The sequence below is a fragment of the Entelurus aequoreus genome, linkage group LG08, assembly GCF_033978785.1.
Source record: "Entelurus aequoreus isolate RoL-2023_Sb linkage group LG08, RoL_Eaeq_v1.1, whole genome shotgun sequence".
Lineage (NCBI taxonomy): Eukaryota > Metazoa > Chordata > Actinopteri > Syngnathiformes > Syngnathidae > Entelurus > Entelurus aequoreus.
Window position 1 is genome coordinate 73,947,231 of NC_084738.1, and position 72,089 is coordinate 74,019,319.

Below are 72,089 nucleotides of genomic sequence, written 5' to 3' on the forward strand. Positions count from 1 at the left end.
GAAATCTAGCGGCAAAGTCGGTCAATCACACAGTGAAACAAATAATTTTAAAAAGATAGTAATCGTACAATGTCTTGTACTTTTGTCTTCTTTCTTAATATTTCTCAAAGGACACCAAAATGTCGCTATCTGCAGGCAGCTTGCTAGCTATGATGGCAGCAACAATGTACCTTAGAGTGACTGACCAACAAGAGCTCAAAGTACCTAATGGCAAAATGTGGAGAGACAGACACAATAAATTGCATTAAGATGAAGAGAACTGTTGCTATTATTAATCTTAACATCAACCAGAAAGTCGCTAAATGTCACCAGCCAGGTATGGCCAAAAGTCGCTTAATTGGCCACACACAGTAACAGAGAAACTAACAAAAAAAAGATCATAAAGATAATAGTTGTACAACTGTGTGTACTTTTGTCTTCTTTCTAAATATTTTCCCAAAGGACACCAAAATGTTGCTATCTGCAGGCGGGAGCGTGCCTATGTTCCCCGGGTCCTATGTTCCCCGGGTCCTATGTTCCCCGGTTGTTCCTGGGTCTTTGTATGCGACCGGGGAACTTAGGACCCTTTTTCTAAAAAAGGGTCCTATGTTCCCTGCATTGTATCTGGCGAAATTGCGAAATTGTGCCCTGACCAAAACCATCCCTAAACCTAACCTGTCACAGGGCGTTGTGGAGCACTTTTTTTTGGCGAAATTGTGCCCTGACCAAAACTATCCCTAAACCTAACCTGTCACAGGGCGTTGTGGAGCACTTTTTTGGCGAAATTGTGCCCTGACCAAAACCATCCCTAAACCTAACCTGTCACAGGGCGTGCGGCAGCAGATAGAGCAACTCAAACGCGAACTTCCTTCCTTCGACAACTTAAACGCGTCTCTGTCATGCGTGTCTGCGTGCGTCTTACTTAGTCGCGCATTGGAAGCAGCGGGGAACATAGAACCCTTTTCTGGAAAAAGTGTTGTACGTTCCCCGCAGCGGGGAACATAGAACCCTTTTTTTTAAAAAGGGTCCTTAGTTCCCCGGTAGAGGGGAACATAGGACCCGGGTAACATAGGGACGGGGAACATAGGGATGACCCGCTGCAGGCAGCTTGCTAGCTATGATGGCAGCAACGATGTCTGCCAGACAGGAGAGAGTGGTCAGTGACGATCGAATCGAGAAAATGACAAAATGGGTCAAAGACCAAAAAGTTATTAACTGACAGCAGTGACAAATGTCAGACTGTAAACTTTCTCGAAAGAAAAGGACAAAATGGGAAGATGCTGATAATAACAGCAAAATGGAAAATATAAGAATTTCCAAGTAATGCTCAACTCAAGTGTGTGTGTGTGTGTGTGTGTGCGCGCGTTAAACTTCTTGTTGAATGATTTCAAATTATCTCTGAGTCTGAACTGAGGGAAAGGAAACCAAATTTTGAGCAGTCTCTCACGAGTTCAAAATACCAAATGAGGAGATTCTAAAAGAACAGACCGGTTTATGAAAGACTTGATGGGGGAGGGGCACAGCTAAGAATACTTGAGTGAGATTCTGTGATCCAAATTCGAGATAGAGCTTTTTGATAATGATAATTTGTCAGAGTAAGGTTGTGTAATCAAAATTTGAGAATGAGCTTTGTCAATCAATCAAGAATATTTGCATTAAGTTCTGTGATCAAAATTCAGAAACAACCTTTAATAATTGATAAAGAATATGTGAGTGAGGTTGTGTGATCCATCCAATTTGAGAATTAGCTTTGATAATAATGATTGAGAGCCTCTGGCCCTCTGTGGATCATGGCCGCGGGGCCAATTTTGCCTGGCCCCTTGGGGCCTCTGTGGGTCGTGGCCGCGGGGCCAAGTTGGCCTGGCCCCTTGGGGCCTCTGACCCTCTATGGATCGGGGCCAAGTTGGCCTGACCCCTCGGGGCCTCTGGCCCTCTATGGATCATGGCCGCGGGGCCAAGTTGGCCTGACCCCTTAGGACCTCAGGCCCTCTGTGGGTCGCGGCCGCGGGGCCAAGTTGACCTGGCCCCTTGGGGCCTCTTACCCTCTATGGATCGTGGCCGCGGGGCCAAGTTGACCTGGCCCCTTGGGGCCTCTGGCCTTCTGTGGCTCGCGGCCGCGGGGCCAAGTTGGCCTGGCCCTTTGGGGCCTCTGGCCTTCTGTGGGTCGTGGCCGCGGGGCCAAGTTGGCCTGGCCCCTTGGGGCCTCTGACCGTCTATGGATCGTGGCCGCGGGGCCAAGTTGACCTGGCCCCCTGGGGCCTCTGACCCTCTATGGATCGTGGCCGCGGGGCCAAGTTGGCCTGGCCCCTTGGGGCCTCTGACCGTCTATGGATCATGGCCGCGGGGCCATGTTGGCCTGGCCCCTTGGGGCCTCTGGCCCTCTGTGGGTCGCGGCCGCGGGGCCAAGTTGACCTGGCCCCTTGGGGCCTCTTACCCTCTATGGATCATGGCCGCGGGGCCAAGTTGGCCTTGCCCCTTGGGGCTTAAGATTATTATTTTTGCAAAAGTAGTTTTGCTTGGGTCGCGGCCGCGGGGCCAAGTTGGCCTGGCCCCTTGGGGCCTCTGGCCCCCTGGGCCTGGGCCCGGTAGGCCCGGTCATTAATCCACCTATGAGTAGGGGGTTAACAAAACTAGAATCTTTGACATAGCATTTGTGTAGTAGAGCCTTAAACAATTAGGAGCTCCTTGTCATATAGAGGATCTTTGACCTGGCGTTTTGTAGGCCCATAAAAACAACCGGTATATAGAGGATCTTTGATTAGCATTTTTACTGCAGTTCCTGAAATAAGTAGGCACTATTGTGTCATTTTTGTAGTGAGTACTTAAAAACAACAGAAGATATTTTGACTAAAGTTTTTGGAGCTAAACAGCAGAGCTCCTGTCATATAGAGAGGATCTTTGATCTAGCGTTTTTTTTTTTTGTAAGGCCTTAAAAACAACGAATAAATATATTCAAATATCCTTTATAAAACAGGAGCCTCCTGTTTTATAAAGGATCTTTGAATATATTTTTTGCAGTAGATGGTTGTAAAAAAAGTCCTATCAATAGAGGATCTTTGACTAGAGTTTTGAAGCTACTTCCTAAAACGACAGAACACTCCTATCAACAGAGGACATTTGACTAAAGTTTTTGCAGCTCAGCACAGCACTCCTGTCATATAGATGATCTTTGACACAGCGTTTTTGTAGCAGGTCCTCAAAAACAACAGAGCGCTCCTTATCAATAAAGGATCTTTGACTAGAGTTTTTGTGGCTGCCCCTAAAATCCAGCAGTTTTAATGTTATGTAGATGATCTTTGATGAGCAATTTTGCAGTAGGGGGTTTAAAAAACTTCTTAAAAACAGCAGAGTACTCCTGTTATACATAGGATCTTTGACATAGCATTTGTGTAGTATATCCTTAAATAATTAGGAGCTCCTTGTCATGTAGAGGATCTTTGACCTAGCGCTTTTGTAGTAGGTCCTTAAAAACAGCAGACCGTTCCTGTCAAATAGAGGATCTTTGACTTAACGTTTTGGTAGGGCCACAAACAGAAACGTCATGTAGAGGATCTTTGATTAGCATTTTTACAGCAGGTCCTGAAATAAGTAGGCACTATCCTGTCATTTTTGTAGTAGCGCTCCTGTCATAAAAAGGATCTTTGATTAGCAGTTTTGAAATAGGGGTTTTAAAAAAAAAAAACAGCAGAGTGCTTCTATCAAGAGAAGATCTTTGAATGCAGTTTTTGCAGCTACTTCTTAAAGAACAGCAGAGCGCTCCTGTCATGAAGAGAATCTTTGATTAGCAGTTTTGCAATAGGGAGTTAAAAAAAACAGCAGAGTGCTCATGTCAAGAGAGGATCTTTGAATGCAGTTTTTTCTGCTACTTCTAAAAAAAAAACAGCACAGCGCTCCTGTCAGAAAGAGGATCTTTGATTAGCAGTTTTGCAATGGGGGGGTTAAAAAAACAACAAAGTGCTCCTATCAAGAGAGGATCTTTGAATAAAGTTTTTGCAGCTACTTCCTAAAACAAATCACAGCGCTCCTGTCAGAAAGAGGATCTTTGATGAGCAGTTTTGCAAAAGGGGGTTAAAAAAACAGCACAGTGCTCCTATCAAAAGAGGATCTTTGAATAACGTTTTTGCAGCTACTTCTCAGAAAAAGCAGAGCGCTCCTGTCAGAAAGAGGATCTTTGATTAGCAGTTTTGTAATAGGGGTTTTAAAAAAAACAGCAGAGTGCTCCTTTGAATAACATTGTTGCAGCTACTTCTTCAAAACAGCACAGCGCTCCTGTCAGAAAGATGATCTTTGATTAGCAGTTTTGCAATGGGGGGGTTAAAAAAACAACAAAGTGCTCCTATCAATAGAGGATCTTTGAATAAAGTTTTTTCAGCTACTTCCTAAAACAAATCACAGTTCTCCTGTCAGAAAGAGGATCTTTGATTAGCAGTTTTGCAATGGGGGGGTTAAAAAAACAACAAAGTGCTCCTACCAAGAGAGGATCTTTGAATAACGTTTTTGCAGCTACTTCTAAGAAACAGCAGAGCGCTCCTGTCAGAAAGAGGATCTTTGATTAGCAGTTTTGTAATATAGGGGGTACAAACAGCAGGATCACTCTTTTTGAGTAGAGTTTTTGCAGCTACCCATTAAAAAACAGCCGAGCGCTCCTGTTTCATCAAGGATCTTTGACCTAGCGTTTTGTAGTATGTTCTTTTAAAAAAAATGGAGACAAACCATGTCAACACAGGTGTCCAAAGTGCAGCACCCAGTAGTTTAATGACCTAAAACACAGCTGATTGGTAGTTGAAGAAATATATTAGTAGACATTAGTTAGTTGATAAGTTAGCAGGTGTTGTATTAGTCACCTGATATAGTTGATAAGTTAGCAGGTGTTGTATTAGTCACCTGATATAGTTGATAAGTTAGCAGGTGTTGTATTAGTCACCTGATATAGTTGATAAGTTAGCAGGTGTTGTATTAGTCACCTGATATAGTTGATAAGTTAGCAGGTGTTGTATTAGTCACCTGATATAGTTGATATGTTAGCAGCTGTTGTATTAGTCACCTGATATAGTTGATAAGTTAGCAGGTGTTGTATTAGTCACCTGATATAGTTGATAAGTTAGCAGCTGTTGTATTAGTCACCTGATATAGTTGATAAGTTAGCAGGTGTTGTACTAGTCACCTGATATAGTTGATAAGTTAGCAAGTATTGTATTAGTCACCTGATATAGTTGATAAGTTAGCGGGTGTTGTATTAGTCACCTGATATAGTTGATAAGTTAGCGGGTGTTGTATTAGTCACCTGATATAGTTGATAAGTTAGCAGGTGTTGTATTAGTCACCTGATATAGTTGATAAGTTAGCAGGTGTTGTATTAGTCACCTGATATAGTTGATAAGTTAGCAGCTATTGAGCTATAGCATGTTTGCATCTTCCTGTACAAAACCTGCTCCAATGATGACAACATTTATTGTTAGAAGTGCACACCCAACGTCAAAAAGATGGTTTCCATCATTTGCTGCAGGTGCAAACAGCCGCCACCTCCAGCGTGATGGCGCTCTCACCGAGGCAGCGTGTCGCTGTACGGGTCCCTGGCGTGCGAGGAGACACAGGTGAGCGACCCTCTACGAAACAGGTGTGTGTGTGTGTCAGCGCTTACTGCTGGGCCATGATGAGAGGCACGCGGGGGCTCTCGGGGGGCGTCTGCGGCGTGGCCCCGCCTCCGCCGCGGCTGTCAAACATGGGCAGCGTGGAGAGCGGCGGCGAGACGCCGCGGCGGTCGGACATGTTCCTCAGCTCGTCCGTGTTGTCCTGGATGGTGTGATGGTGGTACAGCTGGATCCTGCAGGGGGGGGGGGGGGCACGTCTTCACTCCGGCACCAGCAACAATACACGAGGTGTTTGTGCTCTACTCACTGGTTCGTTCGCGCGTTCCTCTTCTCCCTGCAAGGAAACATCAAGTGTCACTTTTAACACGACACAAAACAAGTCAAAGATCCTCTATAAGACAGGAGCTCTCGGCTGTTTTGAAGAAGTAGCTGCAAAAACTGCAGTCAAAGATTTTCTATTGACAGGAGCGCTCTGTTGTTTTTCAGGATGCCGTACAAAACACAAGGTTAAAGAACCCTGCCTTCTTTAAAGCTCTATTGCACAAAAACAAGTCAAAGATCCTCTATCAGACGGGAGCTCTCAGCTGTTTTGAAGAAGTAGCTGCAAAAAGGCGAGTCAAAGATTTTCTATTGATAGGAGCGCTCTGTTGTTTTTCAGGATGTTGTACAAAAACACAAGGTCAAAGATCCTCTATATAAGAGACCCTGCCTTTTTTAAAGCTGCATTGCACAAAACAAGTCAAAGATCCTCTATCAGGCGGGAGCTCTCAGCTGTTTTGAAGAAGTAGCTGCAAAAACTGCAGTCAAAGATTTTCTATTGATAGGAGCGCTCTGTTGTTTTACAAAAACACAAGGTCAAAGATCCTCTATGTTGGATCCTCTTTATAAAAGAAACTCTGCTGTTTTTGAAGCTCTATTGCACAAAAACAAGTCAAAGATCCTCTATAAGACAGGAGCTCTCGGCTGTTTTGAAGAAGTAGCTGCAAAAACTGCAGTCAAAGATTTTCTATTGATAGGAGCGCTCTGTTGTTTTTCAGGATGCCGAACAAAACACAAGGTTAAAGAACCCTGCCTTCTTTAAAGCTCTATTGCACAAAAACAAGTCAAAGATCCTCTATAAGACTAGAGCTCTCAGCTGTTTTGAAGAAGTAGCTGCAAAAAGGCAAGTCAAAGATTTTCTATTGATAGGAGCGCTCTGTTGTTTTTCAGGATGTTGTACAAAAACACAAGGTCAAAGATCCTCTGTTGGAACCCTGCCTTTTTTAAAGCTGCATTGCACAAAACAAGTCAAAGATCCTCTATCAGGCAGGACCTCTCAGCTGTTTTGAAGAAGTAGCTGCAAAAAGGCGAGTCAAAGATTTTCTATTGATAGGAGCGCTCTGTTGTTTTTCAGGATGTTGTACAAAAACACAAGGTCAAAAATCCTCTATATAAGAGACCCTGCCTTTTTTAAAGCTGCATTGCACAAAACAAGTCAAAGATCCTCTATCAGGCGGGAGCTCTCAGCTGTTTTGAAGAAGTAGCCGCAAAAACTGCAGTCAAAGATTTTCTATTGATAGGAGCGCTCTGTTGTTTTACAAAAACACAAGGTCAAAGATCCTCTATGTTGGATCCTCTTTATAAAAGAAACTCTGCTGTTTTTGAAGCTCTATTGCACAAAAACAAGTCAAAGATCCTCTATAAGACAGGAGCTCTCGGCTGTTTTGAAGAAGTACCTGCAAAAACTGCAGTCAAAGATTTTCTATTGATAGGAGCGCTCTGTTGTTTTTCAGGATGCCGTACAAAACACAAGGCTAAAGAACCCTGCCTTCTTTAAAGCTCTATTGCACAAAAACAAGTCAAAGATCCTCTATAAGACGGGAGCTCTCAGCTGTTGTGAAGAAGTAGCTGCAAAAAAGCGAGTCAAAGATTTTCTATTGATAGGAGCGCTCTGTTGTTTTTCAGGATGTTGGACAAAAACACAAGGTCAAAGATCCTCTGTTGGAACCCTGTCTTTTTTAAAGCTGCATTGCACAAAACAAGTCAAAGATCCTCTATAAGGCAGGACCTCTCAGCTGTTTTGAAGAAGTAGCTGCAAAAAGGCGAGTCAAAGATTTTCTATTGATAGGAGCGCTCTGTTGTTTTTCAGGATGTTGTACAAAAACACAAGGTCAAAGATCCTCTATATAAGAGACCCTGCCTTTTTTAAAGCTGCATTGCACAAAACAAGTCAAAGATCCTCTATCAGGCGGGAGCTCTCAGCTGTTTTGAAGAAGTAGCCGCAAAAACTGCAGTCAAAGATTTTCTATTGATAGGAGCGCTCTGTTGTTTTACAAAAACACAAGGTCAAAGATCCTCTATGTTGGATCCTCTTTATAAAAGAAACTCTGCTGTTTTTGAAGCTCTATTGCACAAAAACAAGTCAAAGATCCTCTATAAGACAGGAGCTCTCGGCTGTTTTGAAGAAGTACCTGCAAAAACTGCAGTCAAAGATTTTCTATTGATAGGAGCGCTCTGTTGTTTTTCAGGATGCCGTACAAAACACAAGGCTAAAGAACCCTGCCTTCTTTAAAGCTCTATTGCACAAAAACAAGTCAAAGATCCTCTATAAGACGGGAGCTCTCAGCTGTTGTGAAGAAGTAGCTGCAAAAAAGCGAGTCAAAGATTTTCTATTGATAGGAGCGCTCTGTTGTTTTTCAGGATGTTGGACAAAAACACAAGGTCAAAGATCCTCTGTTGGAACCCTGTCTTTTTTAAAGCTGCATTGCACAAAACAAGTCAAAGATCCTCTATAAGGCAGGACCTCTCAGCTGTTTTGAAGAAGTAGCTGCAAAAAGGCGAGTCAAAGATTTTCTATTGATAGGAGCGCTCTGTTGTTTTTCAGGATGTTGTACAAAAACACAAGGTCAAAGATCCTCTATATAAGAGACCCTGCCTTTTTTAAAGCTGCATTGCACAAAACAAGTCAAAGATCCTCTATCAGGCGGGAGCTCTCAGCTGTTTTGAAGAAGTAGCCGCAAAAACTGCAGTCAAAGATTTTCTATTGATAGGAGCGCTCTGTTGTTTTTCAGGATGTTGTACAAAAACACAAGGTCAAAGATCCTCTATATAGGAACCCTGCCTTTTTTAAAGCTGCATTGCACAAAAACAAGTCAAAGATCCTCTATAAGACGGGAGCTCTCAGCTGTTTTGAAGAAGTAGCTGCAAAAAGGCGAGTCAAAGATTTTCTATTGATAGGAGCGCTCTGTTGTTTTTCAGGATGTTGTACAAAAACACAAGGTCAAAGATCCTCTATATAAGAGACCCTGCCTTTTTTAAAGCTGCATTGCACAAAACAAGTCAAAGATCCTCTATCAGGCGGGAGCTCTCAGCTGTTTTGAAGAAGTAGCCGCAAAAACTGCAGTCAAAGATTTTCTATTGATAGGAGCGCTCTGTTGTTTTACAAAAACACAAGGTCAAAGATCCTCTATGTTGGATCCTCTTTATAAAAGAAACTCTGCTGTTTTTGAAGCTCTATTTAAAAAAGGCAGGGTTCCAACAGAGGATCTTTGACCTTATGTTTTTGTACGACATCCTGAAAAACAACAGAGCGCTCCTATCAATAGAAAATCTTTGACTCGCCTTTTTGCAGCTACTTTTTCAAAACAGCTGAGAGCTCTAGTCTTATAGAGGATCTTTGACTTGTTTTTGTGCAGTAGAGCTTTAAAGAAGGCAGGGTTCTTTAACCTTGTGTTTTGTACGGCATCCTGAAAAACAACAGAGCGCTCCTATCAATAGAAAATCTTTGACTGCAGTTTTTGCAGCTACTTCTTCAAAACAGCCGAGAGCTCCTGTCTCATAGAGGATCTTTGACTTGTTTTTGTGCAATAGAGCTTCAAAAACAGCAGAGTTTCTTTTATAAAGAGGATCCAACATAGAGGATCTTTGACCTTGTGTTTTTGTAAAACAACAGAGCGCTCCTATCAATAGAAAATCTTTGATTGCAGTTTTTGTGGCTACTTCTTTAAAACAGCTGAGAGCGCCCGTCTTATAGAGGATCTTTGACTTGTTTTGTGCAATGCAGCTTTAAAAAAAGGCAGGGTTCATATATAGAGGATCTTTGACCTTGTGTTTTTGTACGACATCCTGAAAAACGACAGAGCGCTCCTATCAATAGAACATCTTTGACTGCAGTTTTTGCGGCTACTTCTTTAAAACAGCTGAGAGCTCCCGTCTTATAGAGGATCTTTGACTTGTTTTTGTGCAATGCAGCTTTAAAAAAGGCAGGGTTCCTATGTAGAGGATCTTTGACCTTGTGTTTTTGTACGACATCCTGAAAAACGACAGAGCGCTCCTATCAATAGAAAATCTTTGCGGTTTTTGCAGCTACTTCTTCAAAACAGCTGAGAGCTCCTGTCTTATAGAGGATCTTTGACTTGTTTTTGTGCAATGCAGCTTTAAAAAAGGCAGGGTTCCTATATAGAGGATCTTTGACCTTGTGTTTATGTACAACATCCTGAAAAACTACAGAGCGCTCCAATCAATAGAAAATCTTTGACTAGCGTTTTTGCGGCTGCTTCTTCAAAACAGCTGAGAGCTCCTGTCTTATAGAGGATCTTTGACTTGTTTTTGTGCAATAGAGTTTCAAAAACAGCGGAGTTCCTTTTATAAAGAGGATCTTTGATTTTTATTTGTGCAATACAGCTTTACAAAACGTAGAGTTCCAACATAGAGGATCTTTGACCTTGTGTTTTTGTACGACATCCTGAAAAACAACAGAGCGCTCCTATCAATAGAAAATCTTTGACTCGCCTTTTTGCAGCTACTTCTTCAAAACAGCTGAGAGCTCCTGTCTTATAGAGGATCTTTGACTTGTTTTTGTGCAATGCAGCTTTAAAAAAGGCAGGGTTCCAACAGAGGATCTTTGACCTCGTGTTTTTGTACGACATCCTGAAAAACAACAGAGCGCTCCTATCAATAACAAATCTTTGACTCGCCTTTTTGCAGCTACTTCTTCAAAACAGCTGACAGCTCCTGTCTTATAGGGGATCTTTGACTTGTTTTTGTAAAACAACAGAGCGGTCCTATCAATAGAAAATCTTTGACTAGCGTTTTTGCGGCTGCTTCTTCAAAACAGCTGAGAGCTCCCGTCTTATAGAGGATCTTTGACTTGTTTTTGTGCACTAGAGCTTCAAAAACTGCGGAGCTCCTTTTATAAAGAGGATCTTTGATTTTTCTTTGTGCAATACAGTTTTACAAAACGTAGAGTTCCAACATAGAGGATCTTTGACCTTGTGTTTTTGTAAAACAACAGAGCGGTCCTATCAATAGAAAATCTTTGACTAACGTTTTTGCGGCTGCTTCTTCAAAACAGCTGAGAGCTCCTGTCTTATTGAGGATCTTTGACTTGTTTTTGTGCAATAGAGCTTCAAAAACAGCAGAGGATCTTTGACCTTGTGTTTTTGTACGACATCCTGAAAAACAACAGAGCGCTCCTATCAATAACAAATCTTTGACTGCAGTTTTTGCAGCTACTTCTTCAAAACAGCCGAGAGCTCCTGTCTTATTGAGGATCTTTGACTTGTTTTTGTGCAATAGAACTTCAAAAACAGCAGAGGATCTTTGACATTGTGTTTTTGTGGTAGGTCTTTCAAAACAACATATCCTGCGATATAGAGGATCTTTGACTAATGTTTGCCTCACACTGTTTGAGGAATCTTTGATGAACATTTTTGCAAGAAGGGTTCCTGTCATATAGAGGATCTTTGACGAGAGAAAACATATTGAGGTAAAGGTTTGAAGGTACGGCAGAGCTTTGCGTTGACGTTTAATACAAAATGAAGGAATGGAAGTTTGGCCTGTGAATGTGGCCCCCGTGGGAAGTATGATTCCCGTGACGGTGGCGATGTGGAGTACGTACACGCCCTCTCTGCGTCCGCACATGATGTAGGCCAGCAGCACGCAAAGAACCAGGGCCAGGACCAGCGGCACGATGATGGTCACCAGGTAGTCCGGCAAGAAGTCTCTGCTCTCGGGCGACACAGGGGGGTCAAAGTCCCCCCCCGCCTCCAGGACGCCGGAGCCCACGGTGGGAGGGGGCAGCGTGGCCTCCTGCTGGCCGGAGTCAAACTGCGACAGAGAGAGGAGTGAGACCTCGTCACCCCCCGGTCCTCCCAGTCCCGAGTGGTCTCACCAGCTCCGTGTGGCACCAGCTGATGCAGTTGCTGGGGATGCTGCAGAAGTTGCACCCCCCGGGCACCTTCACCTTGGCGCTCGCCGCACACCTCCCCCGGTGCTCCGCCGTCCGCACCCTCAGGAGGCAGCCGGAGAAGCTCTGCTCGGAGCCCACCTTCACGTACACGCTGACACAAAGCGGATGTTACCTTCCACCGGGGGGCAGCCTCATCACCGCCGGGGGTTACCCTTCAAAGTGGCCCGCCAGGGGGAGGGGCACCCGGCCGCCGCGGTCCAGGGCGTTGGACACGTTGACCACGTCCAAGGCCTCCGTGTCCCACAGCTTCTGCAGGTCCTGCTTGATCTCGTCCTGGACAGCAGGGGGCAGCACCTTCTCAATCTCCCGCAGCTTGATGAAGAACTCTGCCTGGTAGGGGGGGCTCTTGGCTGGGGGCGGGGATAAGGGAGTGTGACGTCACACTGGCCACTTCATTAGGCACACCTGCACATTCTCATGCAGAGGTGTCCAAACTTGTGTCACGCTGAGGGCCGCACAGTGGAACATAAAACATGCGGGGGCCAATTTGACATTTTCATGTTGAAAACAATACAACATACAAAAGGGTCTCGGTCATAAAAATGTTAAAAATAAGTCACGTTATTTTTTTTAACTATATTTTATATTTTTTATTCAATGCTTAAAACTCCAGATCAATTTCAGAGCTATTTGTCCATATATAGTTATTTTTTGCCAAATGACAAACATTAATTGACCACATTGATGACGTGGCGGACCACATTAATTGATGTGACAGACCACATTAATTGATGTGACGGACCACATTAATTGATGTGACGGACCACATTAATTGATGTGACGGACCACATTAATTGATGTGACGGACCACATTAATTGATGTGACGGACCATATTAATTGATGTGACGGACCACATTAATTGATGTGACAGACCACGTTAATTGATGTGACAGGCCACATTAATTGATGTCACAGACCACATTAATTGATGTGACAGACCATATTAATTGATGTGACGGACCACATTAATTGATGTGACAGACCACATTAATTGATGTGACAGACCACATTAATTGATGTCACAGACCACATTAATTGATGTGACAGACCATATTAATTGATGTGACGGACCACATTAATTGATGTGACAGACCACATTAATTGATGTGACAGACCACATTAATTGATGTCACAGACCACATTAATTGATGTGACAGACCATATTAATTGATGTGACGGACCACATTAATTGATGTGACAGACCACATTAATTGATGTGACAGGCCACATTAATTGATGTCACAGACCACATTAATTGATGTGACAGACCATATTAATTGATGTGACGGACCACATTAATTGATGTGACAGACCACATTAATTGATGTGACAGACCACATAAATTGATGTGACGGACCACGTTAATTGATGTGACAGGCCACATTAATTGATGTGACGGACCACATTAATTGATGTGACAGACCACAGTAATTGATGTGACAGACCACATTAATTGATGTGACAGACCACGTTAATTGATGTGACAGGCCACATTAATTGATGTCACAGACCACATTAATTGATGTGACAGACCATATTAATTGATGTGACGGACCACATTAATTGATGTGACAGACCACATTAATTGATGTGACAGACCACATTAATTGATGTGACAGACCACATTAATTGACGTGACGGACCACATTAATTGATGTGACAGACCACATTAATTGATGTGACAGACCACATTAATTGATGTGACAGACCACATTAATTGATGTGACGGACCACATTACTTGATGTGACGGACCACATTAATTGATGTGACAGGCCACATTAATTGATGTCACAGACCACATTAATTGATGTGACAGACCACATTAATTGATGTGACAGACCACATTATTTGATTTGGCAGACCACATTAATTGATGTGGCAGACCACATTAATTGTTGTGACGGACCACATTAATTGATGTGACGGACTACTGTAAAGGACCACATTAATTGACGTGGTCCGTTACATCATTTAATGTGGTCTGTCACATCAATTAATGTGGTCTGTCACATCAGTTAATGTGGTCCGTCACGTCAATTAATGTGGTCTGTCACATCAATTAATGTGGTCTGTCACATCAGTTAAGGTGGTCCGTCACGTCAATTAATGTGGTCTGTCACATCAATTAATGTGGTCTGTCACATCAGTTAATGTGGTCCGTCACGTCAATTAATGTGGTCTGTCACATCAATTAATGTGGTCTGTCACATCAATTAACGTGGTCTGTCATATCAATTAATGTGGTCCGTCACATCAATTAATGTGGTCCGTCACATCACTTGATGTGGTCTGTCACATCAATTAATGTGGTCTGTCACATCAATTAATGTGGTCTGTCACATCAATTAATGTGGCCCGTCACATTAATTTATGTGGTCCGTCACATCAATTAATGTGGTCTGTCACATCAATTAATGTGGTCTGTCACATCAATGAATGTGGTCTGTCACATCAATTAATGTGGCCCGTCACATTAATTTATGTGGTCTGTCACGTCAATTAATGTGGTCCATCACATCAATTAATGTGGTCTGTCACATCAATTAATGTGGTGTGTCACGTCAATTAATGTGGTCTGTCACGTCATTCATGTGGTCCGTCACATCAATTAATGGGGTCTGTCACATCAATTAATGTGGTCTGTCACATCAATTAATGTGGTCTGTCACATCAATTAATGTGGTCTGTCACATCAATGAATGTGGTCTGTCACATCAATTAATGTGGCCCGTCACATTAATTTATGTGGTCCGTCACATCAATTAATGGGTTCTGTCACAACAATTAATGTGGTCTGCCAAATCAATTAATGTAGTCCGTCACATCAATTAATGTGGTCTGTCACATCACTTAATGTGGTCTGTCACATCAGTTAATGTGGTCCGTCACGTCAATTAATGTGGTCTGTCACATCAATTACTGTGGTCAGACCACATTAATTGATGTGACTTACCACATGAATGACGTGACGGACCACATCAACACAGTTTTCCATGGCAAAAACAGCAAATAGGCATTTTTTTTCCTCCACAAAAAAGTGGAATATTAATTGGAGCCTTGATTAAATATGTCAATAGTTCATAACAACATTGATGTTGATTCAATATTACTTTTTGAGCAATTGCAGTTTTAACAGAATGGGCAGATACAAACGGGGCCACACGTGGAAATATGTTAAAAAAAAATACGTCAGACATTTTCAGTCTTCTCAGTCTGGTGTACCTAATGAATTGTCCGTACCTGCGATCACGTTGACGACGAGATTCTGTCTGGTGGTTTCGTAGGTTCGCTTGTTGATGGCGTAGATCTGTCAAAGAGAGGAAACAATCACTGGTATCAGTTGTACCATAAGATGGCATTTATTTCATTTACACAAATATTACTCTATCGGAGGCAATTATTCCGAAATATTTGCAATAACTTCATTATTTGTTGTGTTTTCAAACATGTTTCCATGCTCTGGCAGTGACACCACTCGCAGTTGTAAAAATACACAAATAATAAGTAAGAATAATATGCATTAATGATTAAAAAAGGTATCATTGAAAGTATAATAAAGAAGGACATCATTAAAAATGTGAGTACAAAATGATACTAGCATAACTGGTGTGTGTATACTTCAACTACTATCCCTTAATAATGAACCTGAAAAGTGAATCCAGATGAAAGTACAATAAATAAAAGAAATATAAACCCAATTCAAAAACATTGATTAAAATACATGTTTATATATTCAAAACATTTTTTTAGTAAAAAAAAATGCTGCTAAATATCCTTTAATTCCGACTCATTTTCTAGTTTTGTTGCCACATAAAAAAATGGCTCAAAAAGTATAACTAAAACTACATAAAAAAAAATAGGAAGTGAATACAGATACAATTAAAAAACATTAATTTAAAGATATGTGTATTTTTCTATATAAAAAGTTTCTTTTTTTGTTAAAAAACTAAAAATATATATTTTCATTCTGACCCATTTTCTAGTCCATTTGCCAAATAAAAAAATGGCTCAAAAAGTATAAATAGAACTACAACAAAAAATTGGACAACATTTAAATGTGAGTACAAAATGATGCTAGCATACCTGGTGTGTTTCTGCTTCAACTTAATAATGAACCCGAAAATTAATCCAGATAAAATAAAAATTTAAATAAAAAAAAAGAACATTCATTTAAAAATATGTGTATTTTTATATATTTAAAGTTATTTTATTTTTTGGGATTTTTTTTTAAATATATATTTTAATTCTGACCCATTATTTTAGTCCAGTTGCCAAATAAATAAATGGCTGAAAAAGTATAAATAAAACTACAATTAAAAAATTGGACATAATTAAAAATGTGAGTACAAAATTGTACTAGCATAACTGGTGTGTGTATACTTCAACTACTATCCTTTAATAATGGACCCCAAAAAAAGGGAATCCAGATAAAAGTAAATAAAACAAAAAATAAACACAATTAAAAAAAACAATAATAATTTTTCAAAATATATATATATTTTTTATGTATTTAAAAACATTTGTTAGTTTAAAACAAAAAAGTGAATCCAAATGCTGCTAAATATCCTTTAACTCTGACTCATTTTCTAGTCGTGTTGCCACATTAAAAAATGGCTCAAAAAGTATAAATAAAACTACATAAAAAAATAGGAAGTGAATACAGATACAATTAAAAAACATTAATTTAAAGATATGTATATTTTTCTATGTTAAAAAAAATTTTTTTTTGTTAAAAAACTAAAAATATATATTTTCATTCTGACCCATTTTCTAGTCCATTTGCCAAATAAAAAAAATGGCTCAAAAAGTATAAATAAAACTACAACAAAAAATTGGACAGCATTTAAATGTGAGTACAAAATGATGCTAGCATACCTGGTGTGTTTCTGCTTCAACTTAATAATGAACCCGAAAATTAATCCAGATAAAATAAAAAAAAAGAACATTCATTTGAAAATATGTGTATTTTTATATATTTAAAGTTGTTGTTTTTTGTGAAATTTATTTTAATATATATTTTAATTCTGACCCATTTTTTAGTCCAGTTGCCAAATAAAAAAATGGCTGAAAAAGTATAAATAAAACTACAATTAAAAAATTGGACATAATTAAAAATGTGAGTACAAAATGGTACTAGCATAACTGGTGTGTGTATACTTCAACTACTATCCTTTAATAATGGACCCAAAAAAGGGAATCCAGATAAAAGTAAATAAAAGAAAAAATAAACACAATTAAAAAAACGATAATCATTTTTCAAAATATATATATATATTTTATGTATTTAAAAACATTTGTTAGTTTTTTTTTTAAAAAAGTTAATCCAAATGCTGCTAAATATCCTTTAACTCTGACTCATTTTCTAGTCTTGTTGCCACATTAAAAAATGGCTCAAAAAGTATAAATAAAACTACATAAAAAAATAGGAAGTGAATACAGATACAATTTAAAAACATTAATTTAAAGATATGTATATTTTTCTATGTTAAAAAAAAAAAATTTTGTTAAAAAACTAAAAATATATATTTTCATTCTGACCCATTTTCTAGTCCATTTGCCAAATAAAAAAATGGCTCAAAAAGTATAAATAGAACTACAACAAAAAATTGGACAACATTTAAATGTGAGTACAAAATGATGCTAGCATATCTGGTGTGTTTCTGCTTCAACTTAATAATGAACCCGAAAATTAATCCAGATAAAATAAAAAAAATAAAAAAGAACATTCATTTAAAAATATGTGTATTTTTATACATTTAAAGTTGGTTTTTTTTGTGAAATTTTTTTCAATATATATTTTAATTCTGACCCATTTTTTAGTCCAGTTGCCAAATAAAAAAATGGCTGAAAAAGTATAAATAAAACTACAATTAAAAAATTGGACATAATTAAAAATGTGAGTACAAAATTTTACTAGCATAACTGGTGTGTGTATACTTCAACTACTATCCTTTAATAATGGACCCAAAAAAAAGGGAATCCAGATAAAAGTAAATAAAAGAAAAAATAAACACAATTAAAAAAAACAATAATAATTTTTCAAAATATATATATATTTTTTATGTATTTAAAAACATTTGTTAGTTTAAAAAAAAAAAGTTAATCCAAATGCTGCTAAATATCCTTTAACTCTGACTCATTTTCTAGTCTTGTTGCCACATTAAAAATGGCCCAAATATTATATTAAAAAGCGCTTATCTCGAATGACACAAAACACTTTACATAGTGAAAAAAAACTATAATAAAAACGAGGACACAATTTAAATGTGAAAAAAATATTTTCATTCTGACTCATTTTGTTGTCCAGTTGCCAAATTTAAAAAAAACCAAATAAAAATACAATAAAAAATTGGACATAATTAAAACTGTGAGTAAAAAAATTGTACTACCATAACTGGTGTGTGTATACTTCAACTACTATCCTTTAATAATGGACCCAAAAAGGGAATCCAGATGAAAGTAAAAAACACAATTAAAAAACAATATTAATTAAAATATTAGTTTTTTTATGTATTGAAAACATTTTTTTGGTTTAAAAATAAAAAATTAATCCATCCATTTTCTACCCCTTATCCCTTTCGGGGTCGCGGGGGGTGCTGGAGCCTATCTCAGCTGCAATCGGGCGGAAGGCGGGGTACACCCTGGACAAGTCGCCACCTCATTGCAGGGACAACAACATGCTACTAAACATACAAATAAAACTACAATAATAAATTGGACAGAATTTAAAAAATGTGGGTACAAAATTGTACGAGCACGACTGGTGTGTGTACGCTTCAACTTAATGAACCCGAAAAGTGAATCCAGACTAGATTAAATAAATAGAATACAAAAGAAATACAATTAAAAAAATATTCATTTAAAAATATGTATATTTTTATATATTTAAAGGGTTGCTTTTTTGTTAAAAATTGTTTAAATATATATTTTCATTCCGACCCATTTTCTAGTCGAGTTGCCACAAAACAAACGGCTACCCAACGAACGGCTCGAAACTGGGAATCAATTTGCTTAAAAGAGCCGCTCAAAAGACTTGATTCGTTCACGAATGTCACATCTGGCCTGCGCCGCTGAATGCTCGTTCGTACCTCGATGAAACTCTTCCCGGGGGACATGGGCGTCCCGTACAGGAAGCCGTTGTCGTAGGGGTGCCTCTGGGTGAAGCGGAGCCACTCGGGGAGGTCGGGGTAACCCTTCTTGTTGCACTTGAAGGTCATGGGGTCGTCGTACTGCCGCTCGTCTTCACGCCGACGAGGGTACAAACAACACGCTACCTCAGTTTGTCGCCAGTAGCAGTCGTCCATTCACGCATGCTTAGAACCAGTGCTACTTTTCAACGACATTAATCACACTTTCCAATTTGGATTACCGTATTTTACGGGCTATAGAGCGCACCGGGATATAAGCCACACCCATTTTAGAAGGAAAAAAAAAAGATTTTCCATGTATAAGACGCACCCGAGTATAAGCCGCAGATGTATATATATATATACGTTGTGAAATGACTTATTTACGCAGAAATGTTTATTTACATACCTTAATTGTTTCCAAAAAGTGAAATCTAAGTAAGATGAAATATCTCAAAAAAGGGTGATATTTGCTTATTTTCTGTCTATTAAGATAATTCCTCTTACTAAGCAGATTTGATGTTAGAGTGTTTTACTTGTTTTAAAGGTTTTGGTCCTAAATGATCTCAGTACGATATTACAGCTTGTTGCTGAGATTTGATGACCTTATTGAGTAAAACATGCTTGAAACTAGAATATCAACTAATGCAAGTATAAAACTACTTTTTTTAAAGTCATCATTTCTTATTTCAAGCATGAAGAAAAAAAAAAATCATGACTTTGACACAATCGTGTCTCATAATTGAAACGAATGACAGCCAAATGGACTTTGCTGTTTTATTTTCAATGAAACAATAGAACATACGTACTCGTATAGTAGTACAGTTGGCACAGTACAGTAAACTGACAGTTCATATTGAAACATTCCACATGTGACATTTCTAACAATTTTGAACAGAAATAGTTCATGCACATTCAGGTAAATTATTCAAAATTACAAAAAAAAAATTTGGGGCTGGGGGCCGGGCTGTATATATATATATATATATATATATATATATATATATATATATATATATATATATATATATATATATATATATATATATATATATATATATATATATATATATATGTATATATATGTATGTATATATATATATATATGTATAGAATCAAAAAACACAGGACGAGATGTTGAACAGTCCCTTGTGCCAAATGTGGAGAGTACTCACTCGAGATGTCCTTGTTGTTGAGAGTGGTTGACAGACAACGTGGGGGTGTGGGGGGTGGGGTGTTCTTGTGAGTTGTATGGGATATGAGACTTGGTCAGGGTTAAATTCCAGGACAATTGGACAAGCGACACATCTTCAGTAGTGTGCCCTTGCATCATTGGGTGTTTCGGCCTTCAAACACTATACACCCTCCACAAAGGTGGCCCGCCGAAGGATGATCAGTCCTCAGCTTGTGTCCCGTGCTCAACTGTTCCTGAAATTCACCCTGTTATACTGCTGTTTTTGGGGCCCAACTGGGGTCCTTCCGCTTGAGCCAAATCCACTGGCTGCTTCTTTCGGCTGCCTCTGAGACTGCTCTGATGGTCCTCCGCAGGGCCTGACCGTGGCTGCCGAGTTCCCTCAGCAGTCTGATGGTAGACGACGCCACAAATCCTCTGCATCCCACTTCAACTGGATAGACTTTGGTGTTCCAGCCACGCTGCCTCGCTTCTTCTGCTAGCTCTGAGTAGCGCAGCTTCTTACGTTCATAGGCCTCCTCCACAGAGTTCTCCCATGGGACTGTGAGCTCTATGACGTAAGCAGTCTTCACCGAAGGGGACCAGAGCACCAAGTCTGGCCTGAGGTTGGTAGAAGCAATCTCAGGTGGGAAAACCAGTTGTTTGCCGATGTCTGCCAGCATCTTCCAGTCGCGGGCCTTGTATAGGTGTCCTGCTTCTGGTTTGGTGGAAAGCTGTTTGGGTGTTTTCCCGCCCTCTCGGACAAACATTGTTGTCTTCATGGGATTGGATACTCTTGGTGGCAAGGAGTTGACGGCACCACGCATACTCTCCAGGGCTGATGCCAAGCTCTTGAGGACCTGGTTGTGTCGCCAGGTGTATCTCCCCTGCGTTAGGCTCGTCTTACATCCTGTCATGATGTGTCTGAGGGTTGCTGGAGTTGGGCAGAGGGCACAGATTGGATCCTCGCCATACCACTGATGGAGATTCTTTGGTGATGGGAGCACATCATACGTTGCTCTGATGATAAAGCTGATTTTACTTGCTTCCATCTGCCATAGCTCCTTCCAGCTTATCTTTCTCCTCTCCACTCCTTCCCACTGCATCCATTGCCCCTGTTTGGCGAGAGAGACAGCCTTCGCACTCCTTAAGACCTCCTCCTGGCGACGCACCTCCTCCACCACCAGCGTCCTCCGCTCTGATGTTGTAGCATTTTTCCAGGATGGTTCTCTTGCAGTCAGGCCAAAGCCTCCTCTTCCCTGTTGGACCTTTCCCACGATGTCTCTGTGCCTCAGGGCTGCTGTAGCTTGCTGCACCGCATCGGATGGTGTCCACTTCCGCCCAGTTACTAGGGGCGGTGCAACAGTACTAATGGTCTTGTCTCTGGAGTCCTTCAGTGTCATCTGGAGTCTAACTTTAGAACACTTGTATTCCTCAGTTAGACTAGTGAGAGGTAGCTCCAGGATCCCTTTGCCGTAGAGGCCGATGTTACTTAGACATTGTGGAATGCCAAGCCACTTTTTTGCATATGAAGTGATGGTTCGCTCCATCTTCTCCACAGTGGTTACTGGAACTTCATACACAGTGAGTGGCCACATTGTCCGGGGGAGGAGTCCAAATTGTAGGCACCAAAGCTTCAGTTTCCCTGGCAGTAGAGTCTTGTCTATGTTATCCAGGCTCTTCGCGATCTCTTGCCTTAGTTGTTCTATTTGTTGTTTGTCTTTGAGGCTTGCATTGTACCATCTGCCCAGGCTTTTGACAGGCTGCTCAGACACCGTTGGAATAGGGTCTTTGCCGATGTAGAACCTTGTATCTCTCAGCACCCCCTTGATTATGGAGATGCTTCGAGATTTACTAGGCTTGAATTTCATTCGGGCCCACTCGATGTTCTCCTGCAGCTTTCCAAGTAGACGCTTAGTGCATGCTGCAGTAGTGGTTAGTGTTGTCATGTCGTCCATGTAAGCCCTGATAGGTGGAAGACGGAGCCCAGCCCTGGTTCGTTCACCACCCACCACCCACCTTGAGGCCCTCATGATGACTTCCATGGCCATTGTGAAAATCAGGGGTGAAACTGTGCAGCCTGCCATGATGCCTACTTCCAAGCGCTGCCATGTTGTAGTAAAGTTGGCTGTTGTGAAGCACAGCTGCAGGTCTTGGAAGTAGTTCTTGACCAGTGTGGTGATGGGTTCTGGTACAAGGAAGAAGCTAAAAGATTCCCAGAGAAGTTCATGGGGAACTGAGCCAAATGCATTGGCCAGGTCGAGGAAGGTTACATGAAGATCTCTCTTATCCTTCTTGGCTGCTTGGATCTGATGCCAGATCATGCTTGTATGTTCTAGGCAGCCAGAGAATCCTGGAATTCCAGCTTTCTGTACAGATGTATCAATGTATTTGTTCTTTACCAGGTATGTGGACAGCCTCTGAGACACCACGCTGAAAAAGATTTTCCCCTCAACATTGAGAAGACAGATTGGTCTGAACTGGCTGATTTCCGATGCATCCTTTTCTTTAGGTATTAGCACACCACCAGCCCTTCGCCAAGCCTTGGGTATTCCTTGCTTCTGCCACACTACCCTCATGAGTTTCCACAGAAAGCGTAGTACACCCGGTGCGTTCTTGTAGAGCTTATATGGTACTCCGTTAGGTCCCGGAGCCGATGCTGCTCTTGCTCGTCGGACTGTGTTCTCTACTTCTTTCCATTTCGGAGGGCTAGTGTCCAGGTTGAATACAGGTGGTTGAATTGGCGGGATTTCAGGTGGGATGACTATATGCTCCTGCTTTTTTGAGTCGTGGTGAATCTTTTCCAGGTGTTGCTCCAGTTCCTGCTTTGATGTTTTCAAAGTTCCGCTTTTTTCCTTTGTGAAGAGGTCTTTGACAAACTTGAAGGGGTCTTTATAGAAACGAGTTCTTGTGTGTTCTTTCTTCTTGCGAAGCTTCCTCAAGTTTTCCGCTCTCCGCAAGGTTGCTAGCCGGCTCTTGATGTCTGCTTGGAGTAGCATGAGACCTTCCCTCTCAGCGTCGTCTGCTTTTTTCCATAGCTTTCTTATCTGCCTCCTCTCTCTGATAAGCCTGTCGATCTCCTGCTGCCTCCTGGATTTAGCTGGCGGTGGTAGATTCTTTCCACTTCTCCCTTTGCTCACTCCAAAACGTTCTTGTCCGTAGTTGTAAATTATGTCGCCCATCCTTTCGATCTTTCCCTCTGCTGTGCCTGTTTGTTGCTCCAGGATTTCTGTAAGGTCCCTGTTGATTGTCTCCCATTCTTTCTTGTCAACAGATTTGGGCCACTTTACACCAGGTTTGTGCCCTTTGATCTTTCTCTCCATTGGAGGTCTTTGTGGTTGTGCGGGCTCCTCCACCAGCATGTCTGTGCTTGTATTACCTTCTTCAGATACAGGGGTGCTGATGCTCTGCGAACTTTGGTTTGTGTCCCGTCGCTGTGCTTCACTCGACTGACTTGACTGATTACTTCGTAACAAGTATTGATCAATGCGAGGCCCTTGTCTCTGCTCTCTCAGGCACCTTTTCCTCCCTTGATGGATCTTTAAGCCCGTTGTTGATGTTACTTTGTTCCAACCACAGATGCACACCTGAAGCTTGTGTCCCACTGCTGTTGTTGCTGTCTCGTGTGTTGTGCTCTCCTTGTTCATAGTGATTTCCGTTCCTAGGTCAGTAACCGTGTTGTCAGCCAATGAGCCATCTTGCGCCCCCGCTCTCGCAGGCTCTAGGGGTATTTTCCTTTGTTTACTTTTCGTAGCATTTTGCGGGTGTCTCCAATTAGCTGAATCAGCGTTGGGGACTGCCATCATGGGGAGCTAGCCCATGACAGCCCCAGTGGGGTCTGTTCCCTCCTGTCAGCTGTCTCTCCAAGCTGTCACATGGACTTTCCCATGTTGTCAGCTGTCCTTTCACAGCCGTCACTGGACGTGTCCAGACGATCAGAATCAAAAAACACAGGACGAGATGTTGAACAGTCCCTTGTGCCAAATGTGGAGAGTACTCACTCGAGATGTCCTTGTTGTTGAGAGTGGTTGACAGACAACGTGGGGGTGTGGGGGGTGGGGTGTTCTTGTGAGTTGTATGGGATATGAGACTTGGTCAGGGTTAAATTCCAGGACAATTGGACAAGCGACACATCTTCAGTAGTGTGCCCTTGCATCATTGGGTGTTTCGGCCTTCAAACACTATACACCCTCCACAAAGGTGGCCCGCCGAAGGATGATCAGTCCTCAGCTTGTGTCCCGTGCTCAACTGTTCCTGAAATTCACCCTGTTATACTGCTGTTTTTGGGGCCCAACTGGGGTCCTTCCGCTTGAGCCAAATCCACTGGCTGCTTCTTTCGGCTGCCTCTGAGACTGCTCTGATGGTCCTCCGCAGGGCCTGACCGTGGCTGCCGAGTTCCCTCAGCAGTCTGATGGTAGACGACGCCACAAATCCTCTGCATCCCACTTCAACTGGATAGACTTTGGTGTTCCAGCCACGCTGCCTCGCTTCTTCTGCTAGCTCTGAGTAGCGCAGCTTCTTACGTTCATAGGCCTCCTCCACAGAGTTCTCCCATGGGACTGTGAGCTCTATGACGTAAGCAGTCTTCACCGAAGGGGACCAGAGCACCAAGTCTGGCCTGAGGTTGGTAGAAGCAATCTCAGGTGGGAAAACCAGTTGTTTGCCGATGTCTGCCAGCATCTTCCAGTCGCGGGCCTTGTATAGGTGTCCTGCTTCTGGTTTGGTGGAAAGCTGTTTGGGTGTTTTCCCGCCCTCTCGGACAAACATTGTTGTCTTCATGGGATTGGATACTCTTGGTGGCAAGGAGTTGACGGCACCACGCATACTCTCCAGGGCTGATGCCAAGCTCTTGAGGACCTGGTTGTGTCGCCAGGTGTATCTCCCCTGCGTTAGGCTCGTCTTACATCCTGTCATGATGTGTCTGAGGGTTGCTGGAGTTGGGCAGAGGGCACAGATTGGATCCTCGCCATACCACTGATGGAGATTCTTTGGTGATGGGAGCACATCATACGTTGCTCTGATGATAAAGCTGATTTTACTTGCTTCCATCTGCCATAGCTCCTTCCAGCTTATCTTTCTCCTCTCCACTCCTTCCCACTGCATCCATTGCCCCTGTTTGGCGAGAGAGACAGCCTTCGCACTCCTTAAGACCTCCTCCTGGCGACGCACCTCCTCCACCACCAGCGTCCTCCGCTCTGATGTTGTAGCATTTTTCCAGGATGGTTCTCTTGCAGTCAGGCCAAAGCCTCCTCTTCCCTGTTGGACCTTTCCCACGATGTCTCTGTGCCTCAGGGCTGCTGTAGCTTGCTGCACCGCATCGGATGGTGTCCACTTCCGCCCAGTTACTAGGGGCGGTGCAACAGTACTAATGGTCTTGTCTCTGGAGTCCTTCAGTGTCATCTGGAGTCTAACTTTAGAACACTTGTATTCCTCAGTTAGACTAGTGAGAGGTAGCTCCAGGATCCCTTTGCCGTAGAGGCCGATGTTACTTAGACATTGTGGAATGCCAAGCCACTTTTTTGCATATGAAGTGATGGTTCGCTCCATCTTCTCCACAGTGGTTACTGGAACTTCATACACAGTGAGTGGCCACATTGTCCGGGGGAGGAGTCCAAATTGTAGGCACCAAAGCTTCAGTTTCCCTGGCAGTAGAGTCTTGTCTATGTTATCCAGGCTCTTCGCGATCTCTTGCCTTAGTTGTTCTATTTGTTGTTTGTCTTTGAGGCTTGCATTGTACCATCTGCCCAGGCTTTTGACAGGCTGCTCAGACACCGTTGGAATAGGGTCTTTGCCGATGTAGAACCTTGTATCTCTCAGCACCCCCTTGATTATGGAGATGCTTCGAGATTTACTAGGCTTGAATTTCATTCGGGCCCACTCGATGTTCTCCTGCAGCTTTCCAAGTAGACGCTTAGTGCATGCTGCAGTAGTGGTTAGTGTTGTCATGTCGTCCATGTAAGCCCTGATAGGTGGAAGACGGAGCCCAGCCCTGGTTCGTTCACCACCCACCACCCACCTTGAGGCGCTCATGATGACTTCCATGGCCATTGTGAAAATCAGGGGTGAAACTGTGCAGCCTGCCATGATGCCTACTTCCAAGCGCTGCCATGTTGTAGTAAAGTTGGCTGTTGTGAAGCACAGCTGCAGGTCTTGGAAGTAGTTCTTGACCAGTGTGGTGATGGGTTCTGGTACAAGGAAGAAGCTAAAAGATTCCCAGAGAAGTTCATGGGGAACTGAGCCAAATGCATTGGCCAGGTCGAGGAAGGTTACATGAAGATCTCTCTTATCCTTCTTGGCTGCTTGGATCTGATGCCAGATCATGCTTGTATGTTCTAGGCAGCCAGAGAATCCTGGAATTCCAGCTTTCTGTACAGATGTATCAATGTATTTGTTCTTTACCAGGTATGTGGACAGCCTCTGAGACACCACGCTGAAAAAGATTTTCCCCTCAACATTGAGAAGACAGATTGGTCTGAACTGGCTGATTTCCGATGCATCCTTTTCTTTAGGTATTAGCACACCACCAGCCCTTCGCCAAGCCTTGGGTATTCCTTGCTTCTGCCACACTACCCTCATGAGTTTCCACAGAAAGCGTAGTACACCCGGTGCGTTCTTGTAGAGCTTATATGGTACTCCGTTAGGTCCCGGAGCCGATGCTGCTCTTGCTCGTCGGACTGTGTTCTCTACTTCTTTCCATTTCGGAGGGCTAGTGTCCAGGTTGAATACAGGTGGTTGAATTGGCGGGATTTCAGGTGGGATGACTATATGCTCCTGCTTTTTTGAGTCGTGGTGAATCTTTTCCAGGTGTTGCTCCAGTTCCTGCTTTGATGTTTTCAAAGTTCCGCTTTTTTCCTTTGTGAAGAGGTCTTTGACAAACTTGAAGGGGTCTTTATAGAAACGAGTTCTTGTGTGTTCTTTCTTCTTGCGAAGCTTCCTCAAGTTTTCCGCTCTCCGCAAGGTTGCTAGCCGGCTCTTGATGTCTGCTTGGAGTAGCATGAGACCTTCCCTCTCAGCGTCGTCTGCTTTTTTCCATAGCTTTCTTATCTGCCTCCTCTCTCTGATAAGCCTGTCGATCTCCTGCTGCCTCCTGGATTTAGCTGGCGGTGGTAGATTCTTTCCACTTCTCCCTTTGCTCACTCCAAAACGTTCTTGTCCGTAGTTGTAAATTATGTCGCCCATCCTTTCGATCTTTCCCTCTGCTGTGCCTGTTTGTTGCTCCAGGATTTCTGTAAGGTCCCTGTTGATTGTCTCCCATTCTTTCTTGTCATATTGTTATGTTATATATATATATATATATATATATATGTGTATATATATATATATGTGTATATATATATATATATGTGTATATATATATATATATATGTATATATATAATATATATATATATATATATATATATATATATATATATATATATATATATAATATATATATATATATATATATATATATATTAGGGCTGCAACAACTAATCGATTAAAATCGATTATAAAAATAGTTGCCGATTAATTTAGTCATCGATTCGTTGGATCTATGCTATGTGTATGCGCAGAGGCTTTTAAAATAAATAAATAAATAAATTATTTTTTAAATAAATCTTTATTTATAAAATGCAACATTTACAAACAGCTGAGAAACAATAATCAAAATAAGTATGGTGCCAGTATGCTGGTTTTTTTTCAATAAAATACTGGAAAGGATAGAAATGTAGTTTGTCTCTTTTATCCGATTATTAATCGATTCATCGACAGATTAATCGATTATCAAATTAATCGTTAGTTGCAGCCCTAATATATATATATATATATATATATATATATATATATATATATATATATATATATATTAATCGATTGATAAATCGAAGTAATAATCGACAGATTAATCGATTATCAAATTAATCGTTAGTTGCAGCCCTAATATATATATATTAATCGATTGATAAATCGAAGTAATAATCGACAGATTAATCGATTATCAAATTAATCGTTAGTTGCAGCCCTAATATATATATTATATGTATATATATTGATTAATCGATTGATTAATCGAAGTAATAATCGATAATCAAATTAATCGTTAGTTGCAGCCCTAATAAATATTATATGTATATATATATAGATTAATCGATTGAATAATCGAAGTAATAATCGACAGATTAATCGATTACCAAATTAGTCGTTTGTTGCAGCCCTAATGTATATATATATATATATATATATATATATATATATATATATATATATATATATATATATATATATATATATATATATATATATATATATATATATATATATTAGGGCTGCAACTAACGATTAATTTGATCATGGATTAATCTGTCGATTATTGCTTCGATTAATAATCGGATAAAAGAGACAAACTACATTTCTATCCTTTCCAGTATTTTATGGGAAAAAAACAGCATACTGGCACCATACTTATTTTGATTATTGTTTCTCAGCTGTTTGTACATGTTGCCGTTTATAAATAAAGGTTTATAAAAAAATAATTAAAAAAATACAAATAAAAAATTGCCTCTGCGCATGCCCATAGCATAGATCCAACGAATCGATGACTGGATTAATCGCCAACTATTTTTATAATCGATTTAATCAATTAGTTGTTGCAGCCCTAATATATATATATATATATATATATATATATATATATATATATATATATATATATTAGCATTTACTTAATTTAAGAATATTTTTCAATATATTGAGAAAAAAGGTCTAATTTTTTTTTTTTCTATCAAGAAAAGTGCACTTGTTAGTGAGAATATACTTATTTTAAGGTATTTTGGGGTTCATTGAGGTTAGCTAATTTTACTTGTTTTGGAAAGTCTCGACAAGCCAAATTTTCTTGTTCTATTGGCAGATAATTTTCCTTAGTTCAAGTAAAATACCCCTCATTTTTGTATTTTTTTCCCCTTGTTTTTGAACACTGACTTTTTGCAGTGTGTAACAAGGCAGTAAACAGCTGATCAAACAAAACAGAGGTCATCGTCATGGACACGCGGAAGCTAACATTCCAATCAGCGAAACAGAGTCGATAACTCCATGGTGACGTTTTGGTGGATTTTTTACGACACTGAAACAACACAAAAATAATGCCTTTGTACGTTGATAATACCGCCACAGTAATTTATCTGATCAAAACTTGCTCGCGGTTTTATCTCAAGTCCAGTCGGAAAAATGTTCGAGTGAGTCTCCTCACTCACGTGTGCATCGTAACCGGGACAGGATATGAAAACTGCTGAAAAAGGAATCGTATGAAAAGTGGGGCACTCGCTGTGTAAAATAAAAAATTGAATTGTGGATTTTACAGTTTTAAAAAAACTGGCAATTTAGTGGCCAGAATTTAACAGGACTATTTACAGTGATTTACCCCCAAATTACTGTCAATTGATCAAATTGTTATTTTCATGGTAACATTTGTGAAAAACGGTACTATTGTTATTTTCGCAGTTTGCAGTGATTTTTTTGAACTGCCAGTTTTTTTGCTTAAGAAATGTACATTCATTTTTTTGACAGTGCATTGCTGTAAAATAAAATAAAACTGGTACTAGTTCTATTTTTACGGTAAATTCTGGCGACTGACAGTTTCTTATCGAAAAGTGCATTACCGTAAATTGAAAAACGGCACCACTGTTAGTACAGTAAAATTCTGCCAGTTTTCTCCGATTGTTATTTTTACAGTACATTACTGTAAATGTAAAAACGGAGCTGTTTTTATTTGTACGGTAAATTTCATGTGGCAGAGCTACCAGTTGTTTTTTTTAATCAAAAAGTCTACGATTGTTGTTTTTAACGACGCGTTACTGTAAATGTAAAAACGAGCCCATTGTTATTTTTACAGTGAAATTTTAACAACTGAGCGGCCATTTTTTAATTTTTACTGAAGAAGTTTAACGTTGTTTTTCGAGTGCATTATCGTAAAATAAAAAAAAACTTTAAATTTTCGCCATTTTTTTTAACCATAGAAGCTACGGACGTTTTTACAGTAGATCACTGTAAATGAAAAAACGGAATAATTCTTATTCTTACAGCAAAATTCAGGTAGTAAACGTCTACGATAGTTGTTTTCACAACGCATTACTGTAAATTGAAAAATAGTACCACTTTGTTTTTGACGGTAAAATTCTGGCGACGTGAGCTCCCGGTTTGTTTGTTTTTTTTACCATAAAATCTCAGGCGTTGTTTTTACAATGCTTTACCGAAAATTGAAAAACGGTACTATTGTTATTTTCGCAATTTGTAGTGATTTTTTTTGGGCGACCGAACTGCCAGTTTTTCGCTTAAGAAATGTACATTCATTTTTACAGTGCATTGCTGTAAAATAAAATAAAACCGGTACTAGTTATATTTGCATTACTGTACATTTTTTACAATGCATTACCGAAAATTTAAAAACGGTACTATTGTTATTTTTGCAGTTTGCAGTGATTTTTTTAGGGCGACCTAACTGCCAGTTTTCCGCTTAAGAAATGTACATTAAATTTTACAGTTCATTGCTGTAAAATAAAATAAAACCGGTACTAGTTATATTTGCATTACTGTACATTTTTTACAATGCATTACCGAAAATTTAAAAACGGAACTATTGTTATTTTCGCAATTTGTAGTGATTTTTTTGGGGCGACCGAACTGCCAGTTTTTTCGCTTAAGAAATGTACATTCATTTTTACAGTGCATTGCTGTAAAATAAAATAAAACCGGTACTAGTTATATTTGCATTACTGTACATTTTTTACAATGCATTACCGAAAATTTAAAAACGGCACTATTGCTATTTTTGCAGTTGCATAGATTTTTTTGGGCGACCGAACTGCCAGTTTTTCCGCTTAAGAAATGTACATTCATTTTTACAGTGCATTGCTGTAAAATAAAATAAAACAGGTACTAGATATTTTTGTATTACTGTAAATTGAAAAACAGTACTTTTTATTTATTTTTTTATAAATACCGTAAACATTTCTTGACGTGGTGATTTTTATTTTTGTACAAATGTACAAAAAGCGAGGTACCAGCGTATTAGCGGCGGGACCGAGGGTCTTACCGTAGAGCTTGGACAGGGGCTCCAAGTCGCCCTGGAAGGTCTCTCTCATCAGCTCGTAGGTGAAGAACTTCCCCGATGGGACGTCGAATTTGATCTCCGCCTGGGCCGCCCTCACCGCCGCGCCGACAACTGTCGCGGGAGCCAACACAAAACCCGACAATTGTTGTAGGAGCCAACACAAAACAAACACAAAAGTCCAGAAGGTGTGACGTCACACGACAAACAAGGAGCAGAAACTCGCCTGTTAGGAAGAACAAGCAGCCTTTGCAGCCCGCCATCTTGTTATGGCCTTTGATTGACAGCTCCAAGTGCTCAGTAAAACTTGGCCGGAGTTATTTTGGACCCTGCCCCCCCTCCTACTAACATGGGGGGGGGGGGGTCTGCACTTCTGTCTGGCGATGGTAGTGACCTAACAATATAGCAATAACAAAACAGTCTAATGACACAACTAATACTGTCTATTTATTGCATTTTTAGCGTCAGATGAACAAACTTAGCTACGGGCTAACAGTACTATACTAACAGTTAGCTTAGAGGGGTACACCCGCTATAAAGAAAAAAAAAGCTAACATGCTAGAAATGCCAACTGCAACATGCGCCAAGTATGCCTAAAACATGTGATGCTAGCCTGCGTTAGCATGCATCAAGTACCAAAATATGACCGGGGTGTATACCTACAAAATTAGCACAAACAAAAAAAGGAATGAACACTAGCATGCTAACAGGTAACGTTCGTATTTAATTCAAAAGAAATGGAATTAAGGTGCATTACCTGCTAAATTAGCTCAAATGTTAGCCTGCGAACGTTAGCACGCATCAAGTTTCAAAATATGACTGAAATGTATACCTACAAAATTAGCCCCCAAAAAAGCTAGCATACTTGCGTTAGCATGCATCAAGTACCAAAATATGACCGGGGTGTATACCTACCAAATTAGCACAAAAAAAGATAGCCTACTAACGTTAGGATGCTAACGGTTAATATTCGTATTTTAAGTAATAAGTAACAAAATATTTGACGCTAAGGTGTATACCTGCTAATTTAGCTAAAGCGCATGCATCAAGTACCAAAATATGACTGAGGTGTATACCTACGGAATTAGCACCAAAAAAAACCTAGGATACTTACGTTAGCCTGCTAACAGGTAAGGATCCTATTTAGGTAATTAGTAACACACTATTTGACGTTAAGGTTTTTTTAGCGTCAGATGAACAAACTTAGCTACGGGCTAACAGTACTATGCTAACAGTTAGCTTGAGTGAAATACCAACATATATGATCATGAGGGGTACACCCGCTATAAAGAAAAAAAAGGCTAACATGCTAGAAATGCCAACTGCAACATGCGCCAACTATGCCTAAAACATGTGATGCTAGCCTGCGTTAGCATGCATCAAGTACCAAAATATGACCGGGGTGTATACCTATGAAATTAGCACACGAAAAAAAGGGGAACAAACGCCAGCATGCTAACAGGTAACGTTCGTATTTAATTCAAAAGAAATGGAATTAAGGTGCATTACCTGCTAAATTAGCTCAAATGTTAGCCTGCGAACGTTAGCACGCATCAAGTTTCAAAATATGACTGAAATGTATACCTACAAAATTATCCCCCAAAAAAGCTAGCATACTTGCGTTAGCATGCGTCAAGTACCAAAATATGACCGGCGGTGTATACCTACCAAATTAGCACAAAAAAAGATAGCCTACTAACGTTAGGATGCTAACGGTTAATATTCGTATTTTAAGTAATAAGTAACAAAATATTTGACGCTAAGGTGTATACCTGCTAATTTAGCTAAAGCGCATGCATCAAGTACCAAAATATGACTGAGGTGTATACCTACGGAATTAGCACCAAAAAAAACCTAGGATACTTACGTTAGCCTGCTAACAGGTAAGGATCCTATTTAGGTAATTAGTAACACACTATTTGACGTTAAGGTTTTTTTAGCGTCAGATGAACAAACTTAGCTACGGGCTAACAGTACTATGCTAACAGTTAGCTTGAGTGAAATACCAACATATATGATCATGAGGGGTACACCCGCTATAAAGAAAAAAAAGGCTAACATGCTAGAAATGCCAACTGCAACATGCGCCAAGTATGCCTAAAACATGTGATGCTAGCCTGCGTTAGCATGCATCAAGTACCAAAATATGACCGGGGTGTATACCTACAAAATTAGCACACGAAAAAAAAAGAACAAACGCCAGCATGCTAACAGGAAACGTTCATATTTAATTCAAAAGAAATGGAATTAAGGTGCATTACCTGCTAAATTAGCTCAAATGTTAGCCTGCGAACGTTAGCACGCATCAAGTTTCAAAATATGACTGAAATGTATACCTACAAAATTAGCCCCCAAAAAAGCTAGCATACTTGCGTTAGCATGCGTCAAGTACCAAAATATGACCGGCGGTGTATACCTACCAAATTAGCACAAAAAAAGATAGCCTACTAACGTTAGGATGCTAACAGTTAATATTCGTATTTTAAGTAATAAGTAACAAAATATTTGACGCTAAGGTGTATACCTGCTAATTTAGCTAAAGCGCATGCATCAAGTACCAAAATATGACTGAGGTGTATACCTACGGAATTAGCACCAAAAAAAACCTAGGATACTTACGTTAGCCTGCTAACAGGTAAGGATCGTATTTAGGTAATTAGTAACACACTATTTGACGTTAAGGTTTTTTTAGCGTCAGATGAACAAACTTAGCTACGGGCTAACAGTACTATGCTAACAGTTAGCTTGAGTGAAATACCAACATATATGATCATGAGGGGTACACCCGCTATAAAGAAAAAAAAGGCTAACATGCTAGAAATGCCAACTGCAACATGCGCCAAGTATGCCTAAAACATGTGATGCTAGCCTGCGTTAGCATGCATCAAGTACCAAAATATGACCGGGGTGTATACCTACGAAATTAGCACACGAAAAAAAAAGGAACAAACGCCAGCATGCTAACAGGTAACGTTCGTATTTAATTCAAAAGAAATGGAATTAAGGTGCTTTACCTGCTAAATTAGCTCAAATGTTAGCCTGCGAACGTTAGCACGCATCAAGTTTCAAAATATGACTGAAATGTATACCTACAAAATTAGCCCCCAAAAAAGCTAGCATACTTGCGTTAGCATGCGTCAAGTACCAAAATATGACCGGGGTGTATACCTACCAAATTAGCACAAAAAAAGATAGCCTACTAACGTTAGGATGCTAACAGTTAATATTCGTATTTTAAGTAATAAGTAACAAAATATTTGACGCTAAGGTGTATACCTGCTAATTTAGCTAAAGCGCATGCATCAAGTACCAAAATATGACTGAGGTGTATACCTACGGAATTAGCACCAAAAAAAACATAGGATACTTACGTTAGCCTGCTAACAGGTAAGGATCGTATTTAGGTAATTAGTAACACACTATTTGACGTTAAGGTTTTTTTAGCGTCAGATGAACAAACTTAGCTACGGGCTAACAGTACTATGCTAACAGTTAGGTTGAGTGAAATACCAACATATATGATCATGAGGGGTACACCTGCTATAAAGAAAAAAAAGGCTAACGTGCTAGAAATGCCAACTGCAACATGCGCCAACTATGCCTAAAACATGTGATGCTAGCCTGCGTTAGCATGCATCAAGTACCAAAATATGACCGGGGTGTATACCTACGAAATTAGCACACGAAAAAAAGGGAACAAACGCCAGCATGCTAACAGGAAACGTTCGTATTTAATTCAAAAGAAATGGAATTAAGTTGCATTACCTGCTAAATTAGCTCAAATGTTAGCCTGCGAACGTTAGCACGCATCAAGTTTCAAAATATGACTGAAATGTATACCTACAAAATTAGCCCCCAAAAAAGCTTGCATACTTGCGTTAGCATGCGTCAAGTACCAAAATATGACCGGCGGTGTATACCTACCAAATTAGCACAAAAAAAGATAGCCTACTAACGTTAGGATGCTAACAGTTAATATTCGTATTTTAAGTAATAAGTAACAAAATATTTGACGCTAAGGTGTATACCTGCTAATTTAGCTAAAGCGCATGCATCAAGTACCAAAATATGACTGAGGTGTATACCTACGGAATTGGCACCAAAAAAAACCTAGGATACTTACGTTAGCCTGCTAACAGGTAAGGATCGTATTTAGGTAATTAGTAACACACTATTTGACGTTAAGGTTTTTTTAGCGTCAGATGAACAAACTTAGCTACGGGCTAACAGTACTATGCTAACAGTTAGCATGAGTGAAATACCAACATATATGATCATGAGGGGTACACCCGCTATAAAGAAAAAAAAGGCTAACATGCTAGAAATGCCAACTGCAACATGCGCCAAGTATGCCTAAAACATGTGATGCTAGCCTGCGTTAGCATGCATCAAGTACCAAAATATGACCGGGCTGTATACCTACGAAATTAGCACACAAAAAAAAAAGAACAAACGCCAGCATGCTAACAGGAAACGTTCGTATTTAATTCAAAAGAAATGGAATTAAGGTGTATTACCTGCTAAATTAGCTCAAATGTTAGCCTGCGAACGTTAGCACCCATCAGGTTTCAAAATATGACTGAAATGTATACCTACAAAATTAGCCCCCAAAAAAGCTAGCATACTTGCGTTAGCATGCATCAAGTACCAAAATATGACCGGGGTGTATACCTACCAAATTAGCACAAAAAAAGATAGCCTACTAACGTTAGGATGCTAACAGTTAATATTCGTATTTTAAGTAATAAGTAACAAAATATTTGACGCTAAGGTGTATACCTGCTAATTTAGCTAAAGCGCATGCATCAAGTACCAATATATGACTGAGGTGTATACCTACGGAATTAGCACCAAAAAAAACCTAGGATACTTACGTTAGCCTGCTAACAGGTAAGGATCGTATTTAGGTAATTAGTAACACACTATTTGACGTTAAGGTTTTTTTAGCGTCAGATGAACAAACTTAGCTACGGGCTAACAGTACTATGCTAACAGTTAGCTTGAGTGAAATACCAACATATATGATCATGAGGGGTACACCCGCTATAAAGAAAAAAAAGGCTAACATGCTAGAAATGCCAACTGCAACATGCGCCAAGTATGCCTAAAACATGTGATGCTAGCCTGCGTTAGCATGCATCAAGTACCAAAATATGACCGGGGTGTATACCTACGAAATTAGCACACGAAAAAAAAAGGAACAAACGCCAGCATGCTAACAGGTAACGTTCGTATTTAATTCAAAAGAAATGGAATTAAGGTGCTTTACCTGCTAAATTAGCTCAAATGTTAGCCTGCGAACGTTAGCACGCATCAAGTTTCAAAATATGACTGAAATGTATACCTACAAAATTAGCCCCCAAAAAAGCTAGCATACTTGCGTTAGCATGCGTCAAGTACCAAAATATGACCGGGGTGTATACCTACCAAATTAGCACAAAAAAAGATAGCCTACTAACGTTAGGATGCTAACAGTTAATATTCGTATTTTAAGTAATAAGTAACAAAATATTTGACGCTAAGGTGTATACCTGCTAATTTAGCTAAAGCGCATGCATCAAGTACCAAAATATGACTGAGGTGTATACCTACGGAATTAGCACCAAAAAAAACATAGGATACTTACGTTAGCCTGCTAACAGGTAAGGATCGTATTTAGGTAATTAGTAACACACTATTTGACGTTAAGGTTTTTTTAGCGTCAGATGAACAAACTTAGCTACGGGCTAACAGTACTATGCTAACAGTTAGGTTGAGTGAAATACCAACATATATGATCATGAGGGGTACACCTGCTATAAAGAAAAAAAAGGCTAACGTGCTAGAAATGCCAACTGCAACATGCGCCAACTATGCCTAAAACATGTGATGCTAGCCTGCGTTAGCATGCATCAAGTACCAAAATATGACCGGGGTGTATACCTACGAAATTAGCACACGAAAAAAAGGGAACAAACGCCAGCATGCTAACAGGAAACGTTCGTATTTAATTCAAAAGAAATGGAACTAAGTTGCATTACCTGCTAAATTAGCTCAAATGTTAGCCTGCGAACGTTAGCACGCATCAAGTTTCAAAATATGACTGAAATGTATACCTACAAAATTAGCCCCCAAAAAAGCTTGCATACTTGCGTTAGCATGCGTCAAGTACCAAAATATGACCGGCGGTGTATACCTACCAAATTAGCACAAAAAAAGATAGCCTACTAACGTTAGGATGCTAACAGTTAATATTCGTATTTTAAGTAATAAGTAACAAAATATTTGACGCTAAGGTGTATACCTGCTAATTTAGCTAAAGCGCATGCATCAAGTACCAAAATATGACTGAGGTGTATACCTACGGAATTGGCACCAAAAAAAACCTAGGATACTTACGTTAGCCTGCTAACAGGTAAGGATCGTATTTAGGTAATTAGTAACACACTATTTGACGTTAAGGTTTTTTTAGCGTCAGATGAACAAACTTAGCTACGGGCTAACAGTACTATGCTAACAGTTAGCATGAGTGAAATACCAACATATATGATCATGAGGGGTACACCCGCTATAAAGAAAAAAAAGGCTAACATGCTAGAAATGCCAACTGCAACATGCGCCAAGTATGCCTAAAACATGTGATGCTAGCCTGCGTTAGCATGCATCAAGTACCAAAATATGACCGGGCTGTATACCTACGAAATTAGCACACAAAAAAAAAAGAACAAACGCCAGCATGCTAACAGGAAACGTTCGTATTTAATTCAAAAGAAATGGAATTAAGGTGTATTACCTGCTAAATTAGCTCAAATGTTAGCCTGCGAACGTTAGCACCCATCAGGTTTCAAAATATGACTGAAATGTATACCTACAAAATTAGCCCCCAAAAAAGCTAGCATACTTGCGTTAGCATGCATCAAGTACCAAAATATGACCGGGGTGTATACCTACCAAATTAGCACAAAAAAAGATAGCCTACTAACGTTAGGATGCTAACAGTTAATATTCGTATTTTAAGTAATAAGTAACAAAATATTTGACGCTAAGGTGTATACCTGCTAATTTAGCTAAAGCGCATGCATCAAGTACCAATATATGACTGAGGTGTATACCTACGGAATTAGCACCAAAAAAAACCTAGGATACTTACGTTAGCCTGCTAACAGGTAAGGATCGTATTTAGGTAATTAGTAACACACTATTTGACGTTAAGGTTTTTTTAGCGTCAGATGAACAAACTTAGCTACGGGCTAACAGTACTATGCTAACAGTTAGCTTGAGTGAAATACCAACATATATGATCATGAGGGGTACACCCGCTATAAAGAAAAAAAAGGCTAACATGCTAGAAATGCCAACTGCAACATGCGCCAAGTATGCCTAAAACATGTGATGCTAGCCTGCGTTAGCATGCATCAAGTACCAAAATATGACCGGGGTGTATACCTACGAAATTAGCACACGAAAAAAAAAGGAACAAACGCCAGCATGCTAACAGGTAACGTTCGTATTTAATTCAAAAGAAATGGAATTAAGGTGCTTTACCTGCTAAATTAGCTCAAATGTTAGCCTGCGAACGTTAGCACGCATCAAGTTTCAAAATATGACTGAAATGTATACCTACAAAATTAGCCCCCAAAAAAGCTAGCATACTTGCGTTAGCATGCGTCAAGTACCAAAATATGACCGGGGTGTATACCTACCAAATTAGCACAAAAAAAGATAGCCTACTAACGTTAGGATGCTAACAGTTAATATTCGTATTTTAAGTAATAAGTAACAAAATATTTGACGCTAAGGTGTATACCTGCTAATTTAGCTAAAGCGCATGCATCAAGTACCAAAATATGACTGAGGTGTATACCTACGGAATTAGCACCAAAAAAAACATAGGATACTTACGTTAGCCTGCTAACAGGTAAGGATCGTATTTAGGTAATTAGTAACACACTATTTGACGTTAAGGTTTTTTTAGCGTCAGATGAACAAACTTAGCTACGGGCTAACAGTACTATGCTAACAGTTAGGTTGAGTGAAATACCAACATATATGATCATGAGGGGTACACCTGCTATAAAGAAAAAAAAGGCTAACGTGCTAGAAATGCCAACTGCAACATGCGCCAAGTATGCCTAAAACATGTGATGCTAGCCTGCGTTAGCATGCATCAAGTACCAAAATATGACCGGGGTGTATACCTACGAAATTAGCACACGAAAAAAAGGGAACAAACGCCAGCATGCTAACAGGAAACGTTCGTATTTAATTCAAAAGAAATGGAATTAAGTTGCATTACCTGCTAAATTAGCTCAAATGTTAGCCTGCGAACGTTAGCACGCATCAAGTTTCAAAATATGACTGAAATGTATACCTACAAAATTAGCCCCCAAAAAAGCTTGCATACTTGCGTTAGCATGCGTCAAGTACCAAAATATGACCGGCGGTGTATACCTACCAAATTAGCACAAAAAAAGATAGCCTACTAACGTTAGGATGCTAACAGTTAATATTCGTATTTTAAGTAATAAGTAACAAAATATTTGACGCTAAGGTGTATACCTGCTAATTTAGCTAAAGCGCATGCATCAAGTACCAAAATATGACTGAGGTGTATACCTACGGAATTAGCACCAAAAAAAACCTAGGATACTTACGTTAGCCTGCTAACAGGTAAGGGTCGTATTTAGGTAATTAGTAACACGCTATTTGACGTTAGGGTGTTTGCCTGCTAACTTAGCTAAAATCCTAGCCTGCGAACGTTAGCATGCACCCAAAATATGACCGAGGTGTATACCTACAAAATTAGCAACAAAAAAAGCGAGCATATTTACGTTAGCTTGCAAACAGGTAACGATTGTATTTAGGTAATTAGTAACACACTATTTGACGTTAAGGTGTTTGCCTGCTAACTTAGCTAAAATCCTAGCCTGCGAACGTTAGCGTGCACCCAAAATATGACTGAGGTGTATACCTACACAATTAGCAACAAAAAAAAGCTAGCATATTTACGTTAGCTTGCAAACAGGTAACGATTGTATTTAGGTAATTAGTAACACACTATTTGACGTTAAGGTGTTTGCCTGCTAACTTAGCTAAAATCCTAGCCTGCGAACGTTAGCGTGCACCCAAAATATGACTGAGGTGTATACCTACACAATTAGCACCAAAAAAAGCTAGCATACTTACGTTAGCTTGCTAACAGGTAACGATCGTATTTAAGTAATAACTAACAAAACATTTGACGCTACGGTGTATACCTGCTAATTTAGCTAAAAAATTCTAGCCTGCTAATGTTAGCATGCATCAAGTACCAAATTATGACTGAGGTGTATGGCTACAAAATTAGCGCTCAAAAAAGCTAGCATATTAACATTAGCATGCTAACAGTCAACATTCGTGTTTAATTAATAAGTAGCAAAATATTGGACGCTAAGGTGTTTACATGCAAAATTAGCACACAAAAACGCTAGCATATTAACATTAGCATGCTAACAGTTAACATTCGTATTTAAATAAGTAGCAAAATATTTGACGCTAAGGTGTTTACATGCAAAATTAGCACACAAAAACGCTAGCATATTAACATTAGCATGCTAACAGTTAACATTCGTATTTAAATAAGTAGCAAAATATTTGACGCTATGGTGTTTACATGCAAAATGAGCACACAAAAACGCTAGCATATTAACATTAGCATGCTAACAGTTAACATTCGTATTCAAATAAGGAACAAAATATTGGACGCTAAAGTGTTTACATGCAAAATTAGCACACAAAAACGCTAGCATATTAACATTAGCATGCTAACAGTTAACATTCGTATTTAAATAAGTAGCAAAATATTTGACGCTAAGGTGTTTACATGCAAAATGAGCACACAAAAACGCTAGCATATTAACATTAGCATGCTAACAGTTAACATTCGTATTTAAATAAGTAGCAAAATATTTGACGCTAAGGTGTTTACATGCAAAATTAGCACTCAAAAAAGCTAGCATATTAACATTAGTATGCTAACAGTTAACATTCGTATTTAAATAAGTAGCAACATATTTGACGCTAAGGTGTTTACATGCAAAATTAGTAAAAAGGCTAGCATGCGAATATTAGAATGCTAAGGATTGTGCCACGGGCCGTCAAAAAGTTAGTTACGGGGCCCGCAAATAGGCCCCTCCCCCCGGGGCCACACTTTGGACACCCCAGATGAGTAAAGACATTTTAAAATATATATTTTTGATGGAAATAAAAACATTTATAAAATGCTTCTGGGTGTTATTTATTTACATTTTCTTCTACGGGTGAAAGATTTAACATATAAATAAATTATGAAATTGTATTTTCCAGTACATTTTTTAATTACAATCACTGATGAATAATTCCTGTTTTTAGTTGTGTTATTTTGTTCTAAATGATCCTGATTAAGATATTTGTTTATGCTATTGTTGTGTTTGGAATAAAACAAAACAAGAAAGTCTGGGCTTCCCTGCTTGGGCTGCTGCCCCCGCGACCCGACCTCGGATAAGCTGAAGAAAATGGATGAATAAATAAATAAATACAATCTCACCTAGAAACTTATATCATGTACAAAAATATCATATTTAATACACTTAGCTTGTTGTGATGACTCGGACAGTTTCGCCTAACTTCGTATTTGCCGAGTTCTAAGAAGCACGGCAACTCGGGTCGGACTCGGACATCATCGCTTAACTTCGTCTTTGCCGGGTTTTAAGAATCCAAGTACGGCAACCCATGTAGGACTATTATCATAAATACTTGAACTGTAATAAAATGCTCTTTTATGAGGCATGTCAGAATATCTTGCGAGTAAGGCGAGGTAAAAAAAGAAGGTATACATCAGAATATTCTTCTCCACGTAAATGTGTTTAAAGGCGAAAGTTGTATGCGACCTGAAGAGAAACGTGAGTGTACTGGCCCTTTAAGGAAAATCTCTGCTCAACGTATACAGTACAGCGTACAGTCACGGTGTCGTTGCTCTTCACAACATCGCCTTTAACATCTTCACATTCACACCGCCATCAGATTCATTAATTCGATTGTTTCAATGCAGCATCCAGCACTTGTATGGCACATTAATTTCGACAGATATTTACCGTGTGTAGTTTTAAACAAACGCCCGTGTCGCTGATCACGTGACCCGGAACTGCCCTGCCGCCTGCAGATGTCGCCATTTTACAGCTAAAAATGGCCTCGTTTTAGTCAAAGACAATAAATCTACTTTATGACTTGATATTTAAAAAAATCATGAGCATATTATCAATGGACTTAATTATAGGTGGTTATATAATATGTTTGTGTGGGGTTATTGTAAATGGGACGATCTGTCGAGGCACTGCTGTGTGAATTCTCGGTAAGTGTGTCCTTCAAGACTTTCCGTAGACTCTAAAATATATATTTTTAAACTTCTCTTTTTGAGACTTATGTAGGTCAGCGTATGTGTTGGTCATTGGAATGTTCTTTTCATTAATACAAATTAGAAAAATAAATTAAAAAAACGATTGTTTTAATCGAATTTCACTTGAAAAGAAGAAGAAAACAAAAAATAAAAATAGTTCTTTTTGGTATCGAAAAGCAATAATTGTATCCTAAAAACGGTTTGATTTTCATTTTATATTTTGTACGACAAAATATTTAAATCCCATGTAAACAGAAACAGAAAACAGACCAACCTGATGTTTTTCCCCCATATACAGAAACCGGAAGTTTTATTTTCAAAGTAAAAGCTACGTGCCCGTGTGCTTGTTGTGAATCTGACTAAAATGTATTTGGAGCCCGACACAGAAATTATTCTAGACATGACACACCGATAATTTCTACAGAAATATCCACGCACATATCGAATAGCAACTGAAAAACAGACCAAAACGGATGGGTTAACATTCCCAAACCGGAAGTGGATATTTTATAGACAGGACCGCGGACTGTCCTGTGAGGAAAAAAATACTGTGCGGGTTTAATTGCTACCACTTTCATGTGATGTGTGCGGAGAGATATCTGTAGATATCAGTCTTAGTTTTGCCGTGTCTAAAATCAGTTCTGTGTAGGGCTCCATTACATTTAGACAGGCACTTTTACTTTGAAAATGAAAACTTCCGGTGTCAGAATATTTTAAAAAAAACTGTCGTTTTGGTCGGGATTTTCTGTTTCTTTTACGAAATATAAAACAAAAATCAAACCGTTTTCAATAATTAGAATAATATATTAAAATATATGCTTTATTTGATATATTTATTTATAATGTAAAATATGTTTACTTTTAAAAAGCATTTTAGATTAAAAATGCACCTTAATCCGGGATTGTGCCTCTCTATTTTTTCTCTCGCATACATTTTGTTAAGTACATCTAGATAAACTAATGTGCACTATATACAAAGTTCCTGTACCACCAAGCTTGTTTTCACCTTGCAATGTTACATTAAAAAAAAAAAAAAGTAATCTTTTTTTCCTTTTATTTCTTTTGCTGCCAGTGTCTGAAACATCCTGGGCGAAACCTCCGGAATAAAAGCACATTCATACGGAGCCCCTAAAGGGACATGGGGGACTTTTTTTTAAAATATAATTTATTTTTTATTTATTTAGACATGTATCTCGTGCGCAAGAGAAACTATTTATAAAGTTATTAAAAAAATTAAAACAATTGTATAATTTTTTATTCATTTTTTTTTTGTTAGACACGAGAAACTTTCTTGTGCGCAGGAGATACATGTCTTAAAAAAAAATATATATATAATAATATTTTTATTTTTTAGACATGTATCTCGTGCGCACGAGAAACTTTTTATAAAGTTATTAAAAAAAAATATATATATATATATACAATTTTTTTTTTTTAGACATATATCTCGTGCGCACGAGAAAGTTTCTCGTGCGCAAACTTTTTATAAAGTTATAAAAAAAATTAAAACAATTGTATAATTTTTTATTCATTTTTTTTTTTTAGACATGTATCTCCTGCGCACAAGAAAGTTTCTCGTGCGCAGGAGATACATGTCTTAAAAAAAATATATATATATATAATAATAATATATTTTTTATTTTTTTGGACATGTATCTCATGCGCACGAGAAACTTTATAAAGTTATAAAAAAATATATATATATATAATTTTTTTTAATTTTTAGATATATGTCTAAAAAAAATAAAAAAATTATATATATATATTTTTTTATAACTTTATAAAAATGTCTAAAAAAAAAAAAAAATAGAAAAAAAAATAAATTATAAAAAAAATGTTTTCCCCCATGTCCCTTTAGGGGCTCCGTACATTCACAACTTGAATTGCCAACAATATTCATGAAAAAAGGTGTGCTTTTTTTAAAAATATGTGCTATTTGGATTTCCACAGTATGAGAACACATTAGAAAATGAATTTTACCTTTGCAACCTAATTATTATACTATTGGCTAAGTTTTATATTCATAAATGTAAGTTTCTCAATAACCGACCCGTTTTTTGTGCCTTTTAAAGAATAATTAGAAATTTACTTTAAAACGCTTTCTACCTCTAACAACCAAAAAGCTGTGAAAACTATGATGCTGTGTTCCAAATTTGGATTATTCATGGAATTTTCGTGAGCCTATGGCTTTACACATATATACACTATATTGCCCAAAAGTATTTGGCCACCTGCCTTGACTCACATATGAAGTTGAAGTGCCATCCCATTCCTAACCCATAGGGTTCAATATGACCTTTTGCAGCTATTACAGCTTCAACTCCTCTGGGAAGGCTGTCCACAAGGTTGCGGAGTGTGTTTATAGCAATTTTCCACCAGTCTTCCAAAAGCGCATTGGTGAGGTCACACGCTGATGTTGGTGGAGAAGGCCTGGCTCTCAGTCTCCGTCCTAATTCATCCCAAAGGTGTTCTATCGGGTTCAGGTCAGGACTCTGTGCAGGCCAGTCAAGTCCATCCACACCAGACTCTGTCATCCTTGTCTTTATGGACCTTGCTTTGTGCACTGGTGCACAGTCATGTTGGAAGAGGAAGGGGGCCCCGCTCCAAACTGTTCCCACAAGGTTGGGAGCATGGAACCGTCCAAAATGTTTTGGTATCCTGGAGCATTCAAAGTTCCTTTCACTGGAACTAAGGGGCCAAGCCCAACTCTTGAAAAACAACCCCACACCAAATTTCACACTCGGCACAATGTAGTCCGAAATGTAGCGTTCTCCTGGCAACCTCCTGTTTTGTACTGTTTTTGTACTATTTATGTACTTGTTTATTATTATTTCTTTGATTGTATGTAAATGTTGACTGTTATAAAAAAAGGTTTTTAAAAAAAAAGAAAAAAAAAGTAGGTCCTAGGCTGGTGTACGCATAGACATCTTATAAGTAGATGTCAGTTTAGCATCTTTGTTTTCTACCTGTCAACTGTCAGTTTAGCATCTTTGTTTTCTACCTGTCAACTGTCAGTTTAGCATCTTTGTTTTCTACCTGTCAACTGTCAGTTTAGCATCTTTCTTTTCTACCTGTCAACTGTCAGTTTAGCATCTTTCTTTTCCACCCGTCAACTGTCAGTTTAGCATCTTTGTTTTCTACCTGTCAACTGTCAGTTTAGCATCTTTCTTTTCCACCCGTCAACTGTCAGTTTAGCATCTTTGTTTTGTACCTGTCAACTGTCTGTTTAGCATCTTTGTTTTCTACCTGTCAACTGTCAGTTTAGCATCTTTGTTTTCGACCTGTCAACTGTCAGTTTAGCATCTTTGTTTTCTACCTGCCAACTGTCAGTTTAGCATCTTTGTTTTCTACCTGTCAACTGTCAGTTTAGCATCTTTGTTTTCTACCTGCCAACTGTCAGTTTAGCATCTTTGTTTTCTACCTGTCAACTGTCAGTTTAGCATCTTTGTTTTCTACCTGTCAACTGTCAGTTTAGCATCTTTGTTTTCTACCTGTCAACTGTCGGTTTAGCATCTTTCTTTTCCACCTGTCAACTATCAGTTTAGCATCTTTCTTTTCCACCTGTCAATTGTCAGTTTAGCATCTTTGTTTTCTACCTGTCAACTGTCAGTTTAGCATCTTTGTTGTCTACCTGTCAACTGTCAGTTTAGCATCTTTGTTTGCTACCTGTCAACTGTCAGTTTAGCATCTTTTTTTTTCTACCTGTCAACTGTCAGTTTAGCATCTTTCTTTTCGACCTGTCAACTGTCAGTTTAGCATCTTTGTTTTCTACCTGTCAACTGTCAGTTTAGCATCTTTTTTTTCTACCTGTCAACTGTCAGTTTAGCATCTTTCTTTTCGACCTGTCAACTGTCAGTTTAGCATCTTTCTTTTCGACCTGTCAACTGTCAGTTTAGCATCTTTGTTTTCTACCTGTCAACTGTCAGTTTAGCATTTTTTTTTCTACCTGTCAACTGTCAGTTTAGCATCTTTGTTTTCGACCTGTCAACTGTCAGTTTAGCATCTTTCTTTTCGACCTGTCAACTGTCAGTTTAGCATCTTTCTTTTCGACCTGTCAACTGTCAGTTTAGCATCTTTGTTTTCTACCTGTCAACTGTCAGTTTAGCATCTTTCTTTTGTACCTGTCAACTGTCAGTTTAGCATCTTTGTTTTCCACCTGTCAACTGTCAGTTTAGCATCTTTGCGTTCTACCTGTCAACTGTCAGTTTAGCATCTTTGTTTTCCACCTGTCAACTGTCAGTTTAGCATCTTTGTTTTCTACCTGTCAACTGTCAGTTTAGCATCTTTTTTTTTCTACCTGTCAACTGTCAGTTTAGCATCTTTCTTTTCGACCTGTCAACTGTCAGTTTAGCATCTTTGTTTTCGACCTGTCAACTGTCAGTTTAGCATCTTTGTTTTCTACCTGTCAACTGTCAGTTTAGCATTTTTTTTTCTACCTGTCAACTGTCAGTTTAGCATCTTTGTTGTCTACCTGTCAACTGTCAGTTTAGCATCTTTGTTTGCTACCTGTCAACTGTCAGTTTAGCATCTTTTTTTTTCTACCTGTCAACTGTCAGTTTAGCATCTTTCTTTTCGACCTGTCAACTGTCAGTTTAGCATCTTTGTTTTCTACCTGTCAACTGTCAGTTTAGCATCTTTTTTTTTCTACCTGTCAACTGTCAGTTTAGCATCTTTCTTTTCGACCTGTCAACTGTCAGTTTAGCATCTTTGTTTTCGACCTGTCAACTGTCAGTTTAGCATCTTTGTTTTCTACCTGTCAACTGTCAGTTTAGCATTTTTTTTTCTACCTGTCAACTGTCAGTTTAGCATCTTTCTTTTCGACCTGTCAACTGTCAGTTTAGCATCTTTCTTTTCGACCTGTCAACTGTCAGTTTAGCATCTTTGTTTTCTACCTGTCAACTGTCAGTTTAGCATCTTTCTTTTGTACCTGTCAACTGTCAGTTTAGCATCTTTGTTTTCCACCTGTCAACTGTCAGTTTAGCATCTTTGTTTTCCACCTGTCAACTGTCAGTTTAGCATCTTTCTTTTCGACCTGTCAACTGTCAGTTTAGCATCTTTCTTTTCGACCTGTCAACTGTCAGTTTAGCATCTTTGTTTTCTACCTGTCAACTGTCAGTTTAGCATCTTTCTTTTCGACCTGTCAACTGTCAGTTTAGCATCTTTGTTTTCCACCTGTCAACTGTCAGTTTAGCATCTTTCTTTTCGACCTGTCAACTGTCAGTTTAGCATCTTTCTTTTCGACCTGTCAACTGTCAGTTTAGCATCTTTGTTTTCTACCTGTCAACTGTCAGTTTAGCATCTTTCTTTTGTACCTGTCAACTGTCAGTTTAGCATCTTTGCGTTCCACCTGTCAACTGTCAGTTTAGCATCTTTGCGTTCTACCTGTCAACTGTCAGTTCAGGCTGCTCGCCGGCTCCTCGTCACCACTTCAAGATGGCGGCCCAATTTCTCGCGTCACAGCAGCCCATGCTGCGTCTCTGGGAGTACGCCCATGACGGGCGGGCGCTAGGACCCCGCGGACGCCTCCTCCATGCAGCAGCAGCAGCAGCAGCAGTGAAAGGGACCAGAAATCCGCTGCTCGCCGCGAGAGGAGATCGAAATGATGCTGCCGTCAAAAAAGGATTAAAAACGTAAGCAATCTGTCGTCGCGTTCATGCCGCGGCAAACTTGTTTAGTTGAATTTCCATCGACGCAACGTCGATCTAGTGTCGTGGCGCGCTGGTGACAGATGCCCACTTTCGGATCGCACGCAGGCCTTTAACGTTGTTTTTGTCTCCCTCCACCTGCACGGCTAGCCGGAGCATCAACCCGCCGCCGGTGGAAACGTACATCCGGACGAGGAGGAGGAGGGGGGGGGGGGGGAGACATGCCGTCGCAGAGCATCCGTCGCGACGCCTGACTCGACCCCCACCATGATGAAGACAGAAGCCACCACCAAGAGCTCCACTCTCAGGAGCGCCTCCCCGCACAGGAGCGCCTACGAGGCGGGGATGCAGGCCCTCAAGCCCGTGGCGGACAGCGCCAACGGGGACGTGCGGCAGGACGGCCCCCGCGGGCGCCGCTACGGATCCAACGTGCACCGCATCAAGAACATGTTCCAGCAGCTGCAGACCCCGGGCGACGCCGAGGCCGAGGAGGACGCCAGGGAGGGCGACAAAGCCGTGCGCCTCTCCCTGCCCAGGGCCGGCAGCCTGAACGAGAACGTGGACCACAGTGCCCTCCTCAAGCTGGGCTCCACCGTCTCCGAGCGGGTCAGCAAGTTCGACACCAAGCCCGAGAACGGGCACCAGCGGGCGTCCTCCAAGCTGCAGGAGACGCGGCGCATCTTCGAGCAGGACAAGCTGGCCACCACCCGGGTCCTGCTCAAGTCCGACAAGGGCCCCGGCCTGCAGGAGGGCCGGCTGGACATGATGGCGCGCTTCAACGGCAGCACCGAGTCCCTGGACAGCCTGGACGCCAGCGAGGCCGTGTCCCCCACCGTCAGCCAGCTCAGCGCCGTCTTCGAGCGGGCGGCCGAGCTGCGCAACAACCTGAACCGCCTCTCGTCCACGCCGCCGCTGCCCTCCCGGGGGGTCAGCGCCAAGGTGGGCGTGCTCAACTCCAAGGTCATCACCAAGCGGGCCAGCGCTCTGGCCGCCCAGGGCGAGGAGAAGGACCAGGAGGCGCGAGCCAGGAGCGTGAACGGCGGTCAGAAGGAGGCGGAGCGGCACGGGGCCAAGATGGTGTCGGACGCCGGCGTGGAGGCCAAAGCGGAGCAGCTGGCGGAGGCCGGCGGCGCGGCGAGAACGGAGAACGGGGAAAGCGAGGTGCTGGGACCGGCCGGCGCGGAGGATAGCCGGACTCTGGGAGACGACGACGACGACAGCCAGGAGGAAGACGAGGAGGACGACCGCTACGAGGCCGAGTCCAGCTGCGTGGAGATCGCCGGGCTGCCCGCCGAGGAGGACCCGCCCCCTTCCAGGAAGATCCGCTTCAGCTCGGAGCCCATCAAGGTGAGCCTTCCGAGCGCGTGTCGGCTTTCCCGGCTGATGCTGCTGCCACATCGCCGGCGTCGGTGCTGGCGCTTGACGGCGGACATTTTGGGCTCAGTCAGGCGTGAGAGGGAAAGCGAGGCCGGTGGAGCCGTCCTCCAGCCGGCGGCGTGATGTGACACATCGCGTCAGAAGTCGCTCTCGCCGCACTCCAGAGGCTCCGCGGATAGGAAAACGTGCAAAAGACGCCACATCGATTTCAAACACTCCGCTTTTAAAAAAAAAACCCTGCAGCTCAGACCAGTTGGAAGGTGTCCATCTTGAACCTGACAGACGAAACACAGCAAAATACTAAATGTCATAAACATCTTATAGATTCACCCGGCCACAACATTAGAATAGAATAGAAAGTACTTAATTGATCCCTGGGGGAAATTCAGCACCACAGTTTGCTCACAATAGACAATAAACACTTAGGTATTTTTTACGTGTGAATAATATAAATACAGTCTATTATACAGCATTATTCACATGTGAATAACATAAATGCAGTCTATTATACGGCATTATTCACATTTGAATAATATAAATACAGTCTATTATACGGCATTATTCACATGTGAATAACATAAATGCAGTCTATTATACAGCATTATTCACATGTGAATAATATAAATACAGTCTATTATACAGCATTATTCACATGTGAATAATATAAATACAGTCTATTATACAGCATTATTCACATGTGAATAACATAAATACAGTCTATTATACGGCATTATTCACATGTGAATAATATAAATACAGTCTATTATACAGCATTATTCACATGTGAATAACATAAATACAGTCTATTATACGGCATTATTCACATGTGAATAATATAAATACAGTCTATTATACGGCATTATTCACATTTGAATAATATAAATACAGTCTATTATACTGCATTATTCACATGTGAATAACATAAATGCAGTCTATTATACAGCATTATTCACATGTGAATAACATAAATGCAGTCTATTATACAGCATTATTCACATGTGAATAACATAAATACAGTCTATTATACAGCATTATTCACATGTGAATAACATAAATGCAGTCTATTATACAGCATTATTCACATGTGAATAATATAAATACAGTCTATTATACAGCATTATTCACATGTGAATAACATAAATGCAGTCTATTATACAGCATTATTCACATGTGAATAATATAAATACAGTCTATTATACAGCATTATTCACTTGTGAATAACATAAATGCAGTCTATTATACGGCATTATTCACATGTGAATAACATAAATGCAGTCTATTATACAGCATTATTCACATGTGAATAACATAAATACAGTCTATTATACAGCATTATTCACATGTGAATAATATAAATACAGTCTATTATGCGGCATTATTCACATGTGAATAACATAAATACAGTATTATACAGCTGTCTTCTTCTAATGGAAGCTGGGGAACGTTTGCTGTGGTCTGGAACAACATGGCGCACTAACAACTATCAGAAATGCAGCCAATATTACATACAGATAATGTGTCATGAAACATGGAAAAATAAACTAAATACACACAATTAAGTGAGCTAAAATATAGCTACAAATGAGGCATAATGATGCAATATGTACATGCAACTAGCTTAAATAGCATGTTAGCATTGATTAGCTTGCAGCCGTGCAGTGGCCAAATATGCCTGATTAGCACTCAACACAAAACGATAACGTCAACAAAACTCACCCTTGTGCATTCGCGCACAGTGTAAAACGTTTGGTGGACAAAATGAGACAAAGGGGTGGCATAAAACGCGTCTTTCCGCGGCAGCGTCGGAGAAAGTTGCACACGCAAACAAACAAACTGTCGAGCCACAGACCACACGACGGTGAGTTCGAGGGCCGCTGAAATTAGTAGGACAAAACGGCGCTTGCCAAATACTGTCATCAGAGAAGCATAAACATATTAAACTGTGGGCTTTCTAATAATTAGGAAGGTTTGTGTCGTGTTTTGTCCTCCTACAGAAACTATATTACAACAGAAAACACATTTCCATTTCCATACATTTTTGAAAAAGCTCCACGGAGCCACCAGGGCGCCGCTAAAGAGCCGCATGTGGCTCTAGAGCCGCGGGTTGCTGACCCCCGCTTTAAAGTCATATCCAACAATTGCAACAACGACTTTTTACTGTCAACTGACTTTTGTTTTTGAATGATGTCTGCTGGTGGTGTGCCTACGCATTTTTTCCAATGAAAAAAATGTGCCTTGGCTCAAAAAAGGTTGAACTTCTGACAAAAAACCTACTAAATGACAAACAAAACAATGGCCTGGGTGGGCGGGTCACGACAGGGAGTCTCCTCGGTCTTCATGCCAGCGTTTTAAGACGCCCCTCATGACGCACAGTATTCATCCGTTGCAGAATCAGGGGCGTCGACCGCCGTTTGACGACTTCTGTGGAACGTTGGTTGCTCGTAGCTTTCCGGGGAATGTGTCCCGAACTCGATATCCCTTTAACGTACTTTTGTTTGCAATACGCTGGTGGGACAAGCGTGGCTTTCATTCCTGGCCTGTCAACACAAATAAACACCAAACACAGGAGAACTACAACAACGCCCAAACATCCGTTTTCCCGCCTTTTTTAAAAAATTAAATATTTAAAAAAAAAAAAGGATAATGAAAGAATATGATCTAAACAAAATGTACTCGCTGTTCCTCTGGCCGAAACGTCGCACTGAATTGCACAGAAACAAGCTCGCTAGTTAGCATAGTTAATAATAATAATAACAATTAGGGATGTCCGATAATGGCTTTTTGCCGATATCCGATATTGTCCAACTCTTTAATTACCGATACCGATATCAACCGATACATGCAGTCGTGGAATTAACACATTATTATGCCTAATTTGGTCAACCAGGTATGGTGAAGATAAGGTACTTTTAAAAAAAAATGAGTAAAATAAGATAAATAAATTAAAAACATTTTCTTGAATAAAAAAGAAAGTACAACAATATAAAAACAGTTACATAGAAACTAGTAATGAATGAAAATGAGTCAAATGAACGGTTAAAGGTTAGTACTATTAGTGGAGCAGCAGCACGCACAATCATGTGCGCTTACGGACTGTATCCTTTGCAGACTGTATTGATATATATTGATATATCATGTAGGAAGCAGAATATTAATAACAGAAAGAAACAACCCTTTTGTGTGAATGAGTGTAAATGGGGGAGGGAGGTTTTTTGGGTTGGTGCGCTAATTGTAAGTGTATCTTGTGTTTTTTATGTTGATTTAATAAAAAAAACAAAAAAAAATTTAAAAAAAAAAACGATCCAGATAATGAAAAACCGATACCGATAATTTCCGATATTACATTTTAACGCATATATCGGCCGATAATATCGGCAGGCCGATATTATCGGACATCTCTAGTAACAATAATAGATTTTATTTGTAAAAAGCACTTTCCATTGTGCAAACAACCTCAAAGTGCTACAGTGTATTAAAAAAATAAATAAAAAAAGGTAATACAAATAAATAGAAATAAAAACTAGAACCAGCACGCATATATCTAAAAAAAGGCTTTTTTTTAAAAAGAAGGGTTTTTAAGCCTTTTTTTTTTTTTTAAAGCATCCACAGTCTGTGGTGCCCTCAGGTGGTCAGGGAGAGCGTTCCACAGACCATTGTTCGTAGCTTTGTCCTCGGAGGTCGGAGGACAGTTAGCATCGTCTAGCTAGCTTGTTGACGGTACCAAAATGTATTTTGATACTTTTCTAAATAAAGGTAATAATCACTTATTCTTCTGTTGTTTGATACTTATACTAGTTTTGGATGATACCACACATTTGGGTATCAATCCGATACCAAGTAGTTACAGGATCATACATTGGTCATATTCAAAGTCCTCATGTGTCCAGTGACGTATTTGACTATTTTGTTGACATTGTTTGAGTGTTTTCCATGTTTGTGTTGACATTTCCTTTCTGCCTCGATAGCTGAGGGCGTTATAATCACAGGAAGGTTATCTTTGAAATAAAATATATTATTCTCCTGCTCCTTATTTGCCATAGGTCATAGAAAATGTCAATAATAACCGATATAATAGTAATATTTAAATAATTACTGCATAACAAAAAAAATCCTTTCCATAATTCAATAAAAATAAGATGGCAAATTCATGTTACACAGCCGTTATTTCCTGCCACTAAACCTGCAGAAAATTGTTCTTCACAGGTTTCTCTATGTTTACATTTTCACACTTTGGACTATTTTCTTCCATTTTATTCAGCATTTCTTACATATTCCTCCATTTTAAGAGATTATAGTTAAGTGTTCAATGTAATATGACTATTTTGTTGACATTGTTTGAGTGTTTTCCATGTTTGTGTTGACATTTCCTTTCTGCCTCGATAGCTGAGGGCATTATAATCAAAGCAAGGTTATCTTTGAAATAAAATATATTATTCTCCTGCTCCTTATTTGCCATAGGTCATAGAAAATGTCAATAATAACCGATATAATAATAATATTTAAATAATTACTGCATAACAAAAAAATAATTTACATAGTTCAATAAAAATAAGATGGCAAATTCATGTTACACAGTCGTTATTTCCTGCCACTAAACCTGCAGAAAATTGTTCTTCACAGGTTTCTCTATGTTTACATTTTCACACTATTTTATTACATTTTATTAAACATATCCCTTATTTTTGCACCTTCATTTTAAGAGATTATTGTTAAGTGTTCAATGTGATTTGACTATTTTGTTGACATGAGTGTTTTTTTATGCTCGTGTTGACATTTCCTTTCTGCCTTGATAGCTGAAAGGACTATAATCAGAGGAAGGAATACAAATGTTTACATTTCCTATATATTTGTTTTATTTGTGATGGGTCCTAAAAAACAATAATTATCGATATCGAGCGATATAAAACACTTGCGATACAGTTTTCAGCCATATTGCCCCAGCCTGTAAAAAGTAAGCCAAATCCGACATATTTTTGTAGCTGCGGACCGGTCAACGCTAGAAAATTTGTCCCACAGACCGTGTGTATCGCAAAAAAAAAAAAAAAATTTTTTTTTTTTTAAATTTCTTGTGTGGCCCGGTACCAATCGGTCCGCGGACCGGTACCGGGCCGTGGCCCGGTGGTTGGGGACCACTGATTTACAGTATTTTAGCTTCGCCAATCGGAATAATTGGCCGTTATTTAAATAATAATAACAGGAAGTTTACTTGTGAGTACACTGCAAGAAGTCTTTTACTTCCCGGTCATTGTTGGACTTTATTTTGTACTGTTGTCATGGAGATGGCTGGAGGGGGCGGGGAGTCAAAGCAGGGCCGGGGTCAAAGGGGAGGGGCTTGCTGTTATGAGGCTCAAATGTCACGCGGGCTGAATTGTGAAGTGACTTCTCTCTCTCTCTCTCTCTCTCTCTCTCTCTCTCTCTCTCTCTCTCGCTCTCTCTCGCTCTGTCGCCAAACAGGAAGTGCCCATTTTTAGCGCCCGCTTCCTCCCATCTGCAGCCACAATCAGGTCTTGGTGTGTCGGGGCACGATGGCGGTTTTAGACGCTCCGAACGCTCGTCTTTCTTTGCCCACTTTCGTTTACTGAGTCTGCCAGGAAAAAGCAACAAAAAAAATAAATAAATAAATACCAAAAAAAAATACAAATAATATATATATATATATATATATATATATATATATATATATATATATATATATATATATATATATATATATATATATATATATATATATATATATATATAGTGAAAGTCTCTCTGCTGTGTACTTTCTTGAGTACAGGTTTGAGCAAGTCTTTTATTGACATACACAAGTCCTCGTGTCTCTGCTTTTCTGGCTCCAACTCCAACAACCCGTGTCTCAGCCCGGCTGCTGCTAATAAAGGCGACAAGGTGATTAGATAACCAGCCCCAGCTGGGCAATCCACTCACCTGTCGCTGGCTTCGAGGCCGGCCACACACACCCCATTCCCTCCTTCACATATATATATATATATATATATATATATATATATATATATATATATATATATATATATATGCCAAGGGACATGTAAGCAAATATTAACATTGCTGTATGTATACTTTTGCTCACATTTACCCATAATAAATTCATAAAAGAAGCAAACTTCATGAATGTTTTTTGTGAGCAACAAGTATGTGCTCCAATCACTACAAAATAAGAGTTGTAGAAATGATTGGAAAGTCCAGCCAGCCATGACATGATGTTCTTTACAAGTGTACGTACACTTTTGACCACCACTGTACACGTAACACTTTGCACTCGCGGTTCAGACCCAACACTTTATCTTCATCTCTCCTTTTCCGGCCCCTTATCACTTTGTCTGCTGCTGTTTATAAAAATAGCAGCCGCTGACATCACCTTCAGATAAAAGTAACTTGGGGGGGAAAATGTCCCCGGCGGAACAGCGCCCCCACCTGGCAACGCTGTTAAACCGCTCCTGCCACCCTTGACCCACTGACCAATCACAACAAAGTGGTCAGGAGAAGAATCTACATTTACCCAGTACACAATCTTCAGATTTATGTTGTATTTTTATCAAGGAAGCGACTACTTTCTCACTTCCCATACCATATTGGAACCTCGGGTGTTGGTGGATGCCGACACCTTTGATGCACACTTGTATTCTTTGGTAGTGTGGAATGTTCCGAAAAGGTTTGATCGAGTGAAAATGTGTCAGACAGAGAACATTAAAAAAAAAACACTAACCTATTTATTAACTGGTACACATATTCCACACTATAAATAATAATAAAAAAAACACCACAGTGCCATTGGTGATCAGTCTGTTGTTCATTTCTTAAAATGAGGGTGCAAAAATAAGGAGTATGTTTCATAAAGTGGAAGAAAATAGTGCAAAGTGTGAAAATGTAAACGTAGAAACCTGAGAAGAACTATTTGCTGCAGGTTTAGTGCTGTGTAACATCAATCTTTTATTTAACTATGGAAAATATTTTTTTGTTACACAGTAATTGTTTAAATTAGGGATGATAAATGCGTTCAAATGTAATATCGGAAATTATCGTTATCGTTTTTTTTATTATCTGTATCGGTTTTTTTATTTTTTATTAAATCAACATAAAAAACACAAGATACACTTACAATTAGTGCACCAACCCAAAAAACCTCCCTCCCCCATTTCTTTCTGTTATCAATATTCTGCTTCCTACATTATATATCAATATATATCAATACAGTCTGCAAGGGATACAGTCCGTAAGCACACATGATTGTGCGTGCTGCTGCTCCACTAATAGTACTAACCTTTAACACTTCATTTTACTCATTTTCATTAATTACTAGTTTCTATGTAACTGTTTTTATATTGTTTTACTTTCTTTTTTATTCAAGAAAATGTTTTTAATTTAGTTATCTTATTTTATTATTATTTTTAAAAAGTACCTTATCTTCACCATACCTGGTTGTCCAAATTAGGCATAATAATGTGTTAATTCCACGACTGCATATATCGGTTGATATCGGTATCGGTTGATATCGGTATCAGTAATTAAAGAGTTGGACAATATCGGATATCGGCAAAAAGCCATTATCGGACATCCCTAGTTTAAATATTATTATTATATTGATCAATATCGATAACTATTGACATTTTATATGACCTATGGCAGGGGTGTCCAAAGTGTGGCCCCGGGGGCCATTTGCGGCCCGCAGCACATCATTCTAAAAATACTAAAACTTTTTTTTTTTTTAAACATTAAAACGTGGAATAAAAGAGAAAATAGGTCAAATGCAACAAGAGAAAAAAAGTTGCATTGTTGACTCGAATAACACGATTTTTTTTAAACAAGTTTTCAAAAAATAGTCAAAATCAAATTTGCTACGAATTAATAATATTGATTTAAGGACAAAAAGGACATAAATACAACAAACAAACAAAAAACATGGAAAATATGAAAATTATTTAAAAAAATACATACAAATGATATACTAATTATACTAATTATTATATTGATTGTTATTATAAATATACTAAAACTAATTACACTATATATCAGGGGTCACCAACGCGGTGCCCGCGGGCACCAGGTAGCCCGTAAGGACCAGATGAGTCGCCTGTTCTAAAAATAGCTCAAATAGCAGCACTTACCAGTGAGCTGCCTCTATTTTTTAAATTGTATTTATTTACTAGCAAGCTGGTCTCGACATTTTTAATTCTAAGAGAGACAAAACTCAAATAGAATTTGAAAATCCAAGAAAATATTTTAAAGACTTGGTCTTCACTTGTTTAAATAAATTCATGAATTTTTTTACTTTGCTTCTTATAACTTTCAGAAAGACCATTTTAGAGAAAAAAATACAACCTTAAAAATGATTTTAGGATTTTTAAACACATATACCTTTTTACCTTTTAAATTCCTTCCTCTTCTTTCCTGACAATTTAAATCAATGTTCAAGTAAATTTATTTTTTTTATTGTAAAGAATAATAAATACATTTTAATTTAATTCTTCATTTTAGCTTCTGTTTTTTCGACGAAGAATATTTGTGAAATATTTCTTCAAACTTATTATGATTCAAATTCCAAAAAAATTATTCTGGCAAATCTAGAAAATCTGTAGAATCAAATTTAAATCTTATTTCAAAGTCTTTTGAATTTCTTTTAAATTTTTTGTTCTGGAAAATCTAAAAGAAATAATGATTTGTCTTTGTTAGAAATATAGCTTGGTCCATCCATCCATTTTCTACCGCTTATTCCCTTTGGGGTCTCGGGGGCGCTGGAGCCTATCTCAGCTACAATCGGGCGGAAGGCGGGGTACACCCTGGACAAGTCGCCACCTCATCGCTTGGTCCAATTTGTTATATATTCTAACAAAGTGTAGATTGGATTTTAACCTAATTAAAACATGTCATCAAAATTCTAAAATTAATCTTAATCAGGAAAAATTACTAATGATGTTCCATAAATCCTTTTTTTTAATTTTTTCAAAAAGATTCGAATTAGCTTTTTTTTTTTTTTTTTTTTTTTCGGTTGAATTTTGAATTTTAAAGAGTCGAAATTGAAGATAAACTATGTTTCAAAATTTAATAGTCATTTTTTTTGTGTGTTTTCTCCTCTTTTAAACCGTTCAATTAAGTGTAAATATCATTAATTATTAATAATAACATAGAGTTAAAGGTCAATTGAGCAAATTGGCTATTTCTGGCAATTTATTGAAGTGTGTAGGTTGGTGACCTGCTAGATATTATCCAAAGCTAATATAGGGATTTAAGTGTTGAATGTAAAAAATAAATAAAACATGACCATTTTATGAGTGGGGCACTTTTGGATCCCCAAAAATGTTAGTGGAATTAAAAAACAACTGTCTTTGCTAAAAAAAATAAAAATAAAAAAATAAATTCAAATCAATTTTGCTATGAATTATTGACCTATTTAGGGATTAAATTACTTCACATCAAATATTCCACTTTGAAAATGTTATTGGGGAAAAATATTGTATATTTTGTATTTTTGCCCCCCCCAAAAATTGGGTGAGTTATTTTTAACCTTTTTCAAGACTGAAATCCTTCTGGGTCCCTATGACCTAACTTGTGCGAGCCCAAAAGGTTAAAAAAAAAAAAGTGTATATTTTATTGGTTTTGAAAATGAAGAAAAAAATATCAAAATGGCCCCCGCATGCTTTGATTTTTCAGTATGCGGCCCTCAGAGGAAAAAGTTTGGACACCCCTGACCTATGAAAAATAAGGAGCAGGAGAATAATATATTTTATTTCAAAGATAACCTTCCTGTGATTATAACGCCCTCAGCTATCAAGGCAGGAAGGAAATGTCAACACAAACATGGAAAACACTCAAAAAATGTCAACAAAATAGTCAAATCACATTGAACACTTAACTATAATCTCTTAAAATGAAGGAATATGTAAGAAATGTTTAATAAAGTGTCAGAAAATAGTGTGAAAATGTAAACATGTAGAAACCTGAGAAGCACCATTTTCTGCAGGCTGTGCTCTAAAGGGTGAGCGCGGTCTTGCATCATTTACAGTGAATTTTCCAGGTTTGGCTGGTTTACTGGAAGTAATGATGGTCGTCACGCTGGCGTTACGAGACACGCTGCAGGGTTTCTGCTGAGGAGGCTTTCATGAGTGCAGACAGTCTGCAATCAGCTCACGCTGTTCGTCTCTGTGTCGGCACAAATGTGTGTGTATCGTCCTCCAGTGGCGTTGGATGAGTTTCATAAAGTCAAGAGTGGGGAAAACGTTTGACGATTATCTCTGTGGCGGATACTTTGTTAGTTTTTCGTTCCCCAGGCTGACGGAGGCGGCTAGCAGCTAACTGTTTGTGTTCATACACAGTGTGGAGCCGCTCCCCTAAGTTAATAATCTTGCATACACAAAAAAAAAATTGATCCGAATTCATCACGATTTCAAATTCAGTGTTTCCCACACATTCATTTATTTGTGGCGGCCCGCCACGAAATAATTACGTCCGCCACAAATAAATTAAAAAATATATATTTTGTATTTATTTTTTTGTCCTTTCCAGCTTCTCAGGCAAATCGTATAGTTGATGTAGATGCCCATATAGGCTGTTCAGGTTTACTTTACAAAAGAGAAGTGTAGGATACTTCTCTTGTTGCCTTATTTGCCTCTGTTTCACTTTATGTTGCTGGTAAATAATATGGTTGTAGTAGTAGGCTAAAGTTAAATTATTTACTGTGCACTAATTAAAAGGGCAGAGCTTTAAGAGACATTTTAGCTTTTATATATATATATTTTTTTATAAAATTGTGAACAATTTCTCATATTTTTTCTGTTTCTGTAAATATTGCAATATTTTCTTGTAAAATGTATACTTTTTTGTTGTAAAAGTATTACTTAATGCAAAATTGTGACATTTGTCATATCAAATTCTGTCAATTTGTTGGTTGTTTTCTTGTAAAACAGTGAAATTTTTTTAGTAAAATTCAGATTATTATTGTAATATTACCAAAATTTTTAAGTTTTCTTGTAAAATTGTGACTTTTGTCGGGCACAATTACGACTCTTTTCCTAAAATTGCCAAAATTTTGAATGCTCCCCCTCTGGTCAACATATGAAATAACAAGTGTGTGTAAGACATTGAAATGCGCCCCCTTTGGCCAAAATTAATAAAGAAAATATAATAAATATGTATATAAAGACATACTGTAATAACTTGAAGTAAATAATGAGGATCAAAAACCAATTACAAAAAATAAAAGAGCATTATTTTTCTCACAATGTGCCGACTTTTTTTTTTTTTTAATAAAATTGGGAACAATTTGTCATATTTTTTCTGTTTCAGTAAATATTGCAATATTTTCTTGTAAAATTATTACTTTTTAATGCAAAATTGTGACATTTGTCATATCAAATTCTGTCAATTTGTTGGTTGTTCTTGTAAAACAGTGACATTTTTTTAGTAAAATGATGACTTTTTGTCATCATTTTGCCAAGTAAAATTCCGATTATTGCTGTAATATTACCAAAATTTTAAAGTTTTCTTATAAAATTGTGACTTTTGTCGGGCACAATTACGACTCTTTTCCTAAAATTGCCAAAATTTTAAGTGCTCCCCCTCTGGTCAACATATGAAATAACAAGTGTGTGTAAGACATTGAAATGCGCCCCCTTTGGCCAAAATTAATTTAAAAAATCAAATAAATATGTATATAGAGACATACTGTAATAACTTGAAGTAAATAATGACGATTAAAACCCAATTACAAACAAAAAATTAACTAAAAGCAGTCTTTTTCTCACAATGTTTGTTCTTATAAAATTGGGAACAATTTCTCATATTATTTCTGTTTCTGTAATATTGCAATATTTTCTTGTAAAATTATTACTTCTTTGATGTAAAATGATTACTTTTTAATGCCAAATGGGTACATTTGACATATAAAACTGTGACTTTTATCACAATATTGCCTTTTTTTTGTTTGTTTTTGTAAAACAGTGTCATTTATTGAGTAAAATGTTGACTTTTGTCATCATTTTGCCAAGTAAAATTCTGATTATTATTATTATATTGCCAAAATGTTCAAGTTTTCTTATAAAATTGTGACTTGTCGAGTAAAATCATGACTCTTTTCCTAAAATTGCCAAAATGTTAAGCTTTTTCTTGTAAAATTGCGACTGTTAAGTAACATTTCAACTTTTATCATAATATTGCACAAATGTTCAGTTTTTCTTGTAAAAATTTGACTGTTATTGAGTAAAATTCCAACTTTTATCATGAAATTGCACAAATGTTCAGTTTTTCTTGTAAAATTTTGACTGTTGAGTAAAATTCCAACTTTTATCATAATATTGCACACATTTCCAGTTTTTCTTGTAAAATTTTGACTGTTATTGAGTAAAATTCCAACTTTTATCATATTATTGCACAAATGTTCAGTTTTCTTGTAAATGTTTGACTTTTATTGAGTAAAATTCCAACTTTTATCATATTATTGCACAAATGTTCAGTTTTTCTTGTAAATTTTTTACTGTTATTGAGTAAAATACCAACCTTTATCATTATATTGCACAAACGTTCAGTTTTTCTTGTAAAATTTTGACTGTTATTGAGTAAAATTCCAACTTTTATCATGAAATTGCACAAATGTTCAGTTTTTCTTGTAAAATTTTGACTGTTATTGAGTAAAATTCCAACTTTTATCATAATATTGCCCAAATGTTCAGTTTTTCTTGTAAAATTTTGACTGTTGAGTAAAATTCCAACTTTTATTATAATATTGCACAAATTTTCAGTTTTTCTTGTAAAAATGTGTCTGTTATTGAGTAAAATTCCAACTTTTATCATAATATTGCACAAATGTTCAGTTTTTCTTGAAAATGTTTGACTTTTTTTGAGTAAAATTCCAACTTTTATCATAATATTGCACAAATGTTCAGTTTTTCTAGTAACATTTTGACTGTTATTGAGTAAAATTCCAACTTTTATCATGAAATTGCACAAATGTTCAGTTTTTCTTGTAAAATGTTGACTGTTATTGAGTAAAATTCCAACTTTTATCATAATATTGCACACATTTTCAGTTTTTCTTGTAAAATTTTGACTGTTATTGAGTAAAATTCCAACTTTTATCATGAAATTGCACAAATGTTCAGTTTTTCTTGTAAAATGTTGACTGTTATTGAGTAAAATACCAACTTTTATCATAATATTGCACAACTGTTCAGTTTTTCTTGAACATTTTTGACTGTTATTGAGTAAAATTCCAACTTTTATCATATTATTGCACAAATGTTCAGTTTTTCTTGTAAAATTTTGACTTTTATTGAGTAAAATTCCAATTTTTATCATATTATTGCACAAATGTTCAGTTTTTCTTGTAAAATTTTGACTGTTATTGAGTAAAATTCCAACTTTTATCATGAAATTGCACAAATGTTCAGTTTTTCTTGTAAAATTTTGACTGTTATCGAGTAAAATTCCAACTTTTATCATAATATTGCACAAATGTTCAGTTTTTCTTGAAAATGTTTGACTTTTATTGAGTAAAATTCCAACTTTTATCATATTATTGCACAAATGTTCAGTTTTTCTTGTAAATTTTTTACTGTTGAGTAAAATTCCAACTTTTATCATGAAATTGCACAAATGTTCAGTTTTTCTTGTAAAATTTTGACTGTTATTGAGTAAAATTCCAACTTTTATCATAATATTGCACAAATGTTCAGTTTTTCTTGTAAAATTTTGACTGTTATTGAGTAAAATTCCAACTTTTATCATATTATTGCACAAATATTCAGTTTTTCTTGTAAATTTTTTACTGTTGAGTAAAATTCCAACTTTTATCATGAAATTGCACAAATGTTCAGTTTTTCTTGTAAAATTTTGACTGTTATTGAGTAAAATTCCAACTTTTATCATAATATTGCACAAATGTTCAGTTTTTCTTGTAAAATGTTGACTGTTATTGAGTAAAATTCCAACTTTTATAATATTGCACAAATGTTCAGTTTTTCTTGTAAAATTTTGACTGTTAGAGTAAAATACCAACTTTTATCATAATAGTGCACAAATGTTCAGTTTTTCTTGTAAAATTTTGACTGTTATTGAGTAAAATTCCAACTTTTATCATAATATTGCACAAATGTTCAGTTTTTCTAGTAAAATTTTGACTGTTATTGAGTAAAATTCCAACTTTTATCATAATATTGCACAAATGTTCAGTTTTTCTAGTAAAATTTTGACTGTTATTGAGTAAAATTCCAACTTTTATCATGAATATTGCACAAATGTTCAGTTTTTCTTGAAAATGTTTGACTTTTATTGAGTAAAATTCCAACTTTTATCATAATATTGCACAAATGTTCAGTTTTTCTTGTAAAATTTTGACTGTTATTGAGTAAAATTCCAACTTTTATCATAATATTGCATACATTTTCAGTTTTTCTTGTAAAATTTTGACTGTTATTGAGTAAAATTCCAACTTTTATCATAATATTGCACAAATGTTCAGTTTTTCTTGTAAAATTTTGACTGTTATTGAGTAAAATACCAACTTTCATCATAATATTGCACAAATGTTCAGTTTTTCTTGTAACATTTTGACCATTGAAATTTGGTAATTCTACCAACCAATATTCTACAACACAAATACGACGTTGAAACAACATGCTTTTTGACGACGTTTAATCAACGTCACTCTTCAAAGGAGACGCACGTATAATCAACATTGTACCTGCTGGGTGACGTATGCTAAGCTAGCTCTGTGTTACAGCTGACAAAGCTAACCGGCGGTAAAATCAGCCGTCCCGCCGCCGCCTCCCCCCGTGATATAAAAACCAGGACGACGTCACTGGGCCGGTTAGCGTCTCTGGCTGGCGTTTGTAGGACATCCCAGGCGGCGCAGGGAGCAGTGGAGGAAGGGAAGGAGTTTCCTGGCCATCTGTTGGCTCCTCTGACCTAGTATCTGTCACAACTGGACCAGCGCCCTTCTCTGGCACACATACCCCCCCCCCCTCCCCCGGCGCCCGCCTCGCCACCACCACCAGCAGCAGCAGCACCAACTAATCCCTCTGTGCGTCCTCCAAAGACAACAACAACATGTCTGCCGGCTGAGAGTGAAAGTGCCACATTGCACCGTTCACTCTTTGTGCCGTCAATCATCCCCTCGCCTCCACGCTGAAACCTCAAGGCGCCAACTGCGTCTTCCTTATCCTTTTTTCTCCCTCGAAGTCCAGGACTGTTGTTGTGTCACGCCGCGCGGGAATGCAGAAACATTCATTGTGTGTCTTTGTGTAATCCACATGCCGCTAATCCCGCTAAGTACAAAGGTAACCCAAATCAAACGCAGCACGACCTCGGTCTGTCCAACCGTGAATCATTTCTACAACTCTCATTTTTTTTGTGATAGAGTGATTGGAGCACATACTTGTTGGTGAATTAATTTATTATGGGTAAATGTGAGCAAAAGTCAAAAGTATACATACAGTTTACCTGCAAGAAGGCGCTTTTGGTAGCCATCCACAAGCTTCTGCTTGAGTTTTTGACCACAAAATTGGTGCCGTTCAGCTAAATGTGTTGCTTTTCTGACATGGACTTGTTTCTTCAGCATTGTCCACACGTTTAAGTCAGGACTTTAGAGAAGGTCATTCTAAAACCTTCATTCTAGCCTGATTTAGCCATTCCTTTAACACTTTTGAGGTGTGTTTGGGGTCATTGTGGTCACCTGCTTTGACTGTAGCTTGCGTTCTGATCAGCAGGGGCTCGTATGCAGGAATTACCATCACAGATAGATGGTCTGAGGAGAGCCGAGGTGGGGGGGGCGGGGTGCAGCTTTAAACGCGTGCTTAATATTGCTGTACACCATGTACAGCATGCTTCCACCCCTGGTTGCGAAATTCACATATTGATGGAAATGGGGGAACACAGTTTTCATGTTAGCTTGATTAAAGTCCCCTGCCACTAATGCAACACAATTTAGCATCACAGATAGATGGTCTGAGGAGAGCCGAGGTTGGGGGGGGGCGGGGTGCAGCTTTAAATGCGTGCTTAATATTGCTGTGCACCATGTCCAGCATGCTTCCACCCCTGGTTGTGAAATTCACATATTGATGGAAATGGGGGAACACAGTTTTCATGTTAGCTTGATTAAAGTCCCCTGCCACTAATGCAACACCATTTAGCATCACAGATAGATGGTCTGAGGAGAGCCGAGGTGTGTGTGGGGGGGGGGGGGGGTGCAGCTTTAAACGCGTGCTTAATATTGCTGTGCACCATGTCCAGCATGCTTCCACCCCTGGTTGCGAAATTAACATATTGATGGAAATGGGGGAACACAATTTTCATGTTAGCTTGATTAAAGTCCCCTGCCACTAATGCAACACCATTTAGCATCACAGATAGATGGTCTGAGGAGAGCCGAGGTGTGTGTGTGTGTGGGGGGGGGGGTGCAGCTTTAAACGCGTGCTTAATATTGCTGTGCACCATGTCCAGCATGCTTCCACCCCTGGTTGCGAAATTAACATATTGATGGAAATGGGGGAACACAATTTTCATGTTAGCTTGATTAAAGTCCCCTGCCACTAATGCAACACCATTTAGCATCACAGATAGATGGTCTAAGGAGAGCCGAGGTGGGGGGGGGGGGGGGTGCAGCTTTAAACGTGTGCTTAATATTGCTGTACACCATGTCTAGCATGCTTCCACCCCTGGTTGCAAAATTCACATATTGATGGAAATGGGGGAACACAGTTTTCATGTTAGCTTGATTAAAGTCCCCTGCCACTAATGCAACACCATTTCGTTCTTATCTGTACTGTAAAGTTCAAATTTGGAATGACAATAAAAAGGAAGTGAGGGAAGAGTGGATGGTGAGTTCGACAGGCGGATCGGTGCGGCGTCTTCAGTAATGCGGACGCCGTATCGATCCGTTGTGGTGAAGAAGGAGCTGAGCCGGAAGGCAAAGCTCTCAATTTACTGGTCGATCTACGTTCCCATCCTCACCTATGGTCATGAGCTTTGGGTTATGACCGAAAGGACAAGATCGCGGGTACAAGCGGCCCAAATGAGTTTCCTCCGCCGGGTGGCGGGTCTCTCCCTTAGAGATAGGGTGAGAAGCTCTGCCATCCGGGGGGGAGCTCAAAGTAAAGCCGCTGCTCCTCCACATCGAGAGGAGCCAGTTGAGGTGGTTCGGGCATCTGGTCAGGATGCCACCCGAACGCCTCCCTAGGGAGGTGTTTAAGGCACGTCTGACCGGTAGGAGGCCACGGGGAAGACCCAGGACACGTTGGGAAGACTATGTCTCCCGGCTGGCCTGGGAACGCCTCGGGATCCCCCGGGGAGAGCTGGACGAAGTGGCTACGGAAAGGGAAGTCTGGGTTTCCCTGCTTAGGCTGCTGCCCCCACGACCCGACCTCGGATAAGCGGAAGATGGATGGATGAATAAAAAGGAAGTCTAAGTCTAATTGTCCTGTTGGAACACCCAACTGCGCCCAAGACCCTGATGATTTTAGCTTGACCTGAAGAATTTGGAGGTAATCCTCCTTTTTCATTGTCCCATTTAAAGCAGCAGTTCCATTGGCAGCAAAACATAGCCCAGAGCATAATACTACCACCACCATGCTTGACGGTAGGAGTGGTGTTCCTGGGGATTAAAGGCCTCACCTTTTCTCCTCCAAACATATTGCTGGGTATTGTGGTCAAACCGCTCCATTTTTGTTTCATCTGACATCACATGGACAAAGATAAGACCTCCTGGAGGAAAGTTCTGTGGACGATGACCCCAAACACACCTCAAAAGTGGTAAAGGAATGGCTAAATCAGGCTAGAATGAAAAAGGAGGTTTACCTCCAAATTCTTCAGGACAAGCTCAAATCATCAGCCCGGAGGTTGGGTCTTGGGCGCAGTCGGGTGTTCCGACAGGACAATGACCCCCAAACACACCTCAAAAGTGGTAAAGGAATGGCTAAATCAGGCTAGAATGAAGGTTTTAGAATGGCCTTCCCAAAGTCCCTGACTTAAAGGTGTGGACAATGCTGAAGAAACAAGTCCATGTTCAATCAGAAGAAGCTTTTCTAACTTGTTTAAAAAATAAAAAATATTTATAATTATTATTTATAGCAAATATTACAACACCCAAAATCTATGAAGTTGGCACATAATGTAAATGGTAAATAAACAATCCGGATGGTTCTTTTCCTCTTTGGTCCGGAGGACACGACGTCCACAGTTTCCGAAAAACAATTTGAAATGTGGACTCGTCAGACCACAATTGCATCAGTCCATCTTAGATGAGCTCGGGCCCAGCGAAGCGTGTCTGGGTGTTGTTGATAAATGACGTTGGCTTTGCATAGTAGAGTTTTAACTCGCACTTACAGATGTAGCGACCGACTGTAGTCACTGACAGTGGTTTTCTGAAGTGTTCCTGAGCCTGTGTGGTGATATCCTTTACACACCGATGTGGCTTTTTGACGCAGTACCGCCTGAGGGATCCAAGGTGCGTGATATCATGGCTTACGTGCAGTGATTTCTCCAGATTCTCGGAACCTTTTGATGATATTACGGAGCGTAGATGGTGAAATCCCTAAATTCCTTGCAATAGCTTGGTTGATAAATGTTGTTCTTAAACAATTTGCTCAGGCATTTGTTGACAAAGTGGTGACCCTCGACCAGAGGTGTGGACTCGAGTCACATGACTTGGACTCGAGTCAGACTCGAGTCATGAATTTGATGACTTTGGACTCGACTTGACAAAATGTAAAGAGACTTGCAACTCGACTTAGACTTTAACATCAATGACTTGTGACTTCACTTGGACTTGAGCCTTTTGACTTGACATGACTTGCTACTTTCCCCAAAACCCAAAGATTAAAAAGTTATTTGGGAGCGCGCCGCTCCGTATTTTTCATTTTCTTCGTCTGTGTGCGTGTTGTTCCTGTCAGCTGGTGTGCTCTCACTACAACAGCCAATCAAATTAGATCTACATTGTTTTCATCACACAGCTCTCATCCAATCAAATTGCAGGACAACCACCGAACAAGAGCTGTCAAACAATGCGGCAGTGAGAAACAATTATGCCAAAGTTAATTTCGTTCGGGTATTAAAACTACGACTTGGTCAACAAAAAACGAATTGCCGTATGCAAATCACGCAGTTCGAATATTACAGACGGAGACGCAACAACTTCCACCTTCGTTCGACATTTGAAGTTGCACAAAGGGTAAGTTTTGAATGTAAGATAACGTTTATTGGCTAAGTAACGTGACTTTTATTTGCTGTGTAGTTAAATCAGTGAGGCTGTAAACTCACCGCTAACGTTATAACCTTAGACATCTTATAAGGGTACGCAGCATCGAGCGCTACTGCCTACAGGCTCAGACGAGACGCGGGGCCGCCATCTTGGAGTGGTGACCCGCCCAACTCAGTGCAATTCATTTGGCAGGAGCAATGAACTGTCAGCGCATTTAATTCATCTTACCTCACTGAATACCACTGATTTTCACGCGCTTTTTTGTCATACGTGTAGCTATGATAAAGGAAACATGTTTTGGCGTGTTTTATTATTCATAGTTTGCTTAACAGTAATATAATATTCTTATACGCTATAAGTGACCAGACGTCCGAGATCAAAACTGGGAATATAATCCCAGAGAAAGGGGAAAAAAACGGTCAGCTATTTTTAAATTGAAGAAACAATATGATTAGGTTATGTATACATGCGTATATCCTACATAAACAATGTATGAATACATTATATATATATATATATATATATATATATATATATATATATATATATATATATATATATATATATATATATATATATATATATATATATATATATATATATATATATATATAATGTATTCATCTATATAGTCTATAAGATATATATATATATATATATATATATATATATAATGTATTCATCTATATAGTCTATAAGATATATATATATATATATATATATATATATATATATATATATATATATATATATATATATATATATATATATATATATATATATATATATATATATAATGTATTCATCTATATAGTCTATAAGATATATATATATATATATATCTTATAGACTGTATCTCTGTTGCTGCAGCAGCAGAGAGTCTGTCTTGGCACTTTGTATTGATATTTTGTATTACATTCTTCCCTTAAATGATCATGTTTACAGTCATTGTTTTATATGTATTTTTTATGTATGTCGCTTTGGATAAAAGCGTCTGCCAAATACTTCAACATAAACATATATAAAAACCTCAAAGTCTTTATCAGCTAAAACCACCAATCTGTTTCACTGGATTCAGAATAAAACTAAATTCTGTCTTACCCAACAATGTTAGTATTTGAATATTGTTACTTGAAGACTTATTCCTGGTTACAATTATACTGTTAAAGGCCTACTGAAAGCCACTACTACCGACCACGCAGTCTGATAGTTTATATATCAATGATGAAATCTTAACATTGCAACACATGCCAATACGGCCGGGTTAACTTATAAAGTGCAATTTTATATTTCCCGCTAAACTTCCGGTTCGAAACGCCTCTGAGGGTTGACGTATGCGCGTGACGTCAATCATTGAAACGGAAGTATTCGGACACCATTGAAGTCAATACGAAATAGCTCTAGTTTTCATCTCATTATTCCACAGTATTCTGGACATCTGTGTTGGTGAATCTGTTGCAATTTGTTCATTGCATTATGGAGAAAGAAGCTGAGCAAGCAAAGAAGAAAGTTGTCGGTGCGAAGTGTCTATTTTGCGAGGGAAGTCAGCAACAACACGTACACAGCCGGCGCTTCTTTCTTTACATTCCCGAAAGATGCAGTCAAGATGGAAGAACTCGGACAACAGAGACTCTTACCAGGAGGACTTTGATTTGGATACACAGTTGCGATAACGTGAGTACACAGCTGCGCTTCCAAACATTTGATCGCTTGCTATAACTAGCTCGAGCTAGTAGCTAGGAGCTAGGAGCTAGCATTAGGATTAATTTGTGGCATATTAAATATAAGCCTGGTTGTGTTGTGGCTAATAGAGTATATATATGTCTTGTGTTTATTTATTGTTGTAGTCATTCCCAGCTGAATATCAGGTCCCACCCGTGCGCTTCCAAACATTTGATTGCTTGCCCGTACGTGCGTGTCATGTACGTAACTTTGATTAAATATATAAGCTTTATGAACCTTGGGTTAGGTGAACGGTTGTTTGGGCTGAGTGAGTGTGTGTGTTATGCAGGTGTTTGAATTGTATTGGCGGGTTATATATACGGGATCCCGTCCATATTACCCGCTCGAGCTATAACTAGCTCGAGCTAGTAGCTAGGAGCTAGCATAACAAACACCTAGGTGTTTTTATGCGGGATTAATTTGTGGCATATTAAATATAAGCCTGGTTGTGTTGTGGCTAATAGAGTATATATATGTCTTGTGTTTATTTACTGTTGTAGTCATTCCCAGCTGAATATCAGGTCCCAACCGCACGCTTCCAAACATTTGATTGCTTGCCAGTACGTGCGTGTCATGTACGTAACTTTGATTAAGTATATAAGCTTTATGAACCTTGGGTTAGGTGAACGGTTGTTTGGGCTGAGTGAGTGTGTGTGTTGTGCAGCTGTTTGAATTGTATTGGCGGGTTATATATACAGGATCCCGTCCATATTACCCGCTCGAGCTATAACTAGCTCGAGCTAGTAGCTAGGAGCTAGCATAACAAACACCTAGGTGTTTTTATGCGGGATTAATTTGTGGCATATTAAATATAAGCCTGGTTGTGTTGTGGCTAATAGAGTATATATATGTCTTGTGTTTATTTACTGTTGTAGTCATTCCCAGCTGAATATCAGGTCACCCCCGGCTCTCACAGCATCTTCCACTCCCCACTAGTCCTTCACTTGCACTTTCCTCAGTTAAAAATATTTCATCCTCGCTCAAATTAATGGGGAAATCGTCGCTTTCTCTGTCCGAATCTCTTTCACTTCATGCGGCCATCATTGTAAACAATAGGGAACTTTGCGTATATGTTCAATTGACTACGTCACGCTACTTCCGGTAGGGGCAAGCCTTTTTTTATCAGATACCAAAAGTTGCGATCTTTATCGTCGTTGTTCTATACTAAATCCTTTCAGCAAAAATATGGCAATATCGCGAAATGATCAAGTATGACACATAGAATAGATCTGCTATCCCGTTTAAATAAAAAAAATTCATTTCAGTAGGCCTTTAAGAAAGTATTGTCTTATATTTTGCCTAAAATGAGAATGCATCATAATCAGTGGCGGCTGGTGAATTTTGTTTTAGGTGGGGCTGAAAGTTTGTAAACCAAACCCCTGTAGGGCAGTCATCCTCCCCCAGAAGATTTCTTTGTGATTTTCACATACAAATATTGAAGATCTTTGCTCCTTCTCAACTCTGTGGTAATATTATTTTCATAAAATACAACCAATAGTACAATAATGTTAAATCTTACTTGTGAAAAGTAATCCCCCGATTCCTATTTTCAATAGTCCGCTCAT

The 72,089-nt window shown here is 38.8% G+C and overlaps 2 protein-coding genes across 4 annotated transcripts in view; one reads left to right on the top strand and one right to left on the bottom strand.

The window, feature by feature from the left end:
- Window positions 1–5,507: 5,507 nt before the first annotated feature.
- Window positions 5,508–31,538, bottom strand: sgca (sarcoglycan, alpha). 3 transcript variants are annotated; one of them, XM_062057313.1, is made up of 10 exons: window positions 31,411–31,538; window positions 31,170–31,298; window positions 18,890–19,041; window positions 15,042–15,108; window positions 11,951–12,149; window positions 11,722–11,890; window positions 11,449–11,657; window positions 5,878–5,904; window positions 5,621–5,803; window positions 5,508–5,552 (listed from the first exon to the last, which is right to left on the bottom strand). In XM_062057313.1, exons 1-10 carry the CDS (start codon window positions 31,445–31,447, stop codon window positions 5,522–5,524), a joined length of 1,203 nt encoding a protein of 400 aa, XP_061913297.1. In that variant the 5' UTR covers window positions 31,448–31,538; the 3' UTR covers window positions 5,508–5,521. The 3 variants fall into 3 exon arrangements, with proteins under 3 accessions (XP_061913297.1, XP_061913296.1, XP_061913298.1); XM_062057312.1 differs by having other exon boundaries at window positions 15,024–15,108; XM_062057314.1 differs by lacking the exons at window positions 5,508–5,552; window positions 5,621–5,803; window positions 5,878–5,904 and adding an exon at window positions 9,200–9,295 and having other exon boundaries at window positions 15,024–15,108.
- Window positions 31,539–48,054: 16,516 nt separating this feature from the next.
- ppp1r9bb (protein phosphatase 1, regulatory subunit 9Bb) overlaps window positions 48,055–72,089 on the top strand; it is a 53,145-nt gene continuing 29,110 nt past the window's right edge. The window contains exons 1-2 of the mRNA XM_062057318.1: window positions 48,055–48,206; window positions 48,372–49,568. Of these exons, the coding sequence (XP_061913302.1) occupies window positions 48,489–49,568 (1,080 nt within the window). The 5' untranslated portion in view covers window positions 48,055–48,206; window positions 48,372–48,488. The remainder of the gene's footprint in view (window positions 48,207–48,371; window positions 49,569–72,089) is intronic.

Coding starts and splice junctions, on each gene's coding strand:
- sgca (XM_062057312.1), bottom strand. CDS start 31,447: ATGGCGGGCTGCAAAGGCTGCTTGTTCTTCCTAACAG. Junction 19,042..31,169: donor GCCCCTGTCCAAGCTCTACG/GTAAGACCCTCG, acceptor GTCGGCGTGAAG/ACGAGCGGCAGTACGACGAC. Junction 5,553..5,620: donor CCTCTCATCATGGCCCAGCA/GTAAGCGCTGAC, acceptor CTCGCACGCCAG/GGACCCGTACAGCGACACGC.